Source organism: Necator americanus, chromosome II, assembly GCF_031761385.1.
Source record: "Necator americanus strain Aroian chromosome II, whole genome shotgun sequence".
NCBI classification, from domain to species: domain Eukaryota; kingdom Metazoa; phylum Nematoda; class Chromadorea; order Rhabditida; family Ancylostomatidae; genus Necator; species Necator americanus.
In genome coordinates this window covers 19,549,897-19,620,829 of record NC_087372.1, presented here as the reverse complement: position 1 = coordinate 19,620,829, position 70,933 = coordinate 19,549,897, and the positions used below count along the sequence as shown (strand labels likewise).

The window sequence follows — 70,933 nt, the reverse complement described above, 5'->3', positions numbered from 1 at the left end:
ACTCTTTAAAAAAGGAGTGCCGGTATTCATACCCGCTATTCATGATACTTTCCGGGGGCGGTGCGGTCGCGCTGCGGCGCGCCTTGTTGGGCCATGCGATCCTCTCACTAGAGCACGAGATAGTCATGATAGTTGGTTGAAACAACGACGTCCTCGACCACTTAAGTGACGTTAAAGGATAGAAAGTTGGGAAATACTTATGTTACATATATAACATACGAATGTTGGTTCCGACCACGTCCTCGACTATTTGAACAATGTTTGTTATAATTATTTTTATAACTTCACAGTTGTTGTAATTATTTTTATAGCTTCACAGATTATGAAATATTATCAGCGGTTACAAACGTACTTTCTAACAAACATAATAACCAGTATCAATATAAAAACGACTCATAATGCAATTCTGTAATGACCAGTATCAATAGCGAATGAAGAAACTACGAAGGATTTCTTTGAGCGGACAAAAATAGTCTCCTCATGAAAGAAGTGTGGGAAACAAGAATTAAAACGAAGAGAATGCGAGAAAATGTGCAGATATAGATGTAGCGAGTACAATGAGGAGGGGTATGAAGAGACTATGAAGGATATCTATTATATCTCTAAGTGGACAAAAAGTAGTCTACTTATGTACGACTGAAATGACCTTCTTGAACATTCTACGAGGTCAACTCTCTGATTCCCTTAGATACATATGAGAAGGACCTTCCAGAACATTTACAAGATGCCTTCTCGCCAGAAGTCCATTATATATGAGTAAGGGAGCCTTCTAGAACGTTCCAACTATTTATATGGTTTGTATACTGTGTTCTTAACATAAGTGTGCTCCCGTTCATATGTTATATATGTAACATAAGTATTTCCCAACTTTCTATCCTTTAACGTCACTTAAGTGGTCGAGGACGTCGCTGTTTCAACCAACATGACTATCTCGCGCTCTAGTGAGACGATCGCATGGCCCAACTAGACGCGCCGCAGCGCGACCGCACCGCCCCCGAAAAGTATCATGAGTGGCCGGTATGGATGCCGGCACTCTTAAGAAAGCAACAAATCCCTCGATCTTTTACGTTTTTTTGGATCTCCAAACGTCTCCGAACGTCCGAGAGTCGTATCCGTATTACGGATGCTAGGATGCTCATTATAGACTAGATATTTCTGTGAAATAATTATCTTATTAGTGATCTTAATAGTAGTTGTGATCGTAACATAAGAAATCCTCAATTGAAACATTGTATTGAGCCTAGGAGAAGTGTGCATGGAAATCAGTAAGTGGATAATGTCGATGTTCGTGTTAAAGGGATATTTGTTTCCTGTATCCTAGTACTGCTCTTGGATGGAATACTTTACTCATAAGGTGTTTTCTGAACGTTTCAAATGCTTTGTGGTATAAGGGATGCCGCGGGCAACACATTTTGTGATTCGTTAGAATTCTGTGAGATAGGTTGTTGTGTTTCCGGTTAAATATTATTGATGGATCAGAGAGTTGAGACAGTAACAACAAAACCTACTGTCTTGTTGCTACAAGGTTTTGATATAATTCTAGGATCCCATATGCCTCCCTTATGGCCACACTTCTCTGTTTTATTGGTGTTATTCTGTTTTCCACAATGATGACATGGGGATTTAACGCCACAGCGGAGCAGATCCGAAGATCGCTGCGGATTCAACATTTGCCATGGCTTGATAAGGTTAGCATTCTATTGAAAAAAAATGTGAATTTTTCATAGCTTAAGTGTACATGACGATGATCAGACTACATGCGATCATTTTTACAAAAGAAAATAAATTCAAACAATATCGTCATGATATCAAAATATATGAAGCTCAATAAAGGTATTGTTGTGTTGTTTCCACTGAAAACCTTCAATGAATCGCTCTGTATGGAGGCCTTTCATCGCAAAGTTTCTCTTTGGAAATTAGGACAACAGCCCGGATTTTAAGCCATTAAAATTTAGAGTCTTTTCTTTAGAAACTTTCTGTACATATGTTTCAGCTTAGTCGGTTCGCTCAAGAGTTACTCACTTCTGCTTGAGCTAACTAGAAAATGAAGAAGTTCACTTACTGAAAAACCACCATAGTGGGTTTTCCTCTATGGTTTTGCTTGCTGTTCTTTTTAGACCATTTTGTTTCTCAAAAATAAAAGACACACTTTCTTCCACTTTTGACTTGAAAGCTTAGCCATTCTGGAACTGATGGACTGATTTTACATTTTTCTGCAGTGGCTCCCCTCGGCTTTTCATCTTCAAAAACGTTTGTTAGTGTTAGTAAAACGTTGTAAAAAGTAATTGTTTGAAAATAATGCGTTGAGTTCTCGTTTTAAGCATCGCTGAAAGAGAAATGAACAAAGAACAAGTAAATAAGTTCGTCTCAAAAGACTCACGTATAAAATTTTAGCTCTCACCTTCGAATTGGGCGAGCACACTCAACTTCGTTATGTTAGGTATAAGAGTCTTTGTGGAGACGCAGGTCCAAGATTTTGTATCAAGTTCAAAATTACATCTTTTCCTTAAGTGCCGAAAATTGTCGAAGTCAGACTTTTGTTTTGAGTTGAGTTTAGCTTCTCATAAATGAAAGATTGTCACAAATGATGAAAATGCGCAGTATGATTTTTTAAAGTAACTGGAGGGCAGTATAGTGAGAGTTGTTGAGAAGGTCTGGTGCAACTTGCATTCTTGACTGCAGACCCCACAAGAGACATCTCTACAAACATCTCATCCGATCATGAGCTAAACCACTAGAATTTATTCGTAATTTAACTTTTGTCGCACGTTAACAAAAGAAAAAAAAAGAATTTGGAGCTGGAAAGTGGAACTTTGTCTTATTGTTCCTTAATCGACTTATGGTTTTTAGGTCCAAGTATTTTTTGTTGTGGTGGCCGTCGCCATGTCTTTGTTTGCTGTGTTTTTCCTTCTTCTTGGTTTCACGGCTACTGGGGCTACGCGAGAAGAAATTTATAAACGTGTGTTCTTTTAATGTTAGAAAAATTTGTGCCTCGTTTAAACTTACGAATATGTGCAGGTGATCAGGCTAGGTGTGGAGGGAGATCTGCTTGTGCTACTGCAATGGTTTGGTGTATTCTTCTTGTAAGCGGACCCTTAGCAAAATGTGAATTCAAACGGGATTTGTGAACAGTCTATTTCAGCTGGTGTGCTGGCTATACATCACTTCAATCTGTTCTGTTTTCTGCTATTCGTACTTAGTCTTCGATGATCTGTGTCAAGTCATGCCATCATTCTCCGAGAGCGATTGTCTCGATTTTGCTATTTTGACGCCTTGGATAAGAAGTTTCGCTTTTTCTGTAAGTTTCTTTCATTTCTTCCAACAACGTAGATATTTGTTTGGAAAGCTTTTTGGTTTCTAATAATCAAACTCATTTTTTCTTTTTTTTTTTTTTTTTTTTTTTTAGAAATTTTCTACTTATCTATTGTTAGTACCTTTCTAGTACTTTCCTGTTTATTTCAGGATCTTCGACTCTGTGGAGGCGATGCCCAGCAATTTTGTGCACTTTCATCAACAGCTCGCTTCTGGTATATCATTGGATGGATAGGAACTTGTCTTATTATTCTAGGGTTATCATTTTTTCTTGCTATTCTTTCCGCCAACTTTGCACACGTCGGGAACCCTAAAAGGTTAGCCGATTATTTTGATATACTAAGATGTGTCTTCAAGCTTTAACTTAGTTCTTTAAGATATTTGGATCTGCGTGATCTAGCAGTGGAAACACCGAAAAGCGGATCACTACATTTAAAATCAGAAAATATGGTTCACTGTCACTGCTGTTCCGGTAGTGCGAAAAAGGTGATGCAACCTAGTAATGGGTGGTATTCCCCTCAAGCTGCTTCACGGTCAGTTGATATTTTTGCTACAAAAATTCTGTCGGCATCGCACCATTTTCTTCTAGTCTCATTTATGTTGTAGGTGGAGCATTCTGTTCTCATGCAAACTTCCCATCCTTTTCATCATAAAAGTCTTCTTTGTTGAGTTGTCCGGATCATCAGCTTTTCTTTCTTGTTTCAGACGACTGACCTATTCTGACTCCACTTCATCTTCAAGGTATGAAGAAAAGATGTCTGATTCATTGAGTCGGCATGTATATCGTTCTCAAAGGCGCCCGCCGTAGCTGTCTGTACATGCAAAGATTTAGGTTTCATACTGTCTTTTTTGTATTTTGCACGGTGTAGTCCTCAAATTCTTCAATTTTCTATCGTTGTTTCGTACTCATTCTGGTCATAACCCGTAAATTTATTGTAGAGTTTGATTCGACTGTCTAGCATTAATGTGTTACAGGAGAGGTACTTTAGTTTCATAATTTTTAAGATGTCTGACTTATATAATGTTTCGCACTGATTCGATCTTTCCTTATTTTCACGATGATCTTTCGATCTTATGCACTTTAAAACTTTATTGTATTTTGATAACCACCAACTTTTCATTTCCGTTTCAGCCTGTACATTCGCTTGTGGTTTAATTTGTTACCTTTGTAAGTAAGAAATTTGCTTTACATCGCATTTAGCAAAAAAATAAGATGCTTCTAGTATAGATCCATTTTCAAGTTGATGTTCTGGCTAGAGGTACGTCTATCCAGCCTCTTCGTACGTTTCACTTTTACATTGTATGTTTTCTGTTTCTTGCTTTCCTGCCATAATACCGTCTGTTGCGATCGCCTCGGTTAGCATACAGTTGGCATATAGTAGGGTGAAAAGGCACTGAACCCTAGTGCAGTTGTGCAAGCTGTGCGGTGCGGTAGGCGTTTGCTGTGTAGGTGGGCTATCGCTGACTTCATTCGGGATGCAGAGCTAGCGATTTTCCGACGACGCAATCGTTGGCTCCACCGCAGCTTACACAATTGCACCAACTTTCACTGAATACACATATTCTTTAGTATGTAATGATCGAGCATTTCGGGTTGTCTTGCCAGTGCGGTCAACATCGATTCAACCATGTAATTCGTAATATCTTAGTAGTTGTCAGGACCCTTTTTTCACTATCTCTTTTTGAGTCTGCACCATTGCGACACTGCTTTAACAGTTTCCTTTAGAAAGTTTCTAAATCATTGTTGTTGATATACCTTGAAGGTGCAGACAATTGCAGGGTAAGTCCCAAGTTCGACCTTCTAAGCTAAAGCTACTAAGAGAAAAAAAGGAAGATGGACCTGGAACAGCTAATGGTTTGACTTCATACTCTTCAAAACGGTCTCCTGTAAGTGAGTAGCTGAATCATTTCACTTAGCACTTTCAGCGATGAAAAAAAACCAAAAATGGGCTGAGAGATGGCCTTTCTGCAAATCACATTTGAGAGTTAAGAAGGGTCTTTGTGCCCTAGAAGCGGTTTTTGCGCTGTCAGTCCAGTTCGATTAGTGTAGTGTTGAGTAACTCCCAACTAACTAAGTTTTACCCCCTGACAACTTGTCTGTTCATCTAAAAAACCTTCAAAATCGAGTTGTACACAAAAGCACTTCTGTGTTTTTTTTTTTTGCAAAACGAAAAAAGAATGGCATAAGAACTTCTCAGGACTATGCTTACAATAGGAAAAAAGGTAAATAAGCTACAATATCTGAACACATGAATATTCTCATCATTGAAACTCAAAGTTGCACCTAAAACCCGATCAAAATGTCTTGATTTACAACAATGCATGACACTTCTCATGAAACTCAGTATGAAGTCATATTGTCTGAAAATGACTTTCCCTTTCATGCAGAAGAAGCATCGAAAACTTCGTCGTGGCGCTTTCTTGATGGTTTCCCACATCTCTGAGTGTGGGAAGTAGTGAAGCTCTGCATTTTTTTCACTATTAATAAGCACTCTTCTTCAGTTATATAAACGCACCAGTATCGATTAACATTTCTGCTGTAGCAATCGCGGGATGTGGTTTTGCTCGCACTTTCCTTGGAACGATTAAAAACAGACAATAGTTTGAACATGACCATTTCCTATTTGAAACTTTGCATTGTCTTTTTTGAGCATTTAAATGTTTTCTTTTAGAGGGCACAGTTATCGGCTCCCGCAGCTCTCACATCTCTCACAACGAGTTTGTAAATAGTAAAAGAAGAGTTTGTATTATTATAGCATCATTATCTACATTTTCGCTTTTAGCTCCTATTCCGCAGGTTGTAGTTTTTTAAAATGTAAAATGGAGAAGTCTGTGTTTGTACTAGTTTTGCGTTTACACTAGCTCCTGAATCGTAGTACTAGTCCAGCCCACCTAGGATTTGTGGGTCTAGTACTCCCCTTTATATTCTAGCACTGCTAGAGAGTGTTGCTTTTTTTTTTTTTTGAAAAATCGGTGTCAACAGGGTTCAGATAAACGCCTGGGAGACAACTTGTAGTCAATAGTTTGGTTCGAATTCGGATGTCAGTCGCCTCACATCAACTATACCAATTTCCATAGTTACCACATTACTTTCTTGAACTTAATACGCCGACGAATTCCGAGCAGACTTTCGCTGTTTATTTAGGCACGTGCAGGCATACGGAAGTTGCTACTTCAGTACGACCTTCTGGGCTACAATAAGTGAGAGGAGCATTTTTGGAATTCTTTTCTATTCCACTATAAACATTTTCTTTTTCTGGAACCAACCTGCACACATCCAACATTGACTGGAAAAATCCTGTCGTTTGAAGTGGAACGAACTCGCGGTGCTATGGCCGCATCAAACTGATAACAAGGAGCTGGTTCAGTTATCATGTATCATGTATATATATATATATATATATATATATATATATATATATATATATATATATATATATATACCAGTCTGAATGTCCGGCTAAAGCCGAACTTCAGACTTTCGGTGGTTTTAGCTTCGCTCCCCTTCACTGATCAATGAAAGTTAGTAGTAGTGTTTTCTGTAAAATTAGATTTTTTTAAACAACGCTTTCCTTCTCTTCTTTAAATTAAAATTATAAATTAAGGCGAAAGATTACGGAGCTTTTCTTCTAAACGCTTCAATTCTACATTTTGAGAATATTCAACCATCAGCGACAAACACTCCTTCGATGCCAGATTAATGTATATACTATTTGAAAGCATTACTCGAAGTATGGGTATTCCTCCTGATTTCCCTCAATAGTTATCATAGAATGATGTTTTAACATAAAATGACGTGAAAGACATCATCCTAATGATAAAGATAACGTTCCACGTCAGATCACGTAAACATCTTGCTACTATTTAAACAGCTGTTTGCATGAGTATTTCCAATTTCTGAGAACGGCATGCTACGAACGTGAGGCGAACGAAGAAGGAAATAGGCACGCGGAGGAGTCATGAAGATGAAAAGCAAAGTGTCCTGTGACCACTGCTATCAAACGGCTGCAACCATCTATCTTTTGCGTCATACACACGAAGTTATTGCGCACCAATCCGACGCCGCGAGACCCGTCGCAGCCCATTTTATAGCTATCTGGTGCCAGCGCACCAATTTGACGCCGGTGGACCCGTCACACCCCCTTCTATAGGTGTCTGGCGCCGGTGCACCCGTCGCACCCCCTTCTATAGGTATCTGACGCCGGTGCACCCGTCGCACCCCCTTTTTCGAATTTCGTGACACACATACACACACGTACACACAGACAAACACACACACACACACACACACACACACACACACACACACACACACACACACACACACACACACACACACACACACACACACACACACACACACACACACACACACACACACACACACACACACACAACACCACACACACACACCACACACACACACACACAACACACACACACACACACACACACACACACACACACACACACACCCACACACGGACTAAGCTCGTTATTATATTATATATATATATATATATATATATATATATATATATATACATGTATATCTACTATATAATAACGGGCTTATTCTGTCACGTGTGTGTGTGTGTGTGTGTGTGTGTGTGTGTTTGTCTGTGTGTACGTGTGTGTATGTGTGTCACGAAATTCGAAAAAGGGGGTGCGACGGGTGCACCGGCGCCAGATAGCCTTAGAAGGGGTGCGACGGGTCCAAGACGTCGGATACCTATAGAAGGGGGTGCGACGGGTCCAAGACGTCGGATACCTATAGAAGGGGGTGCGACGGGTCCATCGGCGCCAGATAGCCTTAGAAGGGGGTGCGACGGGTCCCACGACGTCGGATACCTATAGAAGGAGGTGCGACGGGTCCATCGGCGCCAGATAGCCTTAGAAGGGGGTGCGACGGGTCCCACGACGTCGGATACCTATAGAAGGGGGTGCGACGGGTCCATCGGCGCCAGATAGCCTTAGAAGGGGGTGCGACGGGTCCCACGACGTCGGATACCTGTAGAAGGGGGTGCGACGGGTCCATCGGCGCCAGATAGCCTTAGAAGGGGGTGCGACGGGTCCATCGGCGCCAGGTAGCCTTAGAAGGGGGTGCGACGGGTCCATCGGCGTCGGGTACCTATAGAAGGGGGTGCGACGGGTCCATCGGCGCCAGATAGCCTTAGAAGGGGATGCGACGGGTCCCACGACGTCGGATACCTATAGAGGGGGGTGCGACGGGTCCATCGGCGCCAGGTAGCCTTAGAAGGGGGTGCGACGGGTCCATCGGCGTCGGGTACCTATAGAAGGGGGTGCGACGGGTCCATCGGCGCCAGATAGCCTTAGAAGGGGGTGTGACGGGTCCCACGACGTCGGATACCTATAGAAGGGGGTGCGACGGGTCCATCGGCGCCAGGTAGCCTTAGAAGGGGGTGCGACGGGTCCATCGGCGTCGGGTACCTATAGAAGGGGGTGCGACGGTTCCATCGGCGCCAGATAGCCTTAGAAGGGGGTGCGACGGGTCCATCGGCGTCGGATACCTATAGGGGGTGCGACGGGTCCCACGACGTCGGATACCTATAGGAGGTGCGACGGGTCCACAGCGTCGGATTGCTATAGAAGGGGGTGCGACGGGTCCACCGGCACCAAATACCTATAGAAGGGGGTACGACGGGTCCAATGGCGTAGAGTTGGTGCACCGATGATAGATACCTTTAGAAGGGGGTGTGACGGGTCCAATGGCGTCGAGTTGGTGTGCCGGCGTCGTAAAGCTAGGGACGTTGTAAAAGTTTTATAGTTGTAACCACTTTCGGCGTTGCGCTCCACCTACTCGGCTCCGCTGTTCCTCGAAACTGGATATACACGTTCAAACAGCTGCTTAAATAGTAGCACGCTGTTTATGTGATCTGACGTGGAACGCTATTTTTATCAGTACGATGATGTTGTCCACGTCATTTCATGTTAAACATTATTCTGCCGTAACTGTTAGGGAAAAACAACAGGAAAACCCATTCTTCGAATACCACTTTCAAATCGTGTCTACACTGTGTAGGGAACGAAAACGAATGAGTGTTTTGAGCTAAAAGTTTGCGCGATTTGACGTGGAACTTTATCTTTATCAGTGAGATGACGTCTCCACGTATTTTATGCAAAACTTCATTCTTTGGTAGCTGTTTGCAGAGGCAGGGTATGTTGTATGTATGTATTATATGTATGTATGTATGTATGTATGTATGTATGTATGTATGTATGTATGTATGTATGTATGTATGTATGTATGTTGTATGTATGTATGTATGTATGTATGTATGTATTATGTATGTATGTATGTATGTATGTATGTATGTATGTATGTATGTATGTATGTGTATGTATGTATGTGTATGTATGTATGTTGTATGTATTGTATTGTTGTATGTATGATGTATGTATGTGTATGTATTTGTATGTAGTATGTATGTATGTATGTATGTATGTATGTATTGTATGTATGTATGTATGTATGTTTATGTATGTATGTATGTATGTATGTGTATGTATGTATGTATGTATGTATGTATGTATGTTGTATGTATGTATGTATGTATGTTATGTTATGTATGTTATGTATGTGGTATGTATGTATGTATGTATGTATGTATGTATGTATGTATGTAGTGTATGTTATGTATGTATTTGTATGTATGTATGTATGTTATGTATGTATGTATGTATGTATGTTATGTATGTATGTATGTATGTATGTTGTATTGTGTGTATCGTATGTACGTACGTATGTATGTATGTTGTGTTTGAAGCTCAAGTTTGAATATTCTCAAAATGTAGAACTGACGCGTTTAGAAAAAACTATGAAATTTTTTGTCTTTATATACATTAAAAAAGAAAGAAGAAAATAACAAAACAACATGAAAACAGAACTCTTATTATTTACAGAAAATATCACTACCACTAATTTTTGAATTTCAATTTAAAAGTATATTTTGGTTAGTTGATGAAAGTGAGCGAAGCGAACAAAGTCTGAGAGTCGGCGTGCGTCGACTTGTATATATATATATATTATATATTATCATGGTATATAATAACGGGCTTATTCTGTCACGTGTGTGTGTGTCAGTCACGAAATTCAAAAAGGGGGGTGCGACGGGTCCACCGGTGTCGAATTGGTTTCTCGACGCAAGAAAGCTATAAAATGGGGTGTCCACCGGCGCCAGATACCTTTAGAAGCGGGTGCGACGGGTCCACCGGTGCCAGATACCTATAGAAGGGGGTGTGACGGGTCCACCGGCGTCGGATTGGTGCGCTGGCGCCAGATACCTGTAACGTGGGGTGAGACAGGTCCACCGGCGTCAGGTTAACACGCTGGCGCCAGATACCTATAACGTGGGGTGAGACGGGTCCACCGGCGTCGGATTGGTGCGCCGGAACCAGATAGGTATAAAAGGGGATATGATGGGTCCACCCGGCGTCGGGTCGGCGCGCTGGCGCCAGATACCTATAACGTGGGGTGAGACGGGTCCCGCGGAATCGAAATGGTGCGCAATAACTTCGCGTGCATGTTGCAAAAAATAAATGATTAAAGCCGTTTCATAGCCGCCCTTGGCGCGTTGTTTTTCACCTTCATGACTCCTCCGCGTATCTATTTATTTCTTCGTTCGCCTCAAGTTGGTAGCATGCCGTTCTCAGAAAGTGGAAACGCGCATGAAAACGGCTGCTTAAATAGTAGCAGGATGTTTATGTGATCTGACGTGGAACGTTATCTTTATCAGTAGGATGATGTCTTTCACGTTATTTTATGCCAAAACACCATTCTTTGATAACCGTTTGTAGAAAACAGGAGAAAAACCCATATTTCGCAAGATACTCTTAAATATTGTCTATACTTATAATACTTACTTATTTATATTGATAAGGAGTGTTTGAAGCTGAAGCTCCATTGTTCTGCAAATGTAGAACTGACACATTTAGAAAGAAGACTATGAAATCTTTCGCATTTAGTTATATTCTAAAAAAAGGAAGAAGGATTGCCGGAGATACACAAGTCCAATTTCATAGAAAACTGCACTAGTACAAATTTTCGTTGATCAGTGAAGCGAGCGAAGCAAACACCACAGAAAATCTAAAGTCCGGCTTTAGCCGGACGCTCAGACTGGTATATAATAACGGGCTTATTCTGTCACGTGTGTGTGTGTGTGTGTGTGTGTGTGTGTGTGTGTGTGTGTGTGTGTGTGTGTGTGTGTGTGTGTGTGTGTGTGTGTGTTGGTGCCTCGACGCTAGAAAGCTATAAAATAGGCTGCGACGGGTCCACCGGCGCCAGATACCTGTAGAAGGGGGTGCGACGGGTCCACAGCCGCCAGATACCTATAGAAGGGGGTGCGACGAGTCCACCGGTGACGGTTCACCCAGTCATTGGTGCGCAATAACTCAGGGTGCTTGACGTATAAGATAAATGGTTTCAGCCGTTTCATAGCCGTGACCACTGGACGCTTTCCTTTTCATCTTTATGACTCCTCCGCGTGCCTATTTCCTTCTTCGTTCGCCTCACGTTCGTAGCATGCCGTTCTCAGAAATTGGAAATACTCATGCAAACAGCTGCTTAAATAGTAGCAGGATGTTTATGTGATCTGACGTGGAACGTTATCTTTATCAGTAGGATGATGTCTTTCACGTCATTTTATGTTAAAATATTATTCTATGATAACTATTGGGGGAAATCAGGAGGAATACCCATACTTCGAGTAATGCTTTCAAATAGTATCTACATTAATCTGGCATCGAAGGAGTGTTTGTCGCTGATGGTTGAATATTGTCCAAATGTAGAATTGACGCGTTTAGAAGGAAAGCTCCGTAATCATTTGCCTTAATTCATAATATAAAGAAGAGAAGGAAAGTGTTATTAAAAAAAAAACACAAATCTAATTTTACAGAAAACACCACTACTATTAACTTTCATTGATCAGTCAAGGGGAGCGAAGCTAAGACCACCGAAAGTCTGAAGTTCGGCTTTAGCCGGACATTCAGACCGGTGTATATTACTGCAGGAGCGATGGTGAGCAAACGTAACCAGTCCTCCTTTTCGTAAGCAGGAAAAGGTAATGACAAAGTACCCAGCAGTTGGACCGTGCACTACTTCGTTTGAGCAGAGCAAGATTGTTATACACCTTTATTTTGGCGTTTCGGCGTCATTGCCTTCTTCAGAGCCTGGTAATCAAAGACACATCCCCTCAAACGCCTCGTCACACCACAAGATATAACTAGGCAAAGAGGTTGTTCAAAAACAACGTCAGAGAAGCAGACCACAGCGCTCACCTTCATAGCCGTTAAACCGCGTTGTGACCAACTGTACCATCCCTCTAAAAGAAAACATTTAAATGCTCAAAAAAGACAATGCAAGGTCTCCAACAGGAAATAGTCATGTTCAAACTATTGTCTGCTTTTAATCGTTCCAAGGAAAGTGCGAGCAAAACCACATCCCGCGATTGCTACAGCAGAAATGTTAATCGATACTGGTAGTTTTATATAACTGAAGAAGAGTGCTTATTAATAGTGAAGAAAATGCAGAGGTTCACTACTTCCCACACTCAGAGATTTGGGAAACCATCAAGAAAGCGCCACGACGAAGTTTTCGATGCTTCTTCTGCATGAAAGGGAAAGTCATTTTCAGACAATATGACTTCATACTGAGTTTCATGAGAAGTGTCATGCATTGTTGTAAATCAAGACATTTTGATCGGGTTTTAGGTGCAACTTTGAGTTTCAATGATGAGAATATTCATGTGTTCAGATATTGTAGCTTATTTACCTTTTTTCCTATTGTAAGCATAGTCCTGAGAAGTTCTTATGCCATTCTTTTTTCGTTTTGCAAAAAAAAAAATCACAGAAGTGCTTTTGTGTACAACTCGATTTTGAAGGTTTTTTAGATGAACAGACAAGTTGTCAGGGGGTAAAACTTAGTTAGTTGGGAGTTACTCAACACTACACTAATCGAACTGGACTGACAGCGCAAAAACCGCTTCTAGGGCACAAAGACCCTTCTTAACTCTCAAATGTGATTTGCAGAAAGGCCATCTCTCAGCCCATTTTTGGTTTTTTTTCATCGCTGAAAGTGCTAAATGAAATGATTCAGCTACTCACTTACAGGAGGCCGTTTTGAAGAGTATGAAGTCAAACCATTAGCTGTTCCAGGTCCATCTTCCTTTTTTTCTCTTAGTAGCTTTAGCTTACATGTCATAGATCCTCTAAGACTACTGCTTAAATTTTGGGAACACGACCGACTCAGCTATACGCTTCCAGTGGTGAACTTTCAATTGATGAACTGCCTTCTCAAATGGAAAAACCATTTGACACTCAGGGACGGTTTTCGTGCTCTAGGAGCGATTTTGCGCTCTAATATGCAGTTAGAGTGAAGTCCTATTAGGGTGGTGTTGGGTGTCTCCCAACTACCTTTTCTCGTTGTTAGGTAGCATTAGGCATTTTCACTCTTAACTAAATGACTTGACCATTCTCGCTCCATCCATTTCATTTTCAGACATTTCCTTCCTTGCAATCTCCCGTTATCAGACATGTTCTTAGCCAGCTTAATCTCTTCACGTTTACTACGGAACGTTCATTACGTATCTCGAAGATTGCGCACAGCTGTACATCCTCACTGCTAGTTTATTCAGTTTTAACTGGAAATTCGAACGGAGCGGTGTTGTATGCATTTGGAGGGAGTGGAAACCAGCCGAAGTCTCGCTCCAAAGTTGGGAAGCAGTTCGCAACAGTTGAAGTCGATCACAAAGAATATCGCTTCAATTTTTCAATTAGTAGGATCAGTGGTTCGTTAATGCTTCCTTATCATCGGAAAAAGGAGTTTGTGGCAGTTATTGTACTTCTTGCCCTTGAAAGCGAGGGAAGGTGGCTTGGAAACCACGGCCGATCAAGTGCGGGTCAAATTTGTGCCTGCAGATGAGGTGGTCGGTAGAAAAGCGCAGGCATACCATAAACCTGTTGTGATCATTGAGCTCCGCCTAGATCCTATGTGGTGTTTCTGATGTAGTAACACGGAAAAACTGAACACGTGAATTACCAATCAACATATAAGGTGAGCTCTATGGTTTTTGCATCTTCAGAAAGTTTCATAGTTTGCAAATGGTGTCAGTAAAAGTGAGGATAAGAGAGAGGCGAATTTTTGGGCACAAACAAACTTCTTTTACATATAGCTTTGTATCACTACAGAAGTAGCCATCATTTAACGTTTAATTCTCAAAATGTCTTTTCTTCTACTTCCTATTTGTCGAGCTATACCTTTATATATCTCCATTCCCAACTAATCAATATTTCCAAACGCAGCCGTACAGTCGATATGGTAATGACTATCCACCGTACTTGTGTCTCTAAGATATAGCTGCCCAGATACCGTGCTCCTGCGAGGTATTTTTCGCCCCTTAATATGATAAGTAGCAGGAAGAACTAATGGAACGAGAATAGATAATAACGAGTATGTCGTCGTTGGGGGGGGGGGGGGGCAGTTTGACGCACCCAAATCAAACTGCTTCCCCACTGTATTTGGTGTGGTTATTTGAGGTGATACGTGGCGGGAACTTCCACTGTGCAACTACTGTACTCAAGCGCGAAAAAAGTCACGGAGCATAACAGGGGCAAAGACGTCCATAGAACACGTTAACCGTTCTCTCTGTTAAACCGTTACATTTGCATTATTGGTGCTTCTAACTTCCTGACTCTTCGTGACTTCACTCAGATTACTGATTAACACTTGGCCGGAGCTTGCATCGAAGTCGAAGGAGGAGTTCGGCGAATAGCTCGCTGATCGTGGATTGCTGTGAAAGGAGCGACTTTGCCCCAATTGTAAGAGTCCCGTTAATGTCGCGAAGCAGGCGAATGTTCATAGCCTTCATAAAGGCTAACCCAACGGCCCTTTTTAGGGTCACCAACTTTACAAGCCACTAAAACACACTACGACGGCAGAATTTGTTTCTGCGGCCGCGTCGCGGCAGGTCACATTAGAGCAGAGCAGCCTCTGCGCGGCTACTACTGCTTTCTATTCGCAATTGTGAGGACATGTAAAGCTTTGTCCTTGCTTCATTTTCTGTCGTTCCTTCAATGTCGTTCTCTTCAACAGTCCTGCATCACTATTGGTACGCTATTGCTCTTTTTCAAACTTATTGCTACGTTGCCTATATTAAAGAGATGCGTTTCTTCTACAAACTCCCATTCTTTTCTTTTCACGTATGTGTATTTCAGCTTCTGTCGTCTCTTCAGAGTCGTTCTTTATGTAGGCTGCTCTGCTCTAATGTGACCTGCCGCGACGCGGCCGCAGAAACAAAATCTGCCCCCGTAGTGCGTTTTAGTGGCTTGTACCAACTGCGAATACAAATCGAGAATGTGTGAATGAAAGTTGTTGCATGCATGCTTAGTGGTCGTGGATTGCAATGGAATTCCACGTGGTGCAATCGAGCGATTGCACCACGCGGATATCCGCTAACATCACGGCAACGCGGCAATGGAATTCATTTTCGGTTATTTTTTTCTTTGGAAGTAACACATGATATGACATAGTTATTTATTTCTCGTAAACTTGTTCGGAGTAAAACGTAGTTGGGGGTGGCCACTCAGTGGCGCCCTTATTTCTGGAAGTAAATAACTAAATCAGCCGGGGCCCTAAGACATTAGTTTGAGAGGATCTATGACATGTAAACTAAAGTTACTAAGAGAAAAAAAAGTAAGACAGATCGTCCAGAAGTAAGAGTGCCACTGAGTGGCCCCATAACTACATTTTCCCCTTGTTTGGAAGATTAGGTAAAGTTAAAACAGTAGTAGTTCCAGCTCTGTCTCCCTTTTCCTTAATAGCTTCAAGCTATATGTCGTGAATCCTTTAAGACTGATGCTTAGGTTTTAGGACCCCGATTGACTCAGCTACTCAATTGCGCTCCATGACCATTTTCGCGCTCTTAGTGCAGGCAGAGTACTGGCACAAAGGAAGTTCCCGCCACGAATAATCTCAAATAATCGCACCAAATACAGGAGGAAAGCGGTTCGATTTGGGTGCGTCAGAGTGCATCCCCCCAACGACATTTTACCCGTTAATAACTTATTAATTTACTAATTTTAGTGCACTAGAAAACAAACTAAGTATTGAAATAGGAAAATAAGGCTCTGAATAGGAAGTTGAGAAAGAGAAGAAATATCGTAGTATTTCAAACTTCAACCATAGTGCTATTCTTCGAAATCTACCCTTAGTTCTACGCTGCCGTTCTTCATCTTTATAGATTTGAAGAGTTATAATAAATCATTGTTGGAAGTTTACTTCTTCGCCAGTACTACGCTAGCACAAGATGAAAGGAGCATAAAGCAGCTCGCAGAAGCTGTAGGTTTCTTACAATACGCATGAGGTTTGAGGTTGTATCCGTCTAACAGTCCGGAGAGAATCATACTCATTCTATCCTGTCGTATCTACAGTGAAAACTCTTGGTTTTGAGTTCTGCTGTGGTTTTAATCATTCGGCCTGTATTCAACGCATCTTCTCCTTCGCAAGTTGATACGAAATTCTGAAGTACTGATTTAGTTGCAATCACTATTAAAAGGCTGTGTAGGTGTAGTCGGGTACGTGATCCTTAAACCACTGCATTCAACTGAGCGCGGTGGAACGAACGGTTACTTTCGAAGTTGGTTCCACTTGGACTGCAGAATTGAGTGGATCTAGTAATTCTTTCTCGATACTAACTCCACCGTGCCGCTTACGCAATTGCACCGAGTTCCAGGTCTCTTTGATCCGACCCTATGCTTCAAAGGTCGATGTACAAAAACGAAAATTGAGGGTGGCATCCATGTTCATACCCATACGACGTAGTTCGGGGAGATGGATAATGGGGATGAAGAGAGAGAGAAAAAAAAAGGGGGGGGGGAAAGAAGGAGAGAAGAAAAGTGAATTCGATAGTGGCACATTATCACTGTAAAAAAAAGAGCAGATCACATATTCTACAATTAGGTTTAGTTCAAAGGTTCTATCCCTTATTAGACGGAAATATTTGCAGAAGAGAAAAAATCCTGGAACTGCACCTGAAAGGTTAATAACTCTGTAAGACATAATTTCCAAGAATTTATATCTGTCTTTAAAAAAAGGATAGTGTGTGGCGTTAATCAATCCGCTTGTTATGCGGTCCCACGTCCATTTCAATTCTGAATCGTTTGAGGTTTACGAACGTATAACTGGCCTATACAATGAGTTACGGTCGCTAACCGATGTGTCAAGTCAGTGTTTTCATCCTCCCAGACAAGTCTGGTACCAATTTATCGACCCCGGAAGGATGAAAGGCTTGGTGAGCACTTGGGCGGATTCGAACCCTCGACCGTGTGGCTACAACGTAACTCTAACCGACTGTGCCACACCGCCCCTTTACAACTAATTGTGACCAATTATTGACTCCACCTATACACTACTGGGACTTACAGATCTGGGAGAAAAAGGAGAGATTGACAGTTGGATACACGGGTAAACCGGGTGCCATCTGTTAAGGTGTGAGGGATGCATTGAGCCAGCACGTTTCTGTAGCAGAGGACCTGGAGGGGACTGACGACTGTTGAATGGCTACACCCGAGTCTCGTCGCAAGACTGCGGGTGTTGATCTCAGGATCCTCTTTGACAACACCGAGAATGGCGGAGTCTTCGAGAGTGTGGGCGTCCCAACCGCGGGCTTGTCTTCGAAGTCGGTGTCTCCGTTTGCGAAGCGAGCGAACCAGCGCTTGACAGTCCCGATGGTAGTGGAGCACTCGACCATTCTGTTATTGATGTTGTTGATGGCTGTTGCCGTTGCTCCAATGCCGCCACGCCATTCATAGAAGAAGATAGATGGAAGTTGTTTTTGCGTAATTGACATCGTGATGAAAGTTAAGGAAGGCCGCCGGCTGTACATACCTATTGTGGAGAGGCTTCGAAAATGTTCTACAACTACAACATAGTGCAACATAGGTTCCACCCAAAAAATAGAAATTTCGGGAAATTTCGAAAAACGGGTGACAAGACTTTCTGTCCAGCCTAATATTATATCTTCAATAATGTCTAACAACTTAGCTCACTTGATACACAATAATTCGATTCTCATTATGTAGGATTTTCCCAATCAGAGTACATATTTCACACTTCTCAGACGATCCCCGTTTTTCTATTATTTAGATGGAAAGCAAATAAAAAAAAACAATGTCAATTTTCTCATCCTGTTTCATCTAAATTTAAAAAAAACTGGGAGTTCCTAAAAAATACCAATGCAAGCATTTTGTAGCGCAAGCCTGCGAAATACGTCCAAAACACATCTAATAGAGTTCTTATTAACACACAATCTGAGTTTTTTTTTGTCTTTACATGTAGTTTTTGTGTAGTTCTGATTTCTTCCCTTATGTTGCAAGAATTTGATCCAGTGGGATTCGAACCCTGGAGGTCCTATAGTCTGTAGTCCTTTTTGAGGAGAAACCACATTTGCTTCAACTTGTCAGAGCGGGGAGCAGCCAGTTCATAGCTGCGTCCAGCTTCGATACAAGGCAATAACATGTTGAAGTTTTGTACTGCTCTCCGCGAATATCACAATACGATCGATATACTCAAGATTGGTGAAGGCCTGATGGTGCTAAGATGATATCGGGAGGACACTTACCCACTGTTCTTCGCATGAAGTTATCGTTTGTAAAATTGAGCACAAAAGCTTCCACTGTTTCCCTTTGTCTTATTCAAGTGTCTACTTCAAATGATGATATATCCACATGCAGGTGGTGTTTGAAGTTTAAATTCTAGGAGTTCTTCGTCGATTCGCGTCATCAAGTGGGGGAATGATTTTTTGGTACTCTATCGGCACATTGCGCATTGAAAAAATGACTTCCGTGAGGGTGGTGGAAAGCGGCCTCGAAGTCCAAAAGAGTTATTTGCATAGGCTTTTTTGTTGCCACACTTCTTTCAATCTTCTGAGGATGAACACCTGGTCAGTCGCAGATTGGCCAAGGTGAAGGCCGGCTAGCTTGTACTGCGTTGCTTCTTCGCGATGTTTGATCAGCCGGTCTAGGAGCTGGTCTGCTCTTAAGCCTTGCACATAACGCACAACAATGTCCCATTGAAATTCCTTTCTTGTTCCTGGTATTCATGACAGATAACTTTTCATAGAGGAGAATTATGATAGCGCATCTCTACGACTCAGGTATCCTTCCATCGATACACATTGAACGGATGGCCGTCGTATTACATCCCATACGCGGAAAGAGATTTTAGCACTCCTGCTCTAATGCCATCGTCTCCAGACTTTCATATTTTGGATACACAGCGGGACCCTGGACTCGGTCAGCGGTTCTTCATTGACCTTGTGTGTCGGTCGTTGAACGCGTTCGGGTTCACGAGCTAATGGCGCTTTCGGTTCAGCAAAGTGTTGAAGTAATACCTCCAATTTGCTAGGGTTGCTTCAGCAATAGCACTCCATTTGCTATATTGAAGAACAACTACTGAGGCGGCGCTTACGATCTTGTCTCCGAAGAAGCAAAACCGAATTTTTTTCCGGCATTGGAACCGAATGCGTTTCTTTTTGCAGGATCTTGGATACTTTTTGTGAAGTAATCTGCACAGCGAAGCCTCTACATTCTCCCTACTCCCCTGCTTGTTGATTTTCGGTAGAGGAGGAACTCCTCGGTTTCTTTTCGTATCTTGAAGTTAAAAAACATTGCTGGTGAGAAACGGATATAAGCTCACGAACAGCCCTAGCTTTTCGCACGCTCGACTGAGAAATGTTTCTCTTCAGGTCATATCCGAGCTTGACTTTGAGAGTTCTCATTTTCTGCTCCTGCTGTTCCCAGCTATCAACTCTTTCTTGGCGAATTTAGTTTTTTAAAAGCTTTCCACACTTTGTAATTTAGAAAACACATGTAAAACAACCTGACCTGTGTCTTCAAAGGTGCAACTTATTACGGGTAATAGAAGGATCAACCCGGGATGCATGCGCGGTAGCGCAGGTTGAGCAGCTTTTTCTCCATATTCAACTCACATTAGTAGGACTGTGGACTGCGATGGAATGCGTTTTGTTAGGCAACAAATTGCGTGGTGAAGGACCGACGTAACCAAGGCTGTTTCTCACAGACTGGATTATAAAGCTGATTACTTAAGTGTTGTTTCGGTACTTGCATTTTTTTGCCGTATGCGAGCTCATCGCGTCATTCTGCTTGCGCGAATGGATCGCATTCTAGACGCCGTCTGAGGCAAATCAAACTAGTGAACTTAACTTTAAAGCGTTTGACTGCTACCTTAGCGCTGCATTCTAATAAAAATATAGTTTTCATTTTTGTACCTTTACTTTTTTGAGCATGGAGTTCTTACGAAATTGAGAGATCAGAGCCTCGGTTTCGGCAATCGTGTGTGCGATGTGCACATAATACACAATATGCTCAATGAAAAAAGGTCTCAAAGAAAATTCTGAATGAGATGCTTATGAAAAATTGTTCTACTTTTCACGGTAGGAGAAACGTTTGCATGCACAACATCTAGGATTTTATTCAAAACGTTCAATTTTAATGAAATATTGTAAATAATTTGAAATGACATCGCACGAAATTGATTTCTTCAGTTGCATTATAAGTCTAGCTCGTTTGCGAAGTATTCTGGCCGAAGCTTGGGCAACGTTTATTGGAATTTGACTTGAGGTTCTCTTCCATTTAAGCATCTTTTTATTTGCAGTTGATAGCCTCCAAAATAGTAGAGACTCCAGAAAGGCTGTGTACATCGTCACGAACTTGTAGCATTATTAATTGCTCAGTAACGAGCAGAAACTAACATCCTTGTCCTTGCTAAGGATGTGGGAATTTGGATACTTCTGCAAAAACAAGTACTCTTAACAAGTTGACTTTAACAGTTTGTTTCGCTGTTATTAATCATGGAACTCAGTCCTCAGGCTATTCACTAAACCTACACAAATGAGTACCTTCTGCATGTAGAAAGCCCAAAAAACACTCTGGCAGTAATATGTTGCCGAAGTTTCCTTCATTTACTCATATTCGTAAAAAATATTCTAAAAATCTTAAAAAAAGAGAAAAAAGTGTATGTTATGTAAAATATGTATGTAGTTGTTGCTTGTAAAGATGCTACAGCATTCTCACCTATAATGTTTTTTGTTTGATTCATTTGTCGAAACAATCCGTTACATACGTAAATCTAGAGCGGGCCAACTACAAATTCTCTTGGGGACGTTTTGGAAAGAAGCGCAACAACTTTAGAAGAACTGAATACACTCTGCGGCTCAGTTGTAAGAGAAACCAGCTCAGTACGCCATTCTTTTATTTTGAAAACATGGAAAACCGCCGTTTTTCGGAATTTGCTTAGTTTTTAGATTTACGAGAATCTTCGGTCAATTGAGTCCCAGCTTTCTCAACTCGACAACCTGTGGCTAAGTATTGATAGAGCTGTTGAATTCGTAGCACAGGTGCGTCTGACATTTTTTCTCACTGCATTTCTGCACATTTTTTTCTGTATCTTTCTCGTGAAAGTATTTTTCTGAAGTTCTTCAGTGGTGTACATGTGTTTGGCACCTCATTTTCAGACTACTAACCTTCTTTAACTCATTTTTGATTCATTCGTGCAATTTTTCGCACTGTCGAAGAAACTTTCTTAACTGACGTACCGGCGGGACGCATACAAATACTATGTCGATCTTGTTGATTCATTAACACGCTGACGACGAGCCATTTTTTCATGACTGTCGCGTATTTTTATTTGTTGGAAATTTGTTAACTTTCAAATAAATGAGTGGGTATGATTAAAAAATATAAAAAAAAAAATGCAAAAGACGAGGAAACAGATCTTGAACCCTCTAGCTATGTCCCTGTTTCAGTTTTTTCTGCTAATACTACTTTCTGCTAATTTCTTATAGTACTAATTTCTTTGAACATTCTTGATCACTGGAGATGAATTTGAGTCCGAGGTATAAAGTTGGGAATTCCGAGACTATCATTATCTTTGTGAGTAATCTTCATCTGTCATCATGAGCGTACTGGATGTCGATATCGACGAGAGCCGTGACGACTTGCTGCTCGACAGCGATAGTGAAGTTCCCGACGGTGTGGATGGCGATGACATGGTTCCTGCTTGTTGTTCCTGACACTGATGAATTCTGACATCTCAGATGACGACGACGGAGAAGCAGAGAACACTTGGAAAGATGACGCGCAAAAACATGACAGATACACCTTCAGCGAGCCTTTTGGAGTTAATCCAGAGGTAGACAACTGTGAGACGCCGCTCCAATTTTATGAGCTGTTTTTCTCTGGAGAACTCCTTGCCATGTCAACTGCTCAGACCAACGTCTACGAACAAAAAAAAAACATTAAAACTAACTAACTAACTAATTGAACTCACACTGACACAAATGAACTGAGAAAGTCCTTTAGCCCTTGTTTGCAGATGCCCCGTTGTCCATCTGATAATCTGCGGAATTACTGGTCGCTGAAACCTCGGAACTTGCCCAGAAATGGACATTCGATTGCAGGAGATTTCATGACCAGAGATCGATTTGAAGAGATCCAAAGGCATCTTCACTTTGTCGACAACGCTGCTGCCGACAAGACGAACAAACTTTACAAGCTACGGCCTATTCCCGACTACCTAAACAACCGATTTCCAGCCATGTATAGACCTGAGAAAGAGCTGTGCTTCGACGAGTCGGTTGTGCCATTCAGAGGTTGATGGAATCAAGCTCCTCAAGCTCTGCTCTCGTGCTGACTACACTCAAGGTTAGTGCCGGAAAAGATCCAAAACGGACAACCAGTGTGGCATCGACGGTAGCACTGGAGGTGATGGACGGTTTTCTGATGCAACGACTTTGCCTCTGTACAAAGGTCTGAATGGCACAATCGACTTTGCCTCTGTACAAAGGTACAGAGGCAAAGTCGATTGTGCCATTCAGAGGTCGAGTTTCGTTTTGACAGTACAATGGAACAAAACGTCATCAATTTGGAATCAAGCTCCTCAAGCTTACAGGTTAACTGTTACACCAGTTTGCCGTTTGCCCATAGTCTCCTCATGAAGAAGACGGACATGGTGGGAACTCCAAAGAAATTGTAAGGATATCCCTCAGATCGTCAGAGACAAAAAACTGCAGAGAGGAGAGTTCATTTACAAGCAGAACCTGAGACGAGTGCTGGTTCTAAAATTTAGGGACAAGAAGGACATTCAAACGCTATGGGTGCTTATATTACATTTGTGAGGAAGACAGCCAAATGGTATATCCGGCCGTTTCTTCATCTCGTAACCCGGGCTGCCTTGGTCAACGCTTCGTTTTTGTATTGCGAGAAGGTCAAGAAAATCATTAACAATTACTTCAAAGAGTTGATTGTTGACGATTTGCTGTACAAAAATTTGAACAACATCTCGATCAGCAGTTCTAAATCTCGCAAAAGGAAGCTGGAAGCTAAATTCTGCTGTTAAGATTGTTTCCAAACAATTCGTAATTGTTGATTGTTGTAATGAATGTTGTTGGTAATTATTTGTAATTGTTGGTGAAAAATGGGATGAGACCCGTCTCACAGACTTCTGACGGCAACACGCTCATCTGACATGACGTCGTGAGGCCCGTCCTTCCCCACCACTTGTCTAGTGTCTTCGCGTCTATCTGATGCTGTGAGACTTTTTCCACTTCTTTCTGAGCATGCCTAACTGGCGCCATCGGACCCGTTCTATCCCATCTCTGCCTTTTAGCACACCAATTCGGCTCCATGAGACCGATCTCACTCCATTGTGATGCAACACGCATAACTTACTCGGACCTCTTCCACCTGACCTTGCTACTTCGTGGCAGAAACATGTGATGATTTCAGGATCTCAACTTAAACACTACGAAACAAAGTAACGAAAGCAAAAGTTTGTTATACGTTTAGTCTGCGTACTTCTTCCCGCAACAATTTGGAAGAAACCGGAGTGCTGGACACTTTGTACTTCTTAAAAGAAAAGAAGAAGAAACAAAGTGCACGGAACTAAGTGTTAAGAATAATCCACGTAGAAAAATCACGAAAAAAAAAAACAGAAAACTGTACACAAATGCTGATAAAAGTCAAAAAGAAGCAAGTCGAGGATCAGATCTAATGCTGGGATTAAACGTGTAACAAACTTTCACATTCTATTCTTTCTTTTCGCCATCTTTAAGTTAAGTTCTTGAACACCATCATACGTTTTCTCTCCAACAAAATTTAGAGATGTATTGCATACGTTACGTCAGTGGAACTTAAAAAGACGTTATTAAATATAATGGCTAAAGATGAGTCATAAATCACAATTTCTTGGGCTTTTGAATTCTGCGAGAAAATGGTACTCCACCTTTGAAAAACCCCTGCAGGAAATATTTTGAAACAGAATGGAATAAGTTTGCGATTAGTGAAAGGACCCTTCCCGTAAAATCGAAGGACTAATCATATTCATTCCATTGTAAAATTGGAGGTGAACATTTTCATAGAGGTATATATGTCCTCCTTAATGGATGACTGAAAGTAACCTATCACGTTTTTCATACATGTTCATTCAACTCTTGAGAGTGGCTTGGCTCGGTGGTAGAATGGTTTCTCTTGCAACGCGGATGGCCATGGTTCTTGATGTAACGGGTTTTCATCTCTATGAAGTATTTTTATGACTCACAAACAAACACATACAGACTAAGTCCGATCTTATATAACATGATATACCATGCTACATGTTAACGCGCTTAAAGGCATCATTCCACGAATCTGAGGTGGTACTGATTTCAGGTGGAGTATTCGTATACGTTATAGGAGGTTAGGGAGAGGGGGTGATTCCGTCCATTTCTTCCTAATCGCCGTAAAAAGCGATCCCCAGTAGATACAGCTTCGGGCGTTCCGGCGCGCTACTTTCTATAAGGAGTTCGATTGAAGCGAAGCGCGCCAGCCTTGTGCGCGCGGTGCATCTTTCGGGCCGTTTCTTACGGAAATAAGGAAGAAATGGACGGAATCACCCTCCTCTCAATAATCTACTATGCAGTATACGAATACTCCGCCTGAAATCACCACCTCAGATTCGTGGATCTGAGGTGTTATTCCGTCCGGGATTATTGTGTGTGTGTGTTTTTTTTTTCTGTTGTTGTTTCTGACGGGTCCTCCATCGTCATGTTCATACATCGCAGTGTGATATTACCGTGGAGTAACTCCAGGTGAATTTGTTAAGAAGTAAACGAAACGTTATGAACCATGTCATAGTCGTGGAAGCTGCTGTGTTGAGTTTCATCCCTATGTATTCCACCGGATGCCTTTTCCCAGTGCACATTTGCCTCATCAGGTTGGTAACATCCTTTCTTCAGAACTGGAAACATGTATGCAAATGGCAGATTAAATATCAGCTAAGAGTTCACATGATCTGAGGTAGAACCGTATCTTTATCGGTACGATGATGATTTTCGTGTCATTTCATGTTAGCAGATAGGGACTATCCGCGGATCTAAAGCGACTTTCTGCCTGCTCTGCGACGCAGATGGATTCAATTGCTGGATTTATGCCCACTCCTCACGCCAGGACAGGAGTTTTCCGTATGGGAATGGCTATCCATGGAAAAAGCTGGAATCTCGGCGGCCTTGCAATCGTGGGAGCACGAGGGCTCCGTTATCCCAAGTACAAGAGTATGTAATCACCCTTATCGCTAGCGAAAATTCTCCGATTTTCCAATCGTTCAGGATTTATTGTTTCTTTACATCACCTCAATGTCATTAGTTTGTCACTAATTCTTTTTCTTTGAGATCTCCCCCGATTTATTTCGGCAGTTTTTCAAGAGTATTTCCACCTACATGGTTTGCTAGAATCTACAGAATTGCATTCCAGCACTTCTGTAAACTATTCCGAGACAAGTAACTGAAATTTAAGCGAGTTCATTTTGCAAGAACCTGATCCGTGGTCTTTTCCTCTTTTAAGTAAGGGTTCCAGCAGTGAATCATTCGGTGCATTCGGTGCTCATCTCATTATTAAACTACTCGCAACAAACAGATAGCCTTACGGTAAAAACAGTTTAAGAAATGTTGGACAACCTGGTTCCTAAAACAGTGGAAGAAAGTAAACAAATAGTTTTTTTTTTTTTTTTTGAAACCTGCAACATTCAAAAAGATATCACAACACATCTTACGTCGCAGCTGGATAGTACGCTGTACTAATCAGATCATGAAATGCAAATATTCAAAAAATTATGGACCTCGGCTTCAGGAATCAAGCACATCGGACTTTTTTTTCTTTCGTATGGGTGTAGAGAAAAAACGAATCTCAAAATGACTTACGTATTTCCATCTATGAATGTAGAATTTAGATTTTTATTCATTAACAGTTTAAGGAAAGGAAGCAGAGGGAACGGGACGACACACTACTTCCCGCTTCGTCCTGAATCCGGTCACAGAAGATGATCTACTTCTTTCTTCCTGTGACTAAATGGTCGATGGTTATCTTGCTGAGATCGATAAATGAGCACCAGGTTTATCTGGGAGTATAAAAACAATGATAGCTACCCCCTTGTAGTTGAACATATAGACGCACTCCAATAGGGACTGGACTGATCCACGTCTGCACATTATCCTCTATTGTTCATCCTCCACGTCAGTGTGACTAAAACCCTGCCAAAGTGGCGCAAGAGAGGCAATTCGAAGTTGCTTCCAAAAGTAGGCTCCGTCTGTCCATTCCGAGAGAATGCGACGTCCTTCTACAAACTCATGTACTAAAGGCTTGCAACTTGCCCATGAGATCAGAAAATAAATGCGCGACACAGTAAGAAAGACTCCTGAGAAAATCGACGAACAACGGGAACACAGATGATACATAAATCAGATAGATAAGAAAGTCTTGTTACTTTTGTAATTTTTTCTCTTTATTTTTTTTATTCATGCAATGGAAATCAACCAAGAATATAATACTCGCAATTGTTAGTCACTGCAACGGTCCACCTAATGGGCAGGTCAGCGATCCTTTCCTCCCAGAACTGGGGAGACTGCGAGTAGTCGGCGACTACCCGACTAATGTCATTGAACTTGGTGAACGTTTTCTTAGCCAAGAAACCCTTAAGTGGGCGAAATAAGTTATAATCAGAGGGAAAAGCTATGCTGAGACTACGCCTTTTTCATGGGTCTCATTAGTCGTGTGGGGTCTCGCGATATCATGAAGGAGATGCTTCATGTTTCGGCCGCTTTCCTCGAACAGCTTCCACCAGTTTCTCTGGTGCTGAGGGAAGTAAATGACAGCAGAGACCGTGTGTCTTTCCGGGAGCAGTAGTATAGCATTCTCCTCGAATCTAAAAAACAGAATCCGAGCGAATCAGCGGTGGACGGTCGTGATAGTAGTGGTGCCCTCCGTCAATACGCTGATGTGGCAGACAGCTGTCACCGCTCCATTGCTGTGGTGTCATAAGTAGTGTGTCGTCCCGTTCCCTCTGCTTCCTTTCCTTAAACTGTTAATGAATAAAAATCTAAATTCTACATGCATAGATGGAAATACGTAAGTCATTTTGAGATTCGTTTTTTTTCACTTCTCTACACCCATACGAAAGAAAAAAAAGTCCGATGTGCTTGATTCCTGAAGCCGAGGTCCATAATTTTTTGAATATTTGCATTTCATGATCTGACTAGTACAGCGTACTATCCAGCTGCGACGTAAGATGTGTTGTGATATCTTTTTGAATGTTGCAGGTTTCAAAAAAAAAAAAAAACTATTTGTTTACTTTCTTCCACTGTTTTAGGAACCAGGTTGTCCAACATTTCTTAAACTGTTTTTACCGTAAGGCTATCTGTTTGTTGCGAGTAGTTTAATAATGAGATGAGCACCGAATGCACCGAATGATTCACTGCTGGAACCCTTACTTAAAAGAGGAAAAGACCACGGATCAGGTTCTTGCAAAATGAAATCGCTTAAATTTCAGTTACTTGTCTCGGAATAGTTTACAGAAGTGCTGGAATGCAATTCTGTAGATTCTAACAAACCATGTAGGTGGAAATACTCTTGAAAAACTGCCGAAATAAATCGGGGGAGATCTCAAAGAAAAAGAATTAGTGACAAACTAATGACATTGAGGTGATGTAAAGAAACAATAAATCCTGAACGATTGGAAAATCGGAGAATTTTCGCTAGCGATAAGGGTGATTACATACTCTTGTACTTGGGCTAACGGAGCCCTCGTGCTCCCACGATTGCAAGGCCGCCGAGATTCCAGCTTTTTCCATGGATAGCCATTCCCATACGGAAAACTCCTGTCCTGGCGTGAGGAGTGGGCATAAATCTAGCAATTGAATCCATCTGCGTCGCAGAGCAGGCAGAAAGTCGCTTTAGATCCGCGGATACCCCCTATCCGTGCATGTACATGCATTTGACAGTGCCACCTGTTATTCACCATTCATTGCTGACCAGTCTGAACGTGAGGCTAGAGCCGAACTTCAGACATTCTGTGGTGTACGCTTCGCTCATATTCACTGATCAACGAAAATTAATAGCAGTGGCTTTTTCTGTAAAATTAGAATTGTGTTCTTCTTTCTTTCTTCCTTTTTTTTTAAGATAAAGTTAGGCGAAAGATTACATAGTTTTCTGTCTAAATGCGTTAGTTCTACGTTTTGGGGAACACTCAAACTTCTGCTCCAAAATCTAGTTCGATACCAATGTAATATAAACACAATTTGAAAGTATTACTCGTAGTATGGTATTTTCTCCTGTTTTCCCCGGTTACCACTGAATGATGTTTTAACATAAAATGACGTGAACAAAATCATGTTACTGATAAAGATAAGATTCCACGTCAGATAGTGTAAACTGATCTCTACTATCTAAGCAGCCGTTTGCATTCGTGCATCCAGTTTCCGAAGAAGGCACGTTACCAGACTGAAGAAAATATGCAAGAAAATAGACATGGCGAGGAGTCAGAGGTTAATGCAGCACGTGCACTTGCAACGGTACACCAATTGCACGGTATTGGACCCGCCTCACCCCATTTTATAGCTTTTCTGCGCCGGCGCGCCAATCCGACGCCGTTTAATCAGTACCACCCCATTTTATAGCTTTTTTGAGCATGCGCGCGCACAAATTCGACGTTGGTGGACTCGTCTTCCTCTCTTTTTGGAATTTTGTGACACATACACACAAACACACACATACGTGAGAGAATATGCCTGTTACTATGCAGGATGATAATAATGCCATGATTATGATGTAAGTACTTTATTTGGATGATTTCAGAAGAAACAGCAATTGAGTCAGTTGGAGAGGTTCTATATGTCAATTGAGCGTCAGTTAACTGAACGTCGTTGAACGACATGGGTAACGTCTGCATGTAGTAAGATTTTGGATGCTATCAATAGGTTCTATTTTCTTTCAGTCCGGAAAAGTGGTGAGACTAATCGCCCTGAAAACTTGACTGTGAAAAGGGGAGACCACCATGTTATTTCTGATGCTGGTAATCAGCCAACAATGAATGAAAACGAGGATGACTTGAATTCAGAAATAGATGCTCCTTTGGAAATTTCCTCGAAAATTGTTCCTAACATTCAACTCACACCTAATTTCGTGCTGGGAACCCATTCAAAACAGGTACGTCATTGAATGATGTACACTCTGTTTTAAAGAGGGATAAAAGTAGAAAGTGAAAAATACCTGCTCAGAACGAATTGTAGGGAGCTTAAGTCCCGTTTCGCGCTTATTCATTGTAAGTCATTCAGATGCGTACTAAATCGGCACAGTGGTGGTTTTCGTGCTATCTTCTTCTTCTTCTTCCTAGCGTTTGTCCCGCGTTGTTGCAGTGTCCAACTTTATGCTTCTTGTCTTCCATTTGGTTCAACCCATTGCATCAGAAGCGAAAATTGCAAGAAACACAAACGCCCATCTATCATATCCAGCTTTATACGGCCCAACCAGCGAATCCTTGGCATCCCGCGCGGTCTTACACCTGAAACTTCGAACTTCAGAGCGGTTTTGGCAACTGAATTTTCCTCTCTCATCAAGACGTGACTAAACCATCTCAGTCGCATCTTCTTCGTCTTCTCAGTTATCGGGACCACGTCGAAGATGGAGCGTATATTATCGTTTGATACTTTGTCTTTAGCGTTACACCTATCGTCCACCTCAACATCTGCATCTCCATAGCGTGCAACACTCTTTCCGAGGCTTTCGTCGTTGGCCAGCACTCGCATCCATAAAGGGCAACAGGACGCACAATCGTCCTGTAGATCTTCGACTTCAGTCGAATAGGGACTTTCCTGTCGCACAGTACTCCTGTCGCCATTTTTCATTTCATCCATGCCGCATTAACACGTGCTTGACCTTCTTGATCAATGTCGCATGTGGAAGTCACTTTGGATCCAAGGTACTTGAAACAGTTCACCTTGTTTCATTCGGTGCCATCGACACGAATTGAACCATCCTCTATCCTTGGTCCGCACTCCATGTACTCAGTTTTTGATGTGTTGAGGCGCAATCCATATTGCTGCAGCTGATCCTTCCAAGACTGCACTTGTTTTTGAAGATCACCTCGAGACTCCGATGCGAGCATGACATCGGCGGCAAAGAGTAGGATCCACGGATGCCGCTTCTGGATTCCCTTCGTTATCGTGTCCATGCACAGTATGAACAACAGGGGGTGAGAGGGGTGTACCCTGGTGAACCCCTACTTCTACAGGGAATGGCCTGCTTGTTCCAGCAGCACATCGGACAACGCTGGTGGGCTTCGCATAAAGCAGCTTTGCCCACCGCACATGCTTTTCTGGTACCCTATGCGAGCTCATGGACATCCATAACAGCTCATGTGGGACACGGTCGAAAGCTTTCTCGAGATCGAAAAAAGCAAGATGCACACCGCGGTTCTTCTCTCGATGTTTCTGTAGGAGGATACGGATAGTATGGATAGCATTTATAGTGCTGTAGTCCTTCACAATGCCGCACTGGTTGAGTGAGACGCTGACAATCTTATTCAGACGAGCTTCCAGGACACCCTCAAAAACCTTCATCGTATGATACAGCAGTCGTATGGGCCTGCACGAATTGCAGTCAGCAATGTCTCCTTTCCCTTTCCAGATGGGCACGGTCACGGAAGTTTGCCAAACGTCCGGAGTCCGTCCTTATGCAACGATCTTGTTAGATAGAGTTGCGAGCCACACGGACCCTCGATCTCCTAACAGCTTCCAAACATGACTAGGTATGTCATCAGGACTGGTTGCCTTGTTCCACTTCATTTTTGCGAGGGCAGCACTGAGTTCGACTGCAGTAATTGGTAAAATAGAACCCTCGACGCTGGGAACGGTTGGTATGGGATGATGGCAGAACTCTTCGTTACGCAACTGATTGTAGTACTCTCGCCACCTCTGCAGGATCTGACCAGAGCGACCGAGCAGAACGGTACCATCAGCTCCCTTAACGATCTTGGTGTGTTCCGTTTCCAACGTTGAGCGATGTCGCACTCTGACTAAACGATACACTGCCCGCTCCCCTTCGCTGGTATCAAGCATGTCGTACACAGCCCTGTAGCGGTACGACTTCGCCTTGGAGACTGCCTTCTTAGCCTCCCTCTTCGCCGCTAGGTAAGCATCCCCATCTTCAGGCTGACGTGTCATCCACCAGAGCTTATACTTGGACTTCTTCTCACGAATTGCCGCCTGAACTTCCTCGTTCCAAAACCACGTAGCCTTTTTTACTTTGGGCTTACCTAGAGTCGTCTTTCCCAGAGTGTTCTCATCGGTCAAGCGTGGAAGCAGACGACCAAATTTCCTCACACTACGAGTAGGGTAGGGAAGTGTAGATAGAGCCACGGACGCGAAGAATACCTCCTTTCGATCCTTCAGGTTCCACCATTTGATGCGTTGTTTCAAATCTTGGATGTCTCTTCCTTAGACGGAAGATCTTCAAGTCGAAGACGACCAGGTAGTGTTTGACGGCGACATGGTCTGTAGGGATTACTTTTGGATCTGCAGAAGTCGGCTATCTCGTCGGTGTAACATCTAGAAATCTATTTGTGTGTCGTGACTGCCGTTGGTGTACGTGATCAAATGCGATTTTCTTTTCCGATACTGCATGTTAGCAATGATCAAGTCACCTGCAACAGCATACTCCAGGATTCGCAACCCGTCGTCGTTACGAGCTCCGTAGCCGTAACCTTCCTTACAACCGTCGAAGTCATCTTTCCGAGAACCGACATGTCCGTTCAAGCCTCCTCCGATTAGAAGCAGTTCTTCGCCTTCCAGGGATTGGACGTACTGCTCCAGATCTTCTCAAAAGCACGCCTTCTCTTCTTCACTACAGTCCACCTGTGGCGCATAAGCAAAGACAACTCGCATTTCCACTTCTCCTGTATCTACTTTTACAGCCATCAAGCGATCCTATAGTCGGTCCACCGCTGTGACGCTGTTTCTAAAGGTCTCGTTCAATACGACACCAACGCCATTGCGATTTGATGTGGCGTGGTAGATGAGCTTGTAACCTGAGCTCATCGCCTAATTCCCTTGATTTAGAGCTTCTTCAGCGGGTCTGCTGTGCACAGCATATGTCAACACAACGTTTTCTGAGACGGTCTTTCAGTTCGCGACTTCTACAGGTAAGTGTCCCAATGTTAAGTGTTGCAAGGCGCACTGGATGTTGTTGGCGATGGCGGACTAACTTCTTTGGCCGGCTCTGTCCTCTAGCCGCTAACCCTCACATATTTGCCTCATTGTCCGGGCGAGGACAATGCGCGTCGCTTCTGGGGGATGCCCTAGCTTCTGAAGAACACATTAGCGGTATGACGCGACAGGGGTGTTGTCCTCGGTCGGCTTATCGCACTGGCAGCCTGGCACCAGAACCGTCGTACCATGTCCTCATTTAGCTAGCCTGTAGCCCTGGCCCAGGGACCGGGCTACTAGCCGGACACCTTTGTGGCATGGTTAAACTTCGCCACCATAGCTGCCTGACGGCCAGAGCTACGGCTGCGCCGCTTTGAGGCGTGAGGTAGGATTTGCAGCAGTGGTTTTCGCGCTATCATTTAACTTTAATTTTGCTAAATTGGTCACAACGAAAGAAAACTTTTGTGCTTCGAATTTTCTAAAAAGGTTCAAGTGTTTCACACTTTGCTGATAGTTACTGCACTGCAACCATCATGTCTTGCTGTATTAACCAAAGTAATCTATTAGACAACACAACACCACACGTTTTACGATTAGACACCATCAGGAACGATGACCTTCCCGAGAGCTATATCAGCAACAAAATATTAAAAAAAATGATTACATGTGAGGTGTCTGCTGCTCTTTCCAGCTTCCAGGGACGCTAAAAGAAAGGGAAGAAGGCCGTAAAAGCAAAACACAAACGGAAAAGGTAAGACGCATCACGAAGGCTAAGAAAGGAGAATATGCCGCGAAAACAAGGTAAGCATTATAGTAGTTAATTCCATCGATAAGTTTGTATTTATTCCAGAACTTCATTCTTTTAAGGAAGGAATTCAAAGTTCTGACTTTGGACGATGAAGTGAAGAAATCACTCGAACCAAGAGTCAACTACAAAGAACAGTTGCTAATGGTCCGAACAGCTGGAAAAAGAGAAAGAGGTGGTTGCTATTGAGGAAAGGAAAAGAAAGAACAAAAAGCGAAATTGCTGGATAGCATAATTAAATTCAGCGCATAACGAAACTGACGATGTTGGTGTTGATCTTTACGAATTTATACGGATAGGGTGTAGTTTACGAATATAGGCGTGATAACGCTCAATTTCTTCTTGTAATAAAGGAAACGGCTGGTGAATCAGCCTTGTGCGATCCCGTCTCCCCAAAAATGCAACTTATTGCGGGTAATAGAACGAGAGTAACCCGCAACGCTTCTATGATTGTGCGACTCGGACAGCTTTCGGTTTATTTGCGTTGTATTTGTAGAATTGCGGACGTTCGATGACGATGGAGGTGTTCTCGTTCTCTCGCATAATAATGTGGTAATTGTTGGGGAGATGAAGTTACAGATGGCTACTATACACCCCTTTTCTGGATCATTAAAAGGAAATGAGCATGCTTACACTCGCTACCATTTCGGATAGGAACCCCTGCCTTACTTTTGTTGGGGCTTGTTTTAGCTACAAAATGGCAACTGCATTGATATAAGGCACTATGCTACTCCAAAACACCTGGCTATGGTCGATGTGTTGGGTCGGATAAATGCCTAACAGCGTGCTTATTCATTTTGGTAAAAGGAAAAAATGAAACTATTTGTAGTTTGTTAGTTTGTCTAACATTAATGTTTTGATATTTTACGCACCTAATTGATTCATACCCCAGTAATACCCTCATTTGTCTCAATCGCTTATGAGAGTTGTGCAGTGGCGGGAACGCGAACCAGTTCTTGGTCTTCTTCACCACATCCACATCTATATTCTTGTTCCCGTTCCCTCGTTGAGGCTATTGTACCTGAGTCATTAATGATGGTCACTTCCTGACTTAAATAGTTAGGATAGCTGGAATATTTGAATGTATTCGTGAACACATACCGAGGACCCAAATACTGTGAACTTGTCTGAAGACAAGCAAGAAACTCTCCTGCTCATACGTGCAGATTTTGCGGTCTTCATCGAGCGCATAGCCCAACGGTGCGATAGCCGTAAGATGCGCTGCCAAGGAGTGCCAACGTAATTGCACAGCATTTTTCAACCGCCTCATCAATAGCTTGCACACAACAAGTTTACTTTGCACGCATTTTTCATACAAATTTACGAGTTTAAGTGCAGTTTCGCACGCGACTAGTAAGGCATTAAAAAAGAAAATAGATGAAGGAGTGCTATGCAAAGCATGGTTTCGAAAAAGAAGTTCAAAACTCGGGAAAATACAGGATGCCGCTGGGCTCCACTTTCCTTCGTTTGAATAAGACCTTCGAATTAGATAAGAGAAACGTGATTGTGGAATTCTTGGACAACTATAGTATTCCCATCCTCCAAAGGATCTTTACCGATAAGCAGATACGGTTTTTCTGCGAGTTATGTGGAAATTTCACAGTTTTTCAGAAAAAAAAAATTCAGAAATTTCAGAATTCCACAATTCCACAATTCTACAATGACATCACCATCAACGCGAAGTAATGGCTCCGACATCATGATAAGATCTCTCCAAAATGTTCAGTGCCACTATCGAGAACTTAATGTCATAATGGGGGTGGGATAACATGGGAGTGAAGGTTGAAGGGAAACAATTACACCTCTTAGTTTCGCCGATGATATCGAACACTCAGCATCACATAGTAAATCGGCTGAATTTGATGAGACGTGTAGAGAGCTAGTTTTTTGTTTACTGAACCTAGAAAAACGGTGTTCTTGAAGAACGCATGTATTTCTGATGACCATTCATGTCCAAGAAACGAATACAACCAAATGTTCCGGCTATCCATATTTAGGTCAGGAAATAAACATTATCAATGACTCCATTCCAGAAGGCTGAACGGGATAACGGGGGATACAAGAGTACTTCTTTTGTCCTTTATACATAAAAGTACATATAAGTAGTCGACATCATGAAACTCTTCTCCTAGTTTGTATTATAATATATTTTCTTCAATCATTAGAGAGTTTTATTCAGCATTTCTAGACTTTCAGCGCTGTTCGAAATTGCCGACAAATACCTCACAGAGGTAAACAATCAATCGAAACACGTGTTGGAAATGAACAGATACCGACGACCTTAAACTTCGAACCTGATATTAGTCCCCATAGCTTCCACAAGAAATCAGCTATCAATCTTCTGGTCTGTCTGGGGAGCAAATAATACAGCTTGGAGTTGCACAGTGTTGTACGAACGGGTCCGATCTAGCTAATGCTTCGGATTGTTTGATGATACTTCTAAAACCGAAAAAGAGCTACCTGATGATTATGAACGTGTACAGCAGTCTGATTTAATGTCAGGTTTTGCCTACATCATCAAGCATCATAGTGAGAAGAGAAAGTGAGAGCATTGTACGGGGACGTACAGAAGAATAAGAGAGAAGTTGATATACAATGCAAGGACGGGTTACTAAATCATTGCTGCTCATTATCTCGCGTATCTCAATAAAGAAATGGAAATGATACATACCATCATCTGAAATACACTATATCTTGTTTTCTCTTTAAGTTTGGTGAATATTTCTCTTTTTAATATTGGCCATGAGAGAGATATCCACAATGATCTCCACGGTTGCTTCATCGTTAACTAATATTTGCCTAAAATGAAATTGTCATAGCAATTGAAAGTTCGACTTTCAATGAACATCGGGATAGTCAGATGTCATACTGATTTTTGATCAGCTGTACACGAGGTTGTTAAACGGGAAATGAATTGTGAATTGAACCGCCATTTCAGGCTCTGAACAATACGATTTTGCCGAAAGGTTAGCCCATGGAATTGTTTAACAACCCCGTATGTAGCTCATTAAAATCAGTACGAAATCGTCACAATTTATTCCATTTGCCACTATCCGCTCATTATAACGGCAACCTTATTTTATCGCACCTCTCTCTTAATTAATTCCAGAACAGCTGTTACTTTTACTTCATCATAATATAGAGTACTTAGGGCGCGTAATTTAATAGTAGTCATTTTTGACTTCAAAATGAATCCAAGAAGAGGAAATCAATTCTTGCAAGTATATTTCCCGTGTAATTTCAAAGCATATCACGAAATTGACGTGACATAGGAAAAATGTGGGGTTCGGGTTGCAGGTTGCGAAAACCAGCATGGCTCTGCTCAACCTCTCCTAATCTTTCTAAAAAGCAGTGTGGGAGTGGGATTTGTTCCTACGAGATACGTTAGAACACACACCCTTGCACACGCTCCCGCTCCCTCAACAGCCTATCCATTGGTTTTATCTGAATGGGCTGGCAGGAGGCATAATTGAACTTCCACCGCTTGCTTTTCTACGTGGCGTGTGCACAGGAGTTCCAACTGGTTTCATAGGAAAGAACACCGCCTCCCACGCTTTATCTGATGAGCAACTTATCTGATCTTCCTTCAGAAGCTTCGTAATATAAATGTTCGAGTGTTTTTTTTTTTTTTGACAGTGTTATGGTGATTTCTTAGTGCTCCTCGTATCTTATACTTACAGTCAGGAATGTTTCATTCATGCGTGCAAGATGGATATGAATTATGTGCAACTATCCTGGTGCTTGATGTTATACAATAGTTTCTTAACTATTCGATTTTATGACGCTTGCTTTTATGCATTTTTAAAAGATTCATAAATACTTGAGCCCAGTTTACACAAGAATGCACGAAGGTGCACCTCTGTTAGGAGCTCAGCGCTTATTGAATTTGCCACTCTGCTAACGTTTGACTTGTTTTTTACTACCTACTTAAAGGATGTTCTTTAAATAAATAAAAGAGATGTGTCTAATGAGTTGTCAACTGATGTGTCTCGATTTTTCTATGTATCAGAAGCGTATCAATTGTGTACTCTATTGCTGAGATGTGAATTTCAACATTTCAATAGCAACGTCTATATGCTTTGAGCTGTGAGTTGTTAAGCTGTTAGTTTTTTCTTCTTATTTTTATGTGTTCTTTGTTTTTTACAACAGTAAATTGTCGAGTTCCTCATAATGTGTAGTTTTTGTCTTTGCACCAGGAATAGAATATTTTCTCCATCACAGTCCATTTCCACTATAGTTCTGCGCAGGATTACATGTGCTCTACATGAAGTCCAAGATAGGCTCCGCAAGAAAGCCAATTTTAACTACGGGGAAAGAAGCTAAAGATCACCCAGAGAGAGTGTCGATACCTTTCCCATGTGTGTTCTTTAAACAACAAAACGCTCCGTCCAACTTCCTGGATCTACGGCGAGAACTCACAGAGAGTCCTATCGATCACTGTTAAATAGGTGTAGATGCGAAATTCTGTCTCTTTGCAAGCTATGAGTACAAAACTGTAGCTCGATTTCTTTAGAACAGAACTAAGTATAACAATTCTTTTGCACAAGAGCAAGGCATTAAGAAAGTTCGAGGGTTGATTAACTCTAAACAAAGTTATCCACAAGTAATAAAGATGGGAAGTTTGTAATAATTCCACACCAGCTGGATATTAACAAACAGAACAAACGGATATTAACAATAACAGAAAGACTTTTAGAAGATGCCTCACTATATCGTTTATCCTCCGTTAGTGAGTTCTTGAAGAAGTGCCGCTTTCTAAACGCCGAATGGGTTAGGATAGCAAAATCCGCTGAGCTTCCTTCCTCTTATATTGTCCGCCTTAAGATTGACCTGCAGACCTATCCAGTGCTCCTTATCAAGACGCACAAACTCCAGTCCAACATCTGGCCTCCACTGACCCTGCTACGTTCAAAGTTGGACCTATAATTAGTAGTGTAGGAGGTCCTGCGGATAGGATAGGGTGGTTCCTAAACGCGATATCACTGGAGTTCAGTTTCTCTTTTTTTCGTGTTGAGAATTCCCTCAATCCGAGTGATGACGGGACGCATGTCTGCAAAACTCAAACGTTTGCGCCCAGTTGATTTATTGAACGCTTTCCTGATTAAACCGCCTAGTCGTTCCCATGCACCGCCCATCCAGGGGATTGAGGAGGATAGAAGATCCAGTTTGTGGGGGTGTACAATATGACATAAGAGATCGACCATTTTCGTTGAGGTCGGAAAACATTTTGTGATAATGACTTCATCAAGCTTGAATTTGGGTCCACAGCCTGAGTGGAGCTCATCTGGGCGAGACTAATCTCACGAAACAGTTGAGGAACGCTCTTGTCGAAAGATTTTCTACTACTTCTAAGTGTACTGCTCGAGTGCAATGCATGTGTATAAACACATGTACATTATTTCGAGAGTTTTGGAAGTGAAGGGACCCATGAAGTCACATCTTACATTTTGAAATGGTCTCGACTTTATAACTCTGATGTTTGGTAGTGGAAGCATGATCGGTCCTCCGAAGAGAAGACGTATTTTCTGCAGATGACGCAACCTTTCAGGAATTTCCTGAATACGTAAGAGGGATGCCAAATCCAAAAGCTTTGTCTTGCGATTGAAAGAGTGGTCTCTTTGCCACAATGGCCATTTTTGATGTGAACATCCTGCACGATCAGCCTGGGTAATTCCGAGTCCTCTGAGATATAAATCGGTGACCTTGTCTCGTACGGATTTGGCGCATGTTGACGGTAATGGTGCCGAATGATTCCATCCTCGTCGCGAATAATCAGTTTATCATGAAATCGCTTTTTTAGGACTCAGGATTAATACTTCTGTGTTCATGACTAATTAGAACGCGTGTTTTTCATGTTTGAACATGTCAGATGCGATGATTTCGAACATGTTATCAAATTTGCCGATTTCTGATACCTTTATCGGTGACGAGCAATTTTGGTTGGTTTTTGTAATCAAATTTTTCATTGTTTTTGCAGCCTTTGCTAGCACACTTTGTCGATTTTCGAAAAACGCTTGAGATCAATAAACTGTTCTTGTCGTTTGTTTTCTGATGTGGTTACTTTCAATGTAGCAGTAACTTTTTTCTACTCCGTCATTCTCATGAAGGTCAGATAGTGTGTTAATCGATTTGATAGGCCACTCGCTACAGTGATTTTCTAGCCAGCGTGGTCCTTTGATCCAGTCGTGTTTGATAATTTCTTGTGCTGTCAGACCTTTGATTGCAGCGTCAGCTGGATGAGCTTTCGGTGCTAACTTGAAAGAATAACGATTATCGAGGTGCTGTTTAATACTAAGTATTTTTGCTCGCTGATCTGCTGCAAAACTAGGAACTTTTTTCGAAGATTTGATCCAATAAAAGGCAATTTCACTATCCGGAACTTCACTTCTTCGACTTTAGCTTGGACAAATGATAATATGTTATATCCTATTCTGGCTGCTATAAGGACTCCGAGCAACTCTAATTTTGGGATACTCTGATGACACTTTTTGGGGTCAATCGTGTTCTTCCACTGATCAGGCCAGAAACTGTTCTAGAGGGAATACATTGTGAATATGAACAAGCTGCAATTGCAATCTTGCTTGCATCTGCGAACAGCCAAAGGCGTTTTTGGTCACCTACCCTTGGTGATGGCGCATTTCTAGGAATTGATAATGAGTTTTCTAGTCCACTTTGGGATCGAAGATTTCTCGCATCATGGACTTCAGTTTAACAACCAGCGGTCCTGTGAGACCTATGGAATCATAAATTAAATTAATTTGGCTCACAACATCTCTCTTATTCAATTTTTATTGTGAACGAACTTTGTTCTCACAGTAAAGTTGTCTGTGATAGTATTGTGGAGTTTTTCGGAATATGGAATTCTTGAGTTTACTTCTTTAGGATTTGATATATATTCACGTAGATTTATTCGGATCTTGCTGAAGATGTGTTTTGATTCCTTATATTTTCTTGTAGCTTCAGAATCTGACTCTGCTTGCAAAAGTATATTATTCACATACAGATTTTTGGCAATTTCTGTGGGTAGTTCCGAGTTTTGCGATTTCAAATAAGGCAGAATAGTCATGCTTAATATACTCGGATAAGCTGTAACGCCAAAGGACAAGTCTATATTCGACAATGTTGTCTTTTGTTGGTGGGTTATTAACATTCCCGAGCCACAAGAATCTGCATAGATCCCTTTGTCCGTCTGTGAATCGGATTTGTGTGAAGGCAGATTCAATATCACACAGTAACACGATATTCTTAAACTTTGAGGTAAGAATGTCGTGTATTCTGTTAATTAAGGATTCCCTTTTTGGATGACGTCGTTCAGACTGAGGCGATCTCTTCGTTTAGACGTTTTTCTGTGGTTTCCATATCCTGCATGTGGCATATAATAGATTCCAGCCGCAAAGCGTTATGGTGTATGAAAGGTCTCTACGATTCCTTCGTTGACATATTTGTTCACAAAATCGCAGAACAACCGTTTTTGTTCAGAATGGCATAAGAGGACCTTTTGTAAGAATTCTAGCCTTCTTATAGCTACGGAGTAGTTATTTTCTAATTGAATTACATTCTCCTGCAGCGGAAAGGGAGCTGTGATGATTTTCGAATGAGGTCAATCTCCAGTGTTCCCCGAAGTATTTTTGAACTTTTCGTCTCCCTGGGTTTATTCCGGCATGATACCGAAGCCGTCCAACTGAATCATTTTCCATAAGAGCTCTTATTCTGTTTTCGGAAATTACTGTCAGGCTGTGACATACTGTGTTAGCGGCGTCACTTGCTCTGCTGATCCCTCGACCATAAATAGTGGGTCCAAAAACTGTTTTTGCTATATGCAAACCAGATGGTGTTCGAATTCTGTTCGCTGGAACCGTAACTAAATCGTGGTAGTAGTCCAATCCAGCGAAAGTGCGTGGAGTTTGATGCTCACCACGAAGAATTTGCTATACAGATACTGTTTGTTTTCAAGAACCCAGCATCTTCTGCGTTCAATTTCACTGAACGAAATCCATTTGTTATGATTGGTTTGGTCTATATGGTCATGCAGATTTCTTCTCCGAAAGCAGTGCACTGTTATGGACAAGGGCTTCAAAAACAACATTTGACCTCGGCGTTCATTTGGCTGTGCCACTATGGATTGTGGGTGCTGAATTTGATGGGTCTTGCGAGCAGAAGGTATTGAATTATCTTGAATACCATCATCAGCTCTATCATCAATTTCGCCATCCTCTTCTTCATTTTCTCGGTTGTTGACGTTGTCGTCTTTTTGGAGCTTTAGGGATATATGTATATCCCAGCCTGATTTCCATGTTTTCACGCATATTTTTTGTTTCATAAAGGAGCGCTCTTAACATGAAGATTAGGTCGTTCGCTTCAGCTATGGTTGATTGTAACTGCGACTCATCCTCTATCTGCTCAATTGCAACAATTAAATCCTTCATTTCGAATTTACTTTTACAATTCTTATATTCGTCTCTGATTTCGTTATGTAGATTTTGGAGGGGTTTCTCGCTTCTTTTATTTGCGTGATGCTGCTTTGCAGCATAAGCTGTGCTGTAGCTGATCGGCATTTCTGGTATGTCTCTTCGTCAACTACTGTATACTCTGTTTGTTTAGTGTATTCCCTGAAGCGAGACACTTAAGTTTTCAGCGTCGTTGCGCTGATAACTATTGGCGTTCTGTGAAAATGCAGTGCCATTCTTTCTTTATGCACATGCAAATGCGATAACTTCGCTTGACCTACTTTAACTTTGAAAGAGGTGTGATCAACTGTTTCTTGACAGTGATCTGCGTTCCAGTTACGTTTGTAAGGGAACGACTTTGCCTAACTACTGGGATGAATCTGATGCCATTCACGGTTTCTGGTATTACCGTATAAGTTGCTCAATGAGTTAGTCTCTGTCTCCCGGGGCCAGAGATATCACTCTTTGACACGGGAGATGTGGCTTTATTTTAGCCCATATACAAAATGTAGGGTGCGGAGACTATTAGGATCTTGGCCCGTATCGTTTCGATGGTTCAGTGAATCTTTATTGCAACAACCAGGCGACTACTCGTGAACAACGAAGGCGAAGCATATCCAATACATATCAAGCAAGAGGTAATATAATCGGGCACGCCCATAACTACTTGAGTTGCAGCGAGCTGACGATAAGTGACCATCAGCGGTATGGTGATAACACAAAAGTCGATATCGTGTGGCAGAACATGTGAAAAAAAAAGAAAGAAAAGTTTCTTTGAGAAAAGTTAGGGAAAATCGTCTTTACCGCTCGATCATATTGTGGGGAAGTAGAGCTCTTTAATCATCGTACGGATCAAGTAAATGGAAGTAACATAGGCAAAAGCGAAAGCTCTATACTGAGGTAACGAAGGAAGATCTGAGAACAGTATGTGTGGGGAGAAGGCAGTTGAAGGAGTTGAGGCACCCAAAAAGTTGTCATAGTGGCGTAATGGCTACTTGTGCAGGTTTCTTGATGTCTGAGCTTTTGGACAGGGTTGATTAGTAATTACATCAATTAGCATAATTATTTTAATTGACCAATTACAATTTTTATCAAAAACTAAAGTTTTTTTCGCACGCAACAACTTTTATTCACACACTGATTTGTATTCAAAAGGTCTGAAGTTGGCGGTTGGGTCAAGTGAGTGTAGGTTTTATAAAAGCTGCTGAGTTATGAAATCCTCAAAAAATGGGATACTTCGCAACTATCTCCTTCCAGAGCTCCTAGAGGAGATGCCTGCCATTGAACAGCGCTTCGTAGAGGTGATCGTCCCAGAGGTAGTCGTGATGAGCGAATTTCAGCTTTCAAGTGGGATCACTTGGTGCCTTCCATGTGTGGCGTATCCTGTGAGTAGAATCACGAAGTTTTCGGAGCAGTAGGTCGTCTCATAGGTGCAGCCCGGATTCCTCAATTTCTTGTAACCTCCCCACATGTCCTCCCTCACCTCTTCACGACACCTCCCGGTAGCACATACTTTTGGATAATGATAACCTCAATGAAAACGAACATTGTTCATTCCTGCACACCACCAATGAGCTTTGCGAAATATGCGAACTGGATTGTACTTGGGGCGCACGATGCGCGCTCCACCGACACGAACTGCTCTGTTGGTGCCTGCAATAAGCGTTAGGTTATGGTATAGCAATCAACAAGTACAGTTGGGCACGGTCACTCATTCCATAGCAATCCACGACCAGTAAGCCATTCGTCGAATTCTCCCTTGAACTTCCACACAAGCTGCAGCCACATATTCATTAGAGTAAAAGCACGTGGCAGCGAGTTGGCCGCACACATTTCTGTCGTTATGCAAATGAGCGTCCGATTCCCGTTTATTCGGCATGGTATAAAACATTTCGATCTTTGAAAATATTCTAATCAGTGCCCCATCAGTAGGAAGGTGCCCTACCATAATGTATTTTGAACGTTTTTTTCAGCTGTTAGGGGTCGAAAGACGAAAACTAAAGACAGAGGCTAAGGAAGCCTTCACGAGAAATTCTCACCAAACATGATGACTGTTCAATAGAATTAATTATGATAATTAACGTAATTACTTAGTCAACAGAGCATGTTCAGTGGCTTAGACCACAGGAAAGGCCATTACAACCTTTTTTTCTTTTGAGTTCCCCCGCCCTCTCCAACTCCCGTCCTCACTGCCATCGACGTGGACGGCCGCAATGAGGACGGGAGTTGGAGAGGGCGAGACATGAAATTCCGCACGATATTGAACTATGACGAGTGGGCTGGCTTTGTACAAGGTCTTGCTAGGGAATCTTGTTCAAAAACGACGAAGACTATCGACAAACATACCAGTAAACAATATTAACTTGCGATTAAGTTACGCATGTAAGCACTTCCGTCCTATAATCTCCTTCGAACACACAAGGTACCCGCAGTGTTATTGATCGATCGCAGCAGCGGCGTGCCCGAACTGCGTCGGAGTCAAATCGACGCGCTGCGCCGGTCACTCGCAGTGCTGCATCGGCGTGATGACGTCAGCGCAGTGTTTCTGAACTTATCCCGCTCTCATCTACCCTATGCCTCTTATCGATATTCCGGATTTTCTTTGCTTCAATGCTTCAAGACATAATATACAGTCCTTTTTCTAAACGTCGCTATACGTGTCATTGTGTATCTTCTCCTATTTGAAAGGTTTATCCTCATAAATGGGCCTACTACGCCATGAGTGCAAGTTTATGTTAGCTGTTTATTTTTTTTTAATTACGGAACATCGTAAAACGTAGGAAAATAAAAACATCCAACTTGAAACTCTCGAAAATTGTCGACAAACTCTGATCCCTGCATCCCTCAAAAGATTGGAAGAGCACCATGGCTTGAATGACATCTGAGTTTGTGAGGTAGTAGCATTTGTACGTGTTCATATTTTATATGGAAGGTGAGTAGAAACTACTTGTATTTTGTGTTAGCGGCAACACTTCTTCAGTATTTTCCCGCCAGCAGATGTCTCGAGTTACTATGAGAAAAGAGTAAGTCAAAGCGTCGAGAAATAAGGGCCCCATTGAGTGCACCCCCCGAAACATTTTACCCGAAGTCTTCTCATGTGTAAATTTCTCGAAACTGATGTGGTAGATGATAGTAAATCAGTGAGCGATAATTCCGTTGCTCCGAGTTTATATTCTTTCTATTTTGGAAACGGCTATTCATGTTTTCTTCCTCTTTTGCAATAATATTCAAAAAGAACCTGGTACTTAGATTACATTTGATGTCTTTCATCATTTTGAGTGCAGTGATTCGTGTTCAATTCCTTGGGAAATAGGGATACTGGAGGTCATCTCTTGTCCGTTTGATTTCTACACTTAGGTGACGCCATTTGTTCAAACTTCATTTTGCAAATAGTTCTTAAAATTTTCTAAACTATCACTTTGATAAGAAATTACTCATCCACTAGTACATGTCTAACTGTTATGTGCGCCATAAAATACCCAAGCAAATTGGGTGCAGCCGCTGTGTGTGCCTTAAAGGCATCACCCAACGAATCTGAGGTGGTGTGGATTTCAGTTGGAGAGTTCCTATACGGGGTCGTAGATTATGTAGAGGATGGTAATTTCGTCCATTTCTTCCTAATTGGCATAAAAACGGTCCGGAAGATACGAATTCGAGCGTTCCGGCGCGCTATTCTCTACAGCGAGTTCGATTCGAGCGCTGGCCTTGTGCACGCGCCGCATCTGTCGGGCCGTTTTTTTTTTACGCCAATTACGAAGAAATGGACGAAATCACCCTCCTCTACATAACATATAGGAACTCTCCACCTGAAATCGTGGGGTGATGCCTCTAAGCAGCGATCGCCGCTGCGCCTGTCCAGGCACGCTGTCCGTGCTCATGCCCCGCCCACCCTTTCCACCGAAGACCCGCATGTTTCTACTTGGATGAGCTGATGAAACCAACTTATAAGCAAATGAAGTGTTAGGACATTAACTCCAAAATGAGGAACTCGATAGTGAATGAAGATTGCTGCGGGAATTGCGTCATACTTCTAAGAACTACAGAAAAATGATGAAATAACAAATTGCAAAAGTAAAACCTACTAATTGATCAAGAAGGCAACGAAATGCGATGTTAGCTGTGACCTATATAATGTGTGATAGGTCATCTTACAGCTTTCACAGTCGAGGAAGCATCGCCGTGGAGGTGAGTATAAGCCTCATGTCTATTTTGATTTTGAGACGAGTGAGCATCGTTACTTATTCCACGGTTTGTTACGGACAAGACTAAATAAGAGATCATAATATATAATAGCGGGTTTATTCTGTCACACGTGTGTGCGTATATATATATATATATATATATATATATATATATATATATATATATATATATATATATATATATATATATATATATACGCCAGATAGCTATAAAATGGGGTGGTTCGCTTCTATAGCTCCTCCGCGGGTCTATTTTCTTGCGCCTTTGCCTTAATTTGGTAACATGCCTTCTTCAGATAGGGGAAACATGAATGAAACCTGCTGTTTGAATAGTAACATCCTAACAGTTTACATGATGTGACGTGGAACGTTATGTTTAACAGTACGATGGTTGTTTACGTCATTTTATGTTACAACATCATTCTGTGATAACTGTTGGGTAAAATAGGAAGAAAAAAAAGATCTCCAAATGTGGAACATTTAGAAAGAAACCTAGGAAATCTTGCTCCTAATTTTATATAAAAAAAGTAGAAAGTATTATTAGAAAGACACCAATCTATTTTCACAGCAAATGTCACCACTGTCAATTTTCATTGATCAGTGAATGCGACCGAAGCGATAGCCACAGAAAGTCTGAAGTCCGACATTAGCCGGACGTTCAGAGTGGTGTAACATAAACTAAAACAAAAATTCAGAAAGAAACAGAAATTCGTTTTACATCTTACCATTATAAAAATAAGTGGATTACGAGTAGGATTTCAAAAGCAAATAAATCCATGCTGTGAGCATCTCTAGTTTTGGATAAGGGCGATAAGAATTAAGCTATCTCTTGGATTTTTCACACCACTCCACATTCATGTTCACAACCTACCCGACGTGCTACGATGATCATAGCTTTCTGAAGATATTAGATCACTAGTTCATCTGCCTATGCTCAGCTGCGGAAAGTAAATGGGCGGAGCATCCTGCATACGCAGCGGAACGGTGCACTGGCGCGACGCAATAATATGCGCGCAACTCCTGACGATATATTTTAACAGCCGCTCTGGGTACCTACTGATGCGCACCTCGTTGGAATCGAGGTGGGACCATCGCGAACTGTAGCAATGAACGGGGATAACAGGGGTCTCCACTCGATCCTAACTGTTGCGCTCCACTGCAACGGTTCGAGCGCAACCGCACTGTGCTTCATTTCGTTTTAACTCGACCTTACGTGCTAGTGAAAACGTTTGTGCCTACTCACTTCCTCTTTGCAAGACGTGCAACCGTCACCGAATGCATTAAATCGGATGACCTTAACGCTCTCACTGCACTAACTCACCCCTCTTTTTGACAGATTCTCCTCTCTGCTCAGTACCATTCAGAAACGCGTCGCGGCCACACAGCTGAACACATTCGCTACACCACCATTGCCTGTGTTTGTAGTTATGGACTAATCACACAGTTGCGAAAAAAAGTTAGGGTTATTTAGAGAAAAAAAAACAACTGTAAAATGTTTAACTTTGCAATGACCGTTTATGCTATGCCATATTCCTACCAGAAATTTCTCCATCGGTTTACCCGTTCATCCATAATCGATTCCCACATATACATATAGCAGAGTCGAAACGACACGATGGATTGTCCAGTAGCGTAATTGGTTGCTCTCGAAGCGACCCTGTGGAGAAAGCGGTTGGGTGGAAAGTGGGATCATCGCGAACTGTAGCAAAGAATAGTGCTAGGAAGGGTCCTCCCTCGATCCTAACCGTTAGGCCCCACCACATTGCTTCGAGCGCAGCTGCTCGCGCGACTGGACTGTGCTTCATGTTGTTTTGACTCGACTATACCAATCATGTAGACCTGTTCCTCAAAATAAGGCAATTAAACTAGCGTGCTCGATGATAAGGAGTTTTGATCCGTATATGTGGCAGCAGAACGTTAAAGGCAGGGCATCACGATTTTGATGTGCTGTGGAACCCACAACAAAACTGTATACTTCGGGTAGTAGATTGTTGATTGTGGAACCCAGCGTGGTCATCTTTCCCCAATCGTCGTTAAAAAACGCCGTGGAAGACGTCATTTTTTTACGATTTCGGTTACGCACCACTTTTGCACTCGCGCCTCATCCAAATGAGAGCACTCAGTGACTAATGAGGTTACCAGGCTATTCAAGTAAAAGTAAAAAGTAAAGTTTCTGGCGTTTATCAATCCGCTTGGGATGCGCCCCCACGTTCACTTCAATTCAGAATCGTTTGAGGTTTACGAACGTGTATCTGGCCTATACAATGACTTGCGGTGGCTAGCCGATGTTCCAAGTCAGTGCTTTTATCCTCCCAGACAAGTCTGGTACCAATTTATCGATCCCGGAGGGATGAAAGGCTTGGTGAGCACTAGGGCGGATCCGAACCTCCGATCGATTGTGCAGTAAGCGGAACCTCTACACCACACCCGCCATTGCTATTCAAGTAAAAACAATGAATAGGCTGGTGATGGGACCGGAGCGTGTACAGGGGTGCATATTCTAACGTACCTCGTAGGAAATAAAGCAGTTTTTTTTACGATGATTAGGGAACGATGCAGGGTTCCGCACCACGTCGAAATTGTAACACGCTGCCTTTGAAGTGGAGTGGAGAAGTTAAGCCCGCGAGCAGTCTGAAAGAATGCGGAGATCGTCTCACTCAGCCAAATAAACCAAGACGAGAAGGAGCATCGGTGTCCACATGCTCCATGCAAATTCTCATGCATAAAACAATGCACATTCGGGCCAAACCGGCCTGAAACCTCCTTCTACTTGGGTAATTGGCTGCGTTCAAAACGGCTCGGAATCTAGGAAACTCATACATGCAGTCCGAGTGAAGCCAAGGATGATTTCACTTCGGTACCCGTCATTTAGCTCCATTGCGCAGCTATAGTCGGGTCAAAACGACATGAAGACCGTCAAAACGACCGTCGCAAACTGCAGCGATGGGTGGTGCCAGCAAGGGTTTCACCATGCTTCTAGCCACTCTTATGTAATTCTGAACAAAAGCAGTGGTACTGCGATTTTGTGAACAAATATGCCAACGAAGGAATCGTAGGAACTTTTGGTACACCAGACTGCGCCGGTATGATGAATGATTGATGTAACATGATGTAACACTCCACCGAAGCGCCTCTAGAGAAGCCGCATAAGCAATTGTTTACTTGCTTCATGTCGTTTTGACCCTACTATACTTACTGAACGCAAAACTTAGGGGCGTTCTGACCCGATTGTAAATCTTTCATATTATGTCGATAGATTCTTGAAGCAAATCGCGAACGAGCTCAACGTAGCATTTTGCTACCACGGAACAAAGTTGGGAGTACTGCGGAAATCGTTATCTAATGTTACTAAAGGGTGTTTTAGTACTACTATAATGAATACATCTTGCTTGATCCAAGTTCTTCCGCTTCTGGAGATGGGAAGAGCAGTGTAACTCCTGAGCTCCTGCCATCTTCATGACTTAGCGCCTTACTGAGATAGTGCAGTTCAAAAACAGGGTATCACGAAACTGACGATGTTACGGTCTCTGTTAGCAAATATAGAGTTTGGGGTGTAGATTAGGGGGAGTTGAGGGTGGCCACGTACAATTCCCCCTAATCGTTTGGAAAGACGGCTTTGGATACGGCATTTGTCCCTACGAGCTACGTAAAACTGCGTGCGCCATCCTTCTGCACGTACAGCATAAACGTGAGAGTAGTCGAAAATCAAAGAGGACGCCTCAGCAGGCTGTTTATCGTTTTAGCATTGTTTTTCTCGTCTTTTTGTTTCGTTATTATCTGCGCTTGATCACGTTTTTTCGTTGTTATAGTTTTTTGCGCGATATGTTTCCGCTACTCTTTCAAAATTTGAATATCTTTCGACTTGATTTGTATTCTCGCTTTGAAGCTTTTTGCCATAAGGACGGGACAGAAGTGAGATTGAGTATGTCAAACAATACTAGAACTGTAATAGTTCCAGTGAGCAGCTGCTAAAACAGTATTATTTATGTCTGAAAAGATTCTTTAGAGAGGACATAAGAACATGTATGAAAGGAAAGAGCAACAAAGCGAGAACACAAATTAAATCAGAGGAAAATCAAGTGAAGCAAAATTTAAGAGCATCACTGGAAATATAGGTTTTCCTCCTGCTTCCCCCAACAGTTATCAAAGAATGATGTTTTAGCATAAAATGACGTGAAAGACATAATCCTACTGATAAAGACAACGTTCTACTTCAGATCATGTAAAGTGTTCGCTACTATTTAAGCAGCCGTTTGCTTGGGTGTTTCCACTTTCTGAAGAAAGCGTGTTACCAACATGGGAAAACGTGCAAGGAGATAGACGCGCGAAGGACTCATGAGGGTGAATAGCGACGCGCGCAGTGCCCAGGGCTATGAAACGGCTCCAACGTCCTATTTACCTTTTGCAACATGCACACGAAGTTATTGCGCACCAATCACCAATCCGACGCCGATGGACCCGTCGCACCCCCATTTTATAGCTGTCTAATGTCAGTTCACTTGGGATGCGCCAACGCGTTTTACCGCAATTCGTAGTCGTTGAGGTTTTGGATCGGGGTTGGTGTTTACAATTACTTGCGGTTGTCAGCCGATAATCGAGTCACTGCTTTTATCTTCCCAGATAAGTCTGGTACCAATCTATCGACCGCAGAGGGATGAAAGGCTTTGTTTGCACTAAGGCGGTTTCGAACCATCGTTCGTGTGGCTGCAACGGACCTCTAACCGAATACGCCACACCCACCCATTATACATCATGATAATTTGATCCTATGGTGTGAGCTCGCGGTGACACCTCGTTGAGAACCGAACCGTTTCTTAGTCGGATGTAGCTAGTACTAACAGGACAGAATGTGTGTCTGCCAACCAGGATTTCATTCATGGACAGATCTTAATTAGATGACAATGTATGCAAACCTGGCCTACATTTCCGACAACAAGGTTTAGTTGATTGGGTAAATCCTACTTGGTACTGGTCCTAGATTCCTATCTTTGTAGAACTCTTAGAATCCTTATTTCATAGAAAGTATTGATGCAGTACCCATTTAGTATGTATTTCAGATGACGCTATAAAAAAAACCACACTAATGATAGGGTGCAAAAATTATGGGCATTGTAGATTTGTGGTCAGTACCTCCTGTTGAACTTGGATGGAAAGGAGTACGAATGCCATTGTGTTAATTAAATTTTGTGAATTCATTTTGTAAATTGGTGGTCACGTGTACAATGATCATGATATTCGCGATTACTTTCAGTAGCTGCACAAATTTTTCTGAAGAAGTTTTTTTTTTTCGAAATTGCTACGTTTACGGAATCCACTGAATGTTATAGGTTTGCTTGGATTCCTTGTTTTTTTTTATTTCGATGGCTAAAGTATACTTAATCTCTGGAAGAAAGGATGACCCTTCACCTAAAAAAGTTCTAGAAAAAGAAGTTGCAGACTCGCACATTGTGGAGCTCAGTGACATTCATATCCTGTCTCGTATTTGCTCTGTTTTGTCTGTCTGCACTTTTCAGGATGCAGAAGGGAGTCGAAAGGTGGGTCATTTATAGACGGGGGTGGTCACAGCGGCTCTTTTTTGATCCTCTGACTCGTGAACTTACTGCCAAGGAAATTTATTGTTGACTTCTCTTAACATCCTTCATTTTCGGAATAGGTGTATTTTCGCCTCGTATTGATCCTATGTACATGACCAATCTTATTTTCCGTATTTAGCACATATTGGTCACGAACCTTTTTAAGTGGATGAAGAAGCAATGATGATAATAGAACAGCTTTTGAGTCAACTCAGCATTAGTTTACAGGAATGAGTTGTTGTTGCTTAGCCTGGCGACATGTTATCCACTCGATATCGCACCTGACTCATTATTGATCTTGCGAGCATTTTCATCACATAGGCAAGAGTAACTCAATCCTAGCTTCCTGTAGTGCTTCTTGTAGTGGACAGGATTGAGTTACTCTTGCCGAAAAAAAAAACCGTCGCATGTTTTATTTTCACGTATTTCCTCTTTAAATTTCTTTTTGCTTCTCCATCACTTCTGCATCTCCACTTTTTACATTCGTTAAATTTATTTCTCGTGTAATTACTGCAAGTGTTTGGTTAAACATCAAATAAACGGAAGAATTGCAGGATGTCTTCTCAAAATCGGCCTGAAGATTTAGATTCATCAGGGGTAGAACCAGACGCTCTTGTGGAAGGAGTACGTGATGTAAACCTTGATGAAACTCTGGATAGCAAATTATTGGCCAATGCGCTACGAGACGGAGGTGTGTGTTGATATCCATTTACTAATAAAATAGTTTACGTATAGACGAACTAATTAATGTTAAACTAAACTTTTCTACCTGCTCTAGGAAATCAGAGAAGCTCCTCACAAGCTGTGAATGATATGTCCAAAAAAACAGCCCAGAATCCAAGATCTTTTTAGGAAATAATTCTTCTTCAATTTTGCTCTTTTAAAAGTTGTGAAAGCGTGAAGCGTGTGAAGTTTGTTTTGCATTTAAAATATTTTATCTGTGGGTTTAACAGAAGAAAATTTCATATTCGTCTCATAATGATGGAAATACGCAGAAGTCCAATAATAAAAGTTTTGTTGGTACACAGCAGAGTATTCAAAAAGAGTTCTCTGAGTTCCTTCTCTTTATGTGAATAAAGGTATACCTAATATTAATCTTCCAACCAACCAACAAAATGTGATAGGATGTATCACAAAAAAAAACTATGTTCAGCGCAGATATCAAAGAAAAGAAGATTTTTCAAATCTACCAGGAAGGTTTCACGCTCAAGCATTGATTGTTGTTTTCCTTTCTCCATATGTAATTTCTGAAGTGATTTTATGTTCAAGTATAGTTCTGTACAAGCCTGAAACATTTGGTTATTTAAAGATAGGCCTTTTTGCCGTCTACGTTCTCTATTATATTATTTCTTTGCATATTTTTTTCGGTTGGCAAGGTTTTTGTGAGGTATGTAAAGTCCAGTTCCGCGGGTGTCGTTTTTCATCATGATTATAAGTTTGTGTCAACTATTTGCCTTAACCTCACAATTTGTGTGATCCATTTTTGAGTGGTTGTTATTTCGACTGAATATCTCATCACACGTTTAGCTGGACACCATGATAGCCGGATTTTAACTTGTTACAATCCGGACTATAATGGACTTGTTAACGTGAATTTATACGATGCTCATGATGCATCTAAAGTTGTCAAATAACTTTTAGATTTCTCCCATACACTCCAAACGGAATGTATGGGAAAAATCGAGGAGCTACCGTTGAACGGGACTATATTTACTTTTCCTTTTAAGCTACCAGTGGTCTATCTGGAATGGATGAAAGTGAAGCCTCGATTATTTCTGGAGAACCTCCGAGTGCACTAGTGAATCAACCATTTCCTCAGACAAGCACGAAGGTAGGATAGTTTCAGGGATGTCCGGTATTTTTCGGGGAGGAGTAAAAGTTACTATCTAACCATGCATCCTTTTATTTTGCAGATAGGAAATATCCTTTGAAAAATCCGTCCAGAGGAAATCCTTATGGCTCTGAAAAGAATATTGGAAAGATATGGCGTTGCAACAGATTAAACGATTAAATTTGAAGTTCAGGGGTGACACTATGCTAGTGTTGATTGTATCTTGCATGGAATTAATACGATGAATGAAAAAACAGGTCGGTATGACTATTCACATGATATTGTGGCAGTTTCATACTACCGCCTAGACGAGGTGTCACCCAATGTTAACACAGCCGACTACTTTCTGGATACACCTATAGTTGGGTCAGAACGGCATGAGGCACGGGCAGTTGCGCAAACGGCTGCGTTCGAGCGGTGGAGCGCAGCGGTTGGAATCGAGGTGGGACCATGGCGGTAGCGAGGATCCTTACACGATCTTAACCGCTGTGCTCCACCGCGCCGCTTCGAGCGCAGCCGCTTGCGCAACTGTCCGTGCCTCATGTCGTTTTGACCCAACTATAGTCAATTCCCAATTTTTTTATTTCTACATCTACAAGCTTTACACAAAGGATCAAGTAACGATGGGCAAAGACTTTCGAAGACGACTCTTTTCCTTTCCCGAGAACTTGCTAAGTTGAAGAAAGCGAAAAAAGGCTCACAGGTCAAACAGAAACAACAATATAACATTGCGCGTACGATTCTCCACTAGGCCAAACTTTAATAAAAAGAAAAAAAGACTTGATATTGCACTTGAAAGGTGAACAAGTTAATATTACTTAGCTTCCAATATTTGATATATTTAGTCGATTATCTCTGAGAGTCAAGTTCTTTCCAATTCTATGGATTATAAAAGGAGATACTCGATCTTCGCTTAAGTCGACATCCTCTTCGCCTTTTCCCGTTTCTCGTCACAGTTCCCTACAGTAATATTGAACATGTTGCTCCGTTCTCTTGTTCGAGTGTTGTTTCGAAAGTTTGATTGCACGCTCTACATTGATATTCTGATATCATATGTACATTTCAAGCGTATGGATGCCGAGCGATATTATATTATTAATATGCTAATGCCCGCTTGATTCACCGATGGGTCACGTTTTAAAGTGTCTTTGTGTACTGCAGATATGATACATTGCTCCTCAGAAATACAGTGCAAAACGTGTTGTATTAGGGTAACGCGACGCATCCTCGGTGAAGGCAAAGGGGGGACGCTAAAGAGGGTCCCGGCGGATTCTCCGCGAATGCCTACGAGATATAACGTGTCCAGTGGATATGCCGGCGGATACGCGAACATATCTCGACGTGGTCACGCTCCAGTCGTTCATGAAGACACATACAACCGTCATAGATGCTTTTCTAGCTACAGAGACGCAGAAAACTGTGCAGTTACAAGGAAATATGCAAAGAATAGTGGTGTGAGCTGTCGAATTTACCGAATAAGTCAAAGAGTAATAGTTTTAGATAGAAGCACATGGGATTTTGTATGGTGTTCTAATAAAGAAAGGCAGTGAGTTTGTCTTTATATCATCTTCAGAATGTCTAGAAATCTTACCAAATTTGAACTCTTTTTCTTCCTGTAAGTTCCAAGAAGTCAGATACAGAACAGGTCCCTCTATCCAGAAATAAATTAGGCTACAAAAAAGCTAGGCAGTTACAGGATAACGATAATTCTCATTACCATTACTTTTGAGAGCTGCAATGTTCCGTTTTAACGAATATTATTATGCACGTAATTTGAACCTATTAGATACATCCTTATCTCATATTTCATGTGAGGATTTCTCTTGCTTCTGGTACGATTACAAAATTGAGATCACCCCACATCACAAATTTGCAGTGAATGTGTCTGATTCTCCAAAGCAATTTAGTAGATAGTGAATTATATCCTAACCGGTGATGCAGCATATGATTAGCGGTAGGTAAGCAGAGCCAGCTATTTAGGTGCCATCGAAAGTGAATCTCTTTAGGACACGCACCATCGCTAATTGCTCTGACGAGACATGACCGGGGCTCGAAGTTCCGCCGGGACCTTTGTACATGCACCCGTTTCCGCGTACTATAAGGCGGTCATTCCATGCTGGGCCCTCTTCACAGTAGGCAAAAACCTCTTTTCTCCGGGTTTTTTTCTAGAATTAAAAAAAAATTCCCTGCATAATAGTGCACGAACAGGATTACATAATCATAGCAGCGTCCTTTTCTGTTAATGTTATTGTTTATTTTGCTCCTTGGGAGCGCCTAAGATCCTGATTTGTAGGGATTCAGTCTTGATGCTTTTTTTGTGTAGATGTGCATGATTAGCGTTAATTTTAACCGTTGTTATAGTAAAATCCCAAAATCCTTTCTAGAAGGCTAACTATGCACAACTGTACAAAAGAAGGAACATTGTAGAGAGCTGAGCGCACATCTTCACCGGGCATGGTGACCCTGATTTTACGCCAAGTGTAGGTGTTTGTGACATGACGGGATGAAAACGAAGTCATTGCTTTTAATGACTGTCTTTTTATCATCTTTAGTGGTTAAAGGCAGAGCGTTATATCGTTATTTTATACTTCACTACACTCCAAGCATGAAAATGAGTATTCAAATTGTAAAGAATGCTCCATATTTTTTCAACAGAGGTAAATTTGTTGCCTGCACTGGCTTGCTTTTAAATCCATCACTTCAGTTTGGAGAATAGGCATCCAAAGTTGATTACAGCTGGACTGTGACTAGAGAGGACAGTTTCCAAATGTCGTTCGAAGTTTCGGGCGAAACAATTAGAACTCCCCTTTTTCACTGATAGGTTGTGAGAGGAAATGATCATCATTATGATCACAACCTATCAGTCATAAATGATCATCATCTGTGTTGTTGAAGGTAGAAATATTGCATAAGGAAATAAAGGAAATAAATAACCTAATTGTTTAAAGGCAGCATACCACCAATCTGAGGTGGTGCGGATTTCAGGTAGAGTATTCGTATACGGGGTCGTAGATTATGGAGACAGGGGTAGTTCCGCCCATGTCTCCCTGCATCACTGCGAACAGCCGCCTCCAGAATGCTGTTTTGTACTACGCCATCTATTGCAACGCTCCACCCCATGCGCCGCCTCCGCCCTGCGACTCGTCGAAAATCGATTCGGACTGCCCCGATAGGCAGTAAGGGACGCTACGCGGGCAAGGGTGGCGCGCTGCAATAGAAGGCATCGTGCAGAACAGCATTTAGGGGCAGGCTGCTTGCAGTGATTCAGGGAGAGATGAGCGGAACCAAACCGTCTCCCGTAACCTACGACCTTTGTATACGGATATGTATGTATTTTATGTGTTCCGCTTAAAAAGTGACGAACAATAGAGAAAGGAGCAAAAATAGGAAGACACTGGTCCAGAAGCGCATTGAATTGCGCTCGCTAAATAGTCACTGCGCTTCAGAAGGGTTCCGTACACTTTTTAGCAGCAATTATCCATGGAGTGTATCCTCAGGAGTTCACAAAAGTTCATCTCCACTCATCTATCACCGATTGGACGCATTGCAATAGTTTTAAAAAAAGGCCCTGATGCCCATCAGTAAAAAAAAAACTCCTTAAGTATGGACGGATACAGTTCACTACTAGTAAAATGTTTTAGAAATATAAACACATATGTTTAAATTTTTTAAATGAAAATTGTATTCAAGATATCCAGTACGACACATATTTTTCCTCTTCTTATCTGCTACATTAGACTACTTAAATTAGACCCGTACTTATGAACACTGCTCTTCAACTGAAATCGAATGACGCATCAGTGCTTCACAACTATAACCGATTCCACTCCATCTCCCTCTCTTGCGCATATCGTAATGTCTTAGATCGCTGTACCGTCCCCCATTCATTTTTATGTAGATGGAAAAGCAAGTTTTTCTTAGGTACCAATGTTTTATTAAACACTATTTCGTTTGCTGTATCCGATGACTTTTTACGATCTTTACGGAAGTGACACAAGTTAAGTCCTTCGTCAAAAATAGTCCCATTTGATACGTGTTACCGGATAATGTCCCAAACTTATCGAACAAAATGGACAATGTTATATTTAATATCAGCGAGATGTTGATTTTTGAGTGGTTCGTGATTTCATGATCGTTTTTCAAAGATGATATTATTTTGAACTTGATTTGCGTGGCTGGAGCGCTGAATATATTGGTCATGTGAGGCATGAATAGGCATCAGAAGGTCGTCCGCTCTTCTCCTTTCTTTTTTGGATTAAGCTGAAGAAGAAGCTTGCAATTTTCCAAAACAAAAATCTATTGGTTATCGGCCTTTGCTCCATTTTATTCAGCTCTAATTTTCGCACTATGTTCTCGAGAGTGGTGATGTTTTGGTCTGAATGTTAGTATTCAACTCTTGAACGATTCCATTACCGCTTCCGTTTCTGCCGTGTCGAGAGCCTCTGAACAGATGAAAGTGACTCTTTGGCATCTTGTATTCTCCCAGCACTTGGATGAGTTTTGAAAGAGTATGTGGTTAATCGTGCAGAAAACTTTTTTTTCTCGTTTTTTGAGACCCTTTCTGCTCGAATTGTCGTTCATTTAATGTTCTTCCAATCCTATCTAAGGTAGTTCTTGTGGACTTGTAGATGACAGGCGGGAAGCGGATGAGACGATAATTGCCGAAGTCTTGTGGATCTCCTTTCTCATGTTACAACTACATATGGTCTCGTTGATCTTCTGTTGTTTAGCTTCTTGCATTTTGACATGTAACGGATGAAGAACTTTGTCAAAATGTTGGTGAAGACTGAAGGAGGATGTTTCAGATGTTCGGAATTGATCCTCGTGTCGCAAGGTTCTTTACCGACATGATGACATGTCGCATTTCTGAAGGGGATCTTTGGGTTGACAGATCCGTCTTCCCTCAGATGGTGAGGAGGCAAGTAAATATGACTGTCGAAAATATTAAAGAAGTCGTGGATTACCATCTCCACCCCTTTCTCGATGCTATGCTTATTTCGTTACTGCTCCCAGTTTAATCATATTTGTTTTATGAGTGCGAGGTACCGATGTTTATAACGAATGCTCATCCCTGCCTGTGCAACTTCGGCCAGCACTGCCGCATCTCTTTGAGGTCCCAATTTGACGCCTCTCTTCAAATCATCGCGAGCGTGGATGTGTGCTTATTGTTGCCTGCGGCTCCACGCTGCTGTATTAGCTCAAGAGTTTCCATCTCGTGGGATTTTTAAGTCTCAGTTTTCCTCGCAGAGCAGTGGTAATCTTCTACGACGCGATCATTGATGTTATCCATTGCAGCATATTCTCAAGAGCCGGCTACCAGTGCCTAAAAATTTCAATTAATGATGGTCGTAGGAAACCGCGGCGTTCTCTGTTTTTTTTTTTTTTTTTTGGTGGAGGGAAATCCTTCTCGGAGGAGACGATGGTCTGACCCGTATAAAATTGGTACAGTAGCGACATTCTTCAATCAAAACCTTATACTGACGATGATTTAGTTTATTTGGTTATGATGCCCTCTCCTGTGTGATTCCCATGTCTATCGTAGAGAGGAAAGCTCTTGAAACTATGAGTTTCCATTGAAACCACCGAAAAGGACCTTATAGAATGCGTTAAAAGACGGCGTTGATCTTCATTGGAGGAATCCCTTAGGTCCATATAGAAAGTTTCAACTTCTTCGTAGGTTGGTGTTGATAGTCGAAGATGACATTGATCCTCATTTCATCTTTAGCTGCTACTCTTTAGCTGCTAGTTGTTCGAAGGAATCAATTATGAAGAAAAGATGTTCGTTTCCACAATCATGTTAACGAATTCATAGCAACAATCTAGGAGCATGCGACAGTAGATGGGTCAGAGATCTCCTCTGTCACATACGACTTTTAATGGGTGATGTCATCTCGTTTCGATCAGTTCGTTGAAGTCGTTCTTGGTCTTCTTGGCTTGTGTCAATATTTCAAAATTGATCTTTCCTTTTTTACTTTTTAAGAGTTGTTTTATGGTCTGCCTTGTCGAAGACGAACCATTGTGATGCGTATAGTTTATAGCACGAGTACAGCTAGATTAATGAGGTTTTGGTGTCGAAATATGGTTTGCTTTAGGTCTATTACCACATAGATGATGAACCTACACCTTACCTTACTGAAGTTCACGTGCCTCCTGATTTGATAACGTTGGGAGATGTTAAACGGGTGCTGATGCGTTCAAATTTCAAATATTACTGCAAGGCTCTTGATCAAGATACGGGATGGTGAGTTCTAAGTTAGTTTACTAACAGTTCAATTCTTGCGACACGGCGTTGTTGCGGGTATCTTGATCATTCTTCACAACAACTTCTCTTCTTTAATCTATTTATTGTTAGTGCTACTTCAGCTGATGTTTCTGCGTCTAATTCCTATATTTTTTATAACTAGGTAAATCTGTAGTGCCGTAGTTTGCCCAGGTTTTTTTTTGCCTTTCAACAGCTATTGTCTACTGTGATCCGTTATGGAACATTTTTGGGCAACATGTAGTCGGATCAAAACGACATGAATCACAAGTGTAGTTGCGCTGCATATGCGTACGCGCTCGAAACGGCGTGGTGGAGGTAGCAGTTGGGACCGGGTTGGAACCGTTGCAAACTGCAGCGATTGGTGGTGCCAGCAAGGGTTCTACCACGTTCACCAAAACGCCTCGTGAGAAGCCGAGTACGCAATTGCGTACGTGCTTCATGTCGTTTTGACCCTACTATAGTGTGCATATAGTTTAGGGTTGATTTGTCTACGATTTTAAATGGTTGCTGTTAACTTTGTGTAAAAGTGTCGAAGATAATGTATATCTTTGTCTGTTTACGATTTCCTTTACGGCTACCATTTGAAAATATGCATGAAGTTGTTGTTATTTGCGAAACGTAGCCAAAGACATATAAATCCAGGAGAAACGAGTGGAACTCTAGTGATCTCAGAACCTGTTATACAAAATTTTTAATCTCCTGGTGAGGCAAACTCTTTGGTCCTGGTATTTTTTGTTAGTACTGTTATGTGAAGAGCTAATCACCTTCAAAATCCACTGAGCTGGAACCCAAATTTTGACTTCATAGTTAATAGTTTGTCACCTCGCTCTTACGTATTTTCTATTGATAGTCGAGTAATTTCGAAATGCTCACTTTCAGGTTTTTTTTTTTATTCATTGGTGATTAGATATTAGTACTAGTAAATTACAGAAGTTAACACATTACAAACGAAGAGTTCAACAGAATACGCTCGACATGGTGGTCTGAATGTATTGAAGTGGTTTCATTTCAATGATTTCATCCATTTTAGCGAAGTGAAAGCAGAAATTCGCGACGATATGGAGCGATTGCATCGCTCATCGAATGGTCGCTTTGAATTGTTTCTCCTCACTACTGAAGGTTCTACTCATTCCGATGGTTCTTCAGGCCTTCCGAAGATGGGACGCCATCACGTAGTATTTGAAGTCTTGTTTATTGTGATAGTGGATCCTACTGAATGCTGCACTTTCTTAAGGTTCCCGGTCCTGCTCCCTCGAGCATGTATTACCTCAGCCAAAATGCTTATCGTCAAGCAGTGCACCAGTACGACAATAGTCGTGAGTTACCTACAAATCTGTTTGCATTTCAAGCAACCTCGTTTGTTTCTTTCTGGGGTCTCGGGGCTTTTATTCTTATCCTTATGTGGTGTATAGTAATGCAAGTAGAGTTGTTATATTCTTAATATAATTCCTAGTTCTGCACTAAGTATTGTAAGCAGTGTATTAGTATCTTTCTAATATTTTTCTTTCAAATCAATTCACGAATAACGTGTTTTTGTCATCTCAAAGGTCTTTGTCCGAAGTCCGACGTGCTATTTTCCCAGTGAAGAACCGTACTTCTCTTTTTTCCGACAGAATCAAGTCTGAATGTCTGAAGAACCTACCACGAGTCCTCATCAACACCCTAGCGAGGCACCTCACTTGTTACCTGTGGAAATGCAAGTTTTCTAAGCATTGGAAGACCAGCAAGGTGCTGCTGAACAAGAGAGGGAACCACTTGACATCAGCAACTATCGCCCGATCTGTGTTTTGTCCGTCATTTACGAGCTCTTCACAGGAGTAATCCCTAACAAGATTGAAAGAACATTAGATGAAGTACATCTGTAAGAAGGATTCGGAAAGAATTCACCACGATTGACCAAATGTACGTTTCCAAGCTCATAGGAATATCGCGAGACTACAGGATGCCGCTGTGTCTCGCTTTCATCGACTTGAACAAAGCCTTCGATTCAGTTGAGACGGAAGCGGTAGTGGAAGCCTAGGACAACCAAGGCGACCCCACTTGACACATAAAGATTTTTTGTGAGTTATACAACAACTTTACGGCTAAAGCTTCTCCATTCTACAATAATGCCGCAATCGACGTGAAGAAAGGCTGACACGATCTCACTCGAAATATTCAGTGCCACTCTCGAGAACACAATACAGAGATAGGAATAGGATTCTTCTTCGTTTAGTTGATGACATCGTGCTGATAACATCAAGCACCAAACAGGAGGAACGAAAGCTGGTCGAATTTAATGAAACGTGTAAAAAGATCGATATCTGAATCTGCACAAGAAGATGTTAATGAGGAAAGATGGGTCCCAGCCTCATTCACACTCCAGGAAACGAATATATCCGAGTGCTTGAGCTATTTGTATCTAAGTCAGGAAATTATTACTGTGAACGAGATGACCTGCAAGGTGAGCAAGAGGAAGTAAGCTGCTTTGTGAGCATACAAGAGCTTTGAGGGCGTAGTTAAGAGGACTAAGAACATTTGGCTCCGTGCCCACCGACTTAATACTATTGTCCTACCTGCTTTTACCTGCGCTTCGAAAATCTGGGCTTTTCGGAAACAAGGGGAAAATGAAATCAAAATTAATATTAAATTAATATTATCAAAATTAATATTAAATGATTACATAAATCACAAAATATTATACTTAGTTTCAGGCGTACGCGTACGGTATGGAAGCCACAACGTTTTGTTTTGAAAATTGGGAAATGGGTTAGAACGCTCAATCGAAAATATTTTGCTGGCTAGAAGTATTCCGCTTCACACAAATAGAAGTTTAAACAGGGGCTCGAAGTTCAGTCCTACATCAACGGTAGAGGACTGGAGACGCTGCCGCGCATGCCAAGGAAAGTAAAATAAGGTGGGGCGGACACGTGATGCGTTTCAACGACAGTCGCTGGAGCAAAACTGTAAGCAGGGTCGGGCGTGTGATGGGATTTTCCAATTAGAGGTCGTAAAGGGAGGGGGTTGCAAGGAAAGGGGGTCGTGTGGAAGTGTGCGGTGGGCAGTAATGAAGGAAGGATAAAACACTACTTTTCACCGCATAGGATAAAATATTAAGTAGTATTAGATAATTACGTACATTATAAAATACTTCAAAATTAATAGTAAATGATCACTTAAATTACAAAATATTATACTTAGTTTCAGGCGTAGCCGTACAGTTTGGAAGCCACAACATTTTGTTTTGAAAATGCATAACTTGTTGACTGCGTAACAATGAGACATCGTAGGTTCGACACCCGGCTGAGTCAAATTTTTGCAAAAGAGTTACAAAATTGAAACCACTTCTTCTTCTTCACTTCTGAGGAATTTAATTATTTACAGTTTATAGCAGTTTAGAAGTGGAATTTAATGACCAAACAAGCTGATTCTGTGTACATTGTTAGGTCTGGGAGGTCGCGAATAACTTCGTGGTAGGAGGTCCTAAAGAAAAATCTTAAGTACTTTTTCAGAGAAGAATGTTTGCTCTAAAAACCGCTCATATCACTATTTTCTCTCTCCTTCTAGTCTTTTTGGAATTTTGAGGGGACAAAGATGTTAAAAATGACAAATTTTTCCATCTTCATCTAATCAAAAATTTGGAAAAACGGCGAGGCCAAAGAAATCGAGTGATGCAGCATCTGATAGAGAAAATCCTCGGCTACAAAAACCGGAAGATGACTTGCTTCGCTTTACGCTACTCTGAGTTATTGAATTTTATTCTAGATCACATATTTTTCGGCGAGCGAGCAGAAATTAGGATTTTGACACGTTTTCCCATTGCAGAAAAATGGGACAATGTTTTAAAAAACCACCTATATATTCGGATAGAGGGACTAAGGGAACTCTTATGTGCAAAAATTTCTCCGTTCCGAACCGTCTCGTCTTCTCAAACTTTAGGTGGGACAAATCCAAAAAGTCGGAAAATTTTAAACTTTGTCCCATCAAAATCCGAAGAGAACTAAGGGGTGGCAAAAAAAAAAGTGCCAGCGATATGACTGTTTTTAGGCCAGGCCCTTTCCTCTGAAAAGCTACCTAATATATTTCTTCCGGGTTTTTTTTATCACGAAGTTATTTGCGACCTCCCAGACCTAATAATGTGCAGAGAATTTGAGCTTGTTTGGTCATTAAATTCCATCAAATCCACTTTCGAACTGCTGCAGACTACTTAACTCTATCTCGTTTGCAAAAATTTGAGCCAGCAGACTTGTGTCGTCTCATTGTCCTGTTGTAGCGACAAAATGTTGATTTTTTCGTTTTTTTCGAGGTTCCTCTGTAATTCGATTGGATGTTTTTCTTTCAGTAAGATTTATAGAAAAGCTATTTTTCTTGCACTAGCACAAATCAGCTTGGGAAGGGTATTTGAAAACTGAAGTAGGCAAGTAGTTAAACACCTTTTCACAAGGAAACTGTCACAAAATCCTCTTAAAAGGGTTCACGCGCAAAAATAATTTCGTAAAATAATCACGCAGAGTAACTTAATCTCAGTAACGGTAAAATACGGCATTTAAATAAGCACAAGTAAGATTTTCGAAGAAATTTGGTGTTATCTTTCAAACTGCACAGGAATTCGTTTTTTCTTGCATATTACCTATGCACCTGATTTCTCTCTTTTTTAGTCGTATTTTATCCTTTAATCAGTATTTAAAGATATTTCATAGATTTTAGAACAAAATTAGAACACCACAAAAGTGGAAATATTTCAACAGCATTCCAGCAATTTGCTCCTTCTACTACTTGGTGCTTCTCCGCTTCTGTCAGCTACCGATTTTCTCACTTGCCATTTCTTCCTCTACTAATTCTCGATTTTTAATTTTCGAAACACATGAAATTTCCAATAGATTGAAATGACAGCAGCTGAGAACTGCCGCAGGAGTGTTGGAGGAGGAGGAGAAGATAGAAGGAGAAGATAGGAGGAGGAGGAGGAGGAGGAGGAGGAGGAGAAGGATCGTATTCGGGAGGGCCGTGTCCCATCACTACCCTTGACCCTGGTTGTAAGTGACTGGGTATATCATACGTTATCAAACGCGCCGCAGAGAGGCCGTCGACCCGAGGCCGTGGTGAGGCCTTTTCGTGAAGTCCTCTAAAGAAAGATATGACGCTCCTCTCATTATAAAAGAAGTCGCTGGGCAACAGTGCGTGCGATCAGGATGAGTGCATCTGCTGCACGTTCGACCAAGTCGACGAACAATGAGTGAGTGAGAGCACTGGTGATGAAGTCCGTGATATTCTCACCATGGTTTCCCTGCGTCGCGTTTACTTCTAAATATGATTCATGACATTGGAAGACTTTGTAAGTGGCAGTTACATTCACGAGACGAAAATCTTATCTTATGCAACTAAGCTTTTTGAAGAGATCTGCTGCATTCGTCTGTGAACATATCCGTCATTCCGTTAGTGTTTCTCTTCGGTGGTGTTTCGTTTCCGCTGGATTCCAGCCGAACGTCATTTCACTGACATCTGCTCACTCCGCAAGCCATTGGATGGGGTACACATGCGTTCGTTTATTCATACGATTCTGAATAGAAGTTGGAGCCGTGGGCGCATTCCATTAGAGATCAGTCAACGCCTTGCCCTTTATCCTTTCCTTTTCATCATGGTTTCTTCTAGCAGCGTAATCGGCGCTCATATATATATATATATATATATGTATATATATATATATATATATATATATATATATATATATATATATATATACATGTATATATATATATATACATATATATACGTATATATGTGTATATATATGTATACATATACACACATACGTGTATATGTACATATATATATATATATGTATGTATATGTATATGTATATATATACATATATAATATATATACATTATATAATATACATATATATAATATGTATAATATATACAATATACACCAGCCTGAACGTCCGGCCAAAGCCTGACTTCAGGCTAGTTTTGGTGTTTGTTTCGCTCGCCTTCATCGATCAATAAGAAATAACAAAAATAACAGTAGCGACATTTTTTCAAAAATTATAATTGCTTTTTTTGGTTTTTCCCCAAACGCTGAGTTCTATATTTGGATAGCAATCCAGCTTAATTTTACATCTATGTTTCTCACAAACCTCCACAACTTGGAAACATTATTTGAAGTATGAGTCTCCTCCGTTTTCAACTATTAGCACAGAATGATGTGCTAACATGGAACGACGTGAGTATCACTATCGTAGTGACAAAAATAACGTTCTACGTCAGATCGCGTAAACTGTTGGCTACTATGTATTGTATTCAAGCAGCACGTGTGTTTCCTCTTTTTGAAGAAAGGATGTTAGCAGCATCAGAAGACATGCTGGGGAATAGATGTGCGAAGGAACCACAGAAACCCATTCTACCGCCTTGGTGTTCTCGCGCACCAATCCGACGCACTGGAGCCCTTCTCTCCTCACTCTACGGCTTTCCGGCACACCATTTCAACCCCGTGGGACCCGTCCCATCCCATTTTACAGTCTCCCTCTTTTTTTGGGAGACTCCCCTCTCTTTCTTTTTGTTGGCTGCGACACGCATCCACAGACGCACGCACGTGACAGAATAAGCCCATTATTATATAGCATGATAGTTTGCAAATCTGGAAGTATACATTAATATAAAAGTTTAATTACCCTCACTAACATATAAGAGAAACTAACTTGCCTTATCAAAGCCAACATATATAGCCACATAGCTTTGGACAATGGTGAAAGGGTAGAGTGCTCGCCTATCAGGCGCATGGCGATTTTTCTGCACCTCACCGGTGCAGAATTTTGCATCATTATGGGGTATTTTCGTGACACACAGTCAAACACACATACACATACATACGGACTAAGCGCGTTATTATATAGTTATATTAGTTATATTAGTTGTATTATTATATTATATATTATATTTATATATACATGATATATATACCATGAGAATACACAAACATAATAATAAAAATACAAACATATACTACTTAAGAAGATGTGACATCGTTTTTGAACAGAACAGCAAGGTCCAATTTGATGGAGGGCTTCAAGAGAAGCAACTTCTTAGAAATCAGTCTACCGATCCGCAGCGTATCAGACCGCTACAGGAACTGTAAACTCGAACAGGTGAACACGGAGGTCTTGATTAATGAGTTGACCTTTGGTCTTAAAAGTTCAAAGGGAGCACACATTGCTCTCCATTCTTCTACTATGACCTTTCTTGAGATTATTTCTCTGTTCTTTCTTGATGTTTTTCCCTGTAATAGGCTTTCTCTTCTTCATTTATTCTGCTCTTTAATTTACTAGTTTCTGTGAACATCTTCGTCTTTGGTTTGTTTGCATTTTTTTCTTCGAAAAGACGATGTGACCTACGAAACGATGTTTTGAAGAAGAATTCTGTAAACTAAATCAAATCTATTATCCCCTGTACTTGTGCAGAACAACCGTAGTTTTGCCGCTTGTTCATGGCGGAAGGTTTGCATAAAACAATTAAGAAGTATGTACGTCGGTAGTTTCAAAGATAAATGCGGGAAAATGTTGTGTGGTGCTTCACCAATGAGTGTTTTAGTGCGTGACTTAAGAAATGAAGAACAAGAAAGGTTCGAGCAGTTCTTTGTGATTGTTTCTAGCTTGTGATGTTAAGAGGTGACAATTTTGTCTTCAGTCAACAAAGCTGTGAACGAAGTATCACATTTTCCAAGGTCCCGGCGATATTTCTTTAGACTTAAAGGCAGCATACCACAAATCTGAGGTGGTGCGGATTTCAAGTGGAGTATCCGTATACGGGGTTAGATTATGGAGACAGGGGTAATTCCGCTCATCTCTCCCTGCATCACTGCAAACAGCCGCCTCCAGAATGCTGTTTTGTACGACGCCATCTATTGCAACGCTCCACCCCTTGCGCCGCCTCCGCCCTGCAAATCGTCGAAAATCAATTCAGACTGCCCCGATAGACAGTAAGGGACGCTACGCGTGCAAGGGTGGCGCGCTGCAATAGGAAGCATCGTGCAAAGCAGCATTCAGAGTGATTCTACTTTCTGCTTGCAGTGATTCAGGGAGAGATGAGCGGAACCACCCCCGTCTCCATAATCTACGACCCCGTGTACGGATACTCCACCTGAAATCGGTACTAGATTTGTGGTTTGCTGTCTTTAAACTGCTTCCAAGAGATTCTTGTAGTTGCACTGTACATTCGAATGCCTCATCACATCGAAGAAAGATGTGCAAAGTGCTCATATTTCACTGGGGTTTTTGTTTTAATCTTGACTAATGGAACACAGCCTTTTTTCAATTCTTAAAGAAAAATGGGTCTTCTTTCATCCCACCAGCTAAAGGATAAAGTAAAGGATAAGGTGCCTGACTTTAATCAATCCGCTTGGGATGCGCCACCACGTTCACTTCAATTCAGCATCGTTTGATGTTTATGAACGCGTAACTAGGCCGTACAACTACTTACGGTGGCCAGACGATGTATCAAGTCATTGCTTTTATCCACTCAGGCAAAGTGTGGTTCCAATTTATCGATTCCGGAAGGACAAAATCCTTGGTTGGCAGTGAGACAGACCCGAACCTCGGATCGATTATACTGGAGCCGCAGCGGAACCTCTTGCCGACTGCGCTACGCGATCCCTCCGTTCATTTCACTGCCAATGAGTAAAATTCTTGGGATTCATTCAGTTGCAAAAGCTCAACAAAGCGCGTTAAACCTTAAGCTATATCACTTGATAGAAGAGTTAGTTCCACCACGGATGCACTGTTAATTGTTCATCTGCGATATTATGGAGTTTATATTCACTTGAATAGTTTGTCCATTTCCAGTGCTCAGTACGGATTCGGAATCGATGGTCTCAGCTGGAGTTCCACAGTACATGAAAGGGAGCTTCAATAGAAGGCAGATTCAAACGCAATACATGATGGGTGAGTGACTCCTAATTTTAAATCCCGTGGTTCCGTTCAAGGTTCCCTGCCCAATTATTCCTATTTCAAACAAAGGTATGAACGCAATATATTTCGTATGATACGATGGATCCGTATAGGGAAATCAGCTATGAACTCTGTTCTTAGTGTGGTAACTCTCAATGGGTGTAGGTGCTAAGCGTGATAAACACAAACGGCGATGCTGCTGTGAAAGTTCACTTGGATATGCAATACGAAGAGAAATTCAAGTTTTGTGAATACTTTGTCGCGGTGTTCTGATGCACTCACTCTTTTAGCAGCTTCTTCTGCTCTTTTTTTTTTTTTTTTTTTGGGAAAAACATTGGAGGATGGATGTTCCTCTAAAATATTGGTTTTCGCTTCACAACTTTTCTTATTTCTTTTCCTCTGTTTGGTGTTTAATGGGAGTTTCTCCTTCGCCCGAAACTATGAGAGATAAGATATCCTATGTTGTATGTATTTTCCCGAAATTAGAGAGTCGAACTATGAGGGATGACTTTTCTACGCACGACTGCCGCATTGCTATCAAATCCGATCTAATTGCTAAACTTTTGCGAAATACGAGTACCACAATTTTGATGTTGTTGTTATACTCATATTCTTATGTAACTGTGATTTCTTCTGTTAGTTTGTGTTTACAGACAAATGTTCAATTATGTGTTAACAACAAATATGTCGTAAATAATTGAAGGAGCAGCTAATTCACATGAAACAATTTTAGAGTGTCAAAGCAGTTGTCGCAATAGCAACATATTCTTCTTTTTTAGTTGCTCTGCGGTGCCGTGGAGATGTCTGTTGTTCTTATCATCAGAAACCAAGGGAGTCCTTTTTTGGTCCTCTAGGTGACTGCAAAAACAGAATTCTGAAAATAACACAAATAACAGATTGTCTCATGCTTAGAAAGATAACGTCATTTACATTTTGAAAAGTGTGGAAGTTGTGGGGTATTTTTTATCCGTTAAGGAGGGCTCAACAAACCTGTGAATTCCTTTGATATTATCTAGAGAACATTAGAAACGTAAGCAAACACAATCGCTACTAGCGTGTAGCACGAAACAATGATAGGGTCGTATTGGAAAAGCACTACAAACTTCCGGAAAATCAGGTGCATTAGTACTCTTACTTTGTGCAATTAAGACATTCCTCACATATTAATCCATAGCAGATCGCCGCTTCGCTATATAATTCTAAAAATAGATAGTTCAAGAACACGGCTTATGCGTGTAAAGATGGGACCGGTCATATAAGAATTTCTCCAGCATTGCAGAATGAAAGTTGTTCAGCATTTGGAAACTCATACATCATTGATTTTTTCTTAGAACTATATGTATATTCTGTCTCCGTTAAGATATATTAATTTATTGGCAAAGTTCTGGCGGCGGATGCGCATAAATTAATGCATCAGTAGCATCTATTGTCAAAGAGTTTTCTAGCGATATTGTGTTTTTTACCCATCATATTAGTGGATGCAGTCAGAAGTGCGACCGTAGAGATAAATGATGTCTATCCATTGTTTTCACTTTCTTAACTCTCTCCCGCTTGCTCTCTAGCCAACGATAACACATTTTCTAGATACATACATACTAACTAACATGCAGCTTCTAAGTAGGATAGTTATCTTGCTTCGGTAGTATTAGTAGGAGAACTAGCCACCAGTGTGAAAACTAATAATTGTGACATCCATAGAATCAGCCATTGTTTTTGGCTGCATCTTTCTTCTTGTTCTCTTATCCTACAGTAGAGAGATCCCCCGCACACTTGACATGGTCGATTCTGCGTTGTTCGACAAACTGCTTTATATCCTCAAGTGTCATGTCGAGTGGCGACCCAGTCAGATTCCGCTTATCTACCTCGTTCCGGACACGATTTATTCGTTCCATGACATATCTGTTCACCTAGTACATCTGAACTATTTTGAATCCAATACTTTATTATTCTGATTACTTTTTTATCTCTGTAACGGAATATCTGCACTACTTTTAAAAAGTTTGATCAGCGATTCGTTGTCTGAATTACTATTTTC

General features: G+C 41.5%; 10 protein-coding genes across 15 annotated transcripts in view; 5 read left to right on the top strand and 5 right to left on the bottom strand.

The window, feature by feature from the left end:
* The window catches only part of RB195_018531 (uncharacterized protein), a gene marked incomplete at both ends in the record, with an annotated part of 21,601 nt that extends 14,588 nt beyond the window's left edge, over nt 1-7,013 (top strand). The window contains 10 exons of one of the 4 annotated variants that reach the window (XM_064186006.1): nt 1,544-1,688; nt 2,851-2,959; nt 3,019-3,083; nt 3,143-3,298; nt 3,463-3,629; nt 3,690-3,845; nt 4,018-4,090; nt 5,092-5,203; nt 5,985-6,052; nt 6,918-7,013. In XM_064186006.1, the coding sequence (XP_064041886.1) occupies nt 1,544-1,688; nt 2,851-2,959; nt 3,019-3,083; nt 3,143-3,298; nt 3,463-3,629; nt 3,690-3,845; nt 4,018-4,090; nt 5,092-5,203; nt 5,985-6,052; nt 6,918-7,013 (1,147 nt within the window). Of the gene's footprint in view, nt 1-1,543; nt 1,689-2,850; nt 2,960-3,018; nt 3,084-3,142; nt 3,299-3,462; nt 3,630-3,689; nt 3,846-4,017; nt 4,121-5,091; nt 5,204-5,984; nt 6,053-6,457; nt 6,514-6,917 lie in introns of those variants that run through there. The other 3 variants (XM_064186007.1, XM_064186008.1, XM_064186005.1) reach the window with 3 other exon arrangements.
* Nucleotides 7,014-12,063: 5,050 nt separating this feature from the next.
* RB195_018530 (uncharacterized protein) lies at nt 12,064-13,531 on the bottom strand (the record flags this gene model as incomplete). Its single annotated transcript, XM_064186004.1, has 3 exons — nt 12,064-12,159; nt 12,610-12,653; nt 13,435-13,531. The coding sequence occupies 3 exons, from the start codon at nt 13,529-13,531 to the stop codon at nt 12,064-12,066; spliced, it is 237 nt and encodes a 78-aa protein (XP_064041885.1).
* A 466-nt stretch (nt 13,532-13,997) lies between these two features.
* Nucleotides 13,998-29,570, top strand: RB195_018527 (uncharacterized protein; the record flags this gene model as incomplete). The annotated part of the gene is made up of 5 exons (XM_064186001.1): nt 13,998-14,117; nt 21,480-21,584; nt 21,651-21,743; nt 29,509-29,524; nt 29,563-29,570. The coding sequence occupies 5 exons, from the start codon at nt 13,998-14,000 to the stop codon at nt 29,568-29,570; spliced, it is 342 nt and encodes a 113-aa protein (XP_064041882.1).
* On the bottom strand, nt 17,811-18,212 carry RB195_018529 (uncharacterized protein; the record flags this gene model as incomplete). The annotated part of the gene is made up of 1 exon (XM_064186003.1): nt 17,811-18,212. One exon carries the CDS (start codon nt 18,210-18,212, stop codon nt 17,811-17,813), a length of 402 nt encoding a protein of 133 aa, XP_064041884.1.
* RB195_018528 (uncharacterized protein) lies at nt 22,302-23,002 on the top strand (the record flags this gene model as incomplete). The annotated part of the gene is made up of 3 exons (XM_064186002.1): nt 22,302-22,377; nt 22,443-22,537; nt 22,721-23,002. 3 exons carry the CDS (start codon nt 22,302-22,304, stop codon nt 23,000-23,002), a joined length of 453 nt encoding a protein of 150 aa, XP_064041883.1.
* Nucleotides 25,790-37,378, top strand: RB195_018523 (uncharacterized protein; the record flags this gene model as incomplete). 3 transcript variants are annotated; one of them, XM_064185998.1, is made up of 5 exons in its annotated part: nt 29,586-29,589; nt 29,648-29,859; nt 33,547-33,656; nt 33,723-33,835; nt 37,341-37,378. In XM_064185998.1, the coding sequence occupies 5 exons, from the start codon at nt 29,586-29,588 to the stop codon at nt 37,376-37,378; spliced, it is 477 nt and encodes a 158-aa protein (XP_064041877.1). The 3 variants fall into 3 exon arrangements, with proteins under 3 accessions (XP_064041881.1, XP_064041877.1, XP_064041878.1); XM_064185996.1 differs by lacking the exons at nt 29,586-29,589; nt 29,648-29,859 and adding an exon at nt 32,801-32,851; XM_064185997.1 differs by lacking the exons at nt 29,586-29,589; nt 33,547-33,656; nt 33,723-33,835; nt 37,341-37,378 and adding an exon at nt 25,790-25,934 and having other exon boundaries at nt 29,648-29,871.
* On the bottom strand, nt 30,078-30,566 carry RB195_018526 (uncharacterized protein; the record flags this gene model as incomplete). The annotated part of the gene is made up of 1 exon (XM_064186000.1): nt 30,078-30,566. The coding sequence occupies one exon, from the start codon at nt 30,564-30,566 to the stop codon at nt 30,078-30,080; it is 489 nt and encodes a 162-aa protein (XP_064041880.1).
* On the bottom strand, nt 30,792-31,271 carry RB195_018525 (uncharacterized protein; the record flags this gene model as incomplete). The annotated part of the gene is made up of 1 exon (XM_013444160.2): nt 30,792-31,271. One exon carries the CDS (start codon nt 31,269-31,271, stop codon nt 30,792-30,794), a length of 480 nt encoding a protein of 159 aa, XP_013299614.2.
* On the bottom strand, nt 31,383-32,627 carry RB195_018524 (uncharacterized protein; the record flags this gene model as incomplete). Its single annotated transcript, XM_064185999.1, has 3 exons — nt 31,383-32,146; nt 32,354-32,513; nt 32,565-32,627. The coding sequence occupies 3 exons, from the start codon at nt 32,625-32,627 to the stop codon at nt 31,383-31,385; spliced, it is 987 nt and encodes a 328-aa protein (XP_064041879.1).
* A 14,445-nt stretch (nt 37,379-51,823) lies between the features above and the next one.
* RB195_018522 (uncharacterized protein) overlaps nt 51,824-70,933 on the top strand; it is a gene marked incomplete at both ends in the record, with an annotated part of 31,624 nt that continues 12,514 nt past the window's right edge. The window contains 7 exons of the mRNA XM_064185995.1: nt 51,824-51,843; nt 52,437-52,573; nt 53,610-53,713; nt 59,806-59,954; nt 61,006-61,147; nt 61,210-61,291; nt 68,794-68,892. Of these exons, the coding sequence (XP_064041876.1) occupies nt 51,824-51,843; nt 52,437-52,573; nt 53,610-53,713; nt 59,806-59,954; nt 61,006-61,147; nt 61,210-61,291; nt 68,794-68,892 (733 nt within the window). The remainder of the gene's footprint in view (nt 51,844-52,436; nt 52,574-53,609; nt 53,714-59,805; nt 59,955-61,005; nt 61,148-61,209; nt 61,292-68,793; nt 68,893-70,933) is intronic.